Source organism: Perognathus longimembris, chromosome 23, assembly GCF_023159225.1.
Source record: "Perognathus longimembris pacificus isolate PPM17 chromosome 23, ASM2315922v1, whole genome shotgun sequence".
Lineage (NCBI taxonomy): Eukaryota > Metazoa > Chordata > Mammalia > Rodentia > Heteromyidae > Perognathus > Perognathus longimembris.
The window spans coordinates 7,566,164-7,636,285 of NC_063183.1; the positions used below are offsets into that span (position 1 = coordinate 7,566,164).

Below are 70,122 nucleotides of genomic sequence, written 5' to 3' on the forward strand. Positions count from 1 at the left end.
CTAGGATTGCAGGCGTGAGCCACCAGTACCCGTCCAGGTATTCTGTTCTTAAGCCACACCCATTGCCTTTTTTGGTTTTTCTTATATTTTGGATAGGATCTCTCATTCATTTTTTCTTAAGCTGGCCTAGAACTGCAGTCACCCTACCTATGCTTTCTCTTGGAGGTTGGATCACAGGAATGAGCCACCGTGCCCAGTATGTTTGTGGAGATGGTGGGGTGGTGATTGCACTAAGTTCTTTTGTTCAGGCAGACCCCAAACTGCAATCCTGATTTCTGCCTCCCAAGGAGCTGGGATTGCAAGTGTGTACCACTGTGCCTGATTTTTATTTAACTTATGCATAGATGCATTCATTTAGGCAACACCCCCCCCTTTTTTTTTTCACTGACAGTCTGCAATGTATCAAATCCTATCTTGACATTGAAGATGTTGGGAGAATTTTGAGCCTTGGAAAAAAAGAGTTACACATACGAATGCATAAATGGATGCAGCCTGGAGTGGTGGAGAGGATGGATGGATGGGTGGATGGATGGATGGATGGTCAGACAGATGCTTGTAAGGAAGCTGATCAACAGGCAGCCCCTCAATGCTTGTAGAAGACTCAGGCAAATGAGACTGCCTTTCGTTGGGTCTGACATAGTGCAGTGAGCACAAGAAAGGCCTAGGAGCTAAACAGGCGGAAGAATCTTCCTGCAGGGGCAGGGCGGGGAGGAGTAGAGACCTTGTGTTTATAGTCAGATCAAGGCAGGTGAGAGGGAGGAGGAGGAGGAGGAGTAGATGCAGCCCCAGACCTGGATTGCAGGGTGCATTGCAGTTCTTGGAACGGCCACAAGAGGTCAGGCGCCACACAGAGGGAGCTGGTCTGGCAGACAGAACTCAGTTACCTACAGCTGGCAGGGGCAGTGGAAGGGAGGGCAAGGTGGGGCCTGGCAGAAGAAGAGAGGGGAGCAAGAAAAGGGAGTGGGATGGGAGGGAAAGTTGAGGACTGACTCTCAACAGCAGGAACCCTGGATCCCAAGCAAGAAGCTCCTGGTGGTGTGCTGTCTTCAGGGCAAGCCGTGACAAACACAAAACCAAAACCAAGATGCCCAGGTGGCTGGGTCCAAGACTGCTTCTGCTCAGGGACTGGCCCAGCGGCTGGCTTGTCCTTTCTTCCGGAAGGACAGGTAGCACCTGAGTCCACAGAGAACCAGCAAGGTCATTCTGTGGCACTTCCAGCCTCATGTCAGGTTGGCAGTGTCCCCAAGGCCTGCCAGACTCCTTCGTGGTGCAAGCCAGCACCTGGGGCCTCCTCCACCATGCGGGAGGCTCCACCCTCACCTCCTCCAGAAAGTCTGTCCTGGATTGCCCGGGGTACAGAGTCTGATCCTCTTTCTGTGGTCCCAGAATGCCTGGCATTTCCCCCACCCAGCCCCTCTCCCGGGGAACAATGGCTTCCTCCTGTCCAACCTCAGTTTCCTCATCTGTAAAATGGGGGCTGATGGCTCGAGCTACCTCTTAGGGCCGCAGTGAACACAAAACAAGGTTTGCAAGGAACATAAACACACACACACAGCACACACACTCACAGGCAGTTAGGCCTTAAGAGCCAGGAATTCAGTAGTAACCACCTAGTCAATGGGTGCAGTGCCAAAGCAGCCATATGTCAATGAATGGGCATGGCTGTGTTCCAATAAAACTTTATTTATACAAATCAAACAGCAGGCCCCATTTAGTTGGTTGAGCCCTGCTCTCTGTTGTGCTGTTCACTAAATGCATGGCAGATGGGGCTCTGTATGACTATCAGACTCGGTTCCCTGGCCCTAATCCAGTATTTGGAATTTAGACTTTTTTTTTAAACGTGTTTGAGTTTGAATGGAAGAAACTCAGGACACCTGGAGTTTAGGACACATGTGAGGTACAGAAACTTGAACAAGGGGCTGGGGATATGGCCTAGTGGCAAGAGAGCTTGCCTCGTATACATGAGGCCCTGGGTTCGATTCCCCAGCACCACATATACAGAAAATGGCCAGAAGTGGCGCTGTGGCTCAAGTGTCAGAGTGCTAGCCTTGAGCAAGAAGAAGCCAGGGACCATGCTCAGGCTCTGAGTCCAAGCCCCAGGACTGGCCAAAAAAACAAAAACAACAACAAAAAGAAACTTGAACAAGTCTTGCAGATCTGGGTGTCCCTATTTTTCACTTTCTAGACAGGATGAGTAATGGCAGCTCTGCCTACTTGGCAGGGGATGGAGCACTAGTGGAAGCTTGTCCTTGGTAGGCCAAATTTCCGACTCCCCTCCTCTAATCTCCAAGGATTTGTGGTGGTAGATAGCCTTGGCCACCTCCCCAAAGAAGGAGACTCTGATTTGCCTCTGGGTATTCATGGAGGTATTACTATGATCACAATTTGTGCCTGGAAACAGGCAGCCTGGAGCCAGCCCCAGTCAATCATTGACACAGCGTTCATACCTCAGTTGTCACCTTGTCTTCTGGCTCGGAGCCCAGCACCAGGGGAGGCACCACCATGGCCGGCAAGGGCAGTTCTCTCGAGGCAGGCAGTCACCATGACCAAACTCCCAGCGACCTTCGTTCAACTGGATCCTAAGGCGGAAAAAACTGTGTCTGAAGATGGGCTGAGATCAAGTCCCCTGATGGCTCCTTTGCTTTATTCTTTCATCCATATTCTTGCATGGCACACACACACACACACACACACACACACACACACACACACACACACACACAGTAGCTACTATGTACCAGGCATGGTAGAGCCACTGAGAACTCACAATGAACAAATGAACAGCAACGCCACCACCAACAAAGACATAGCCATTTTACCAAGTGCTAAGTTTAACGAGAAAACCAGCTCATCAATCACCATCTCCAGGGAGCCCCGCCCAGCCCTTAGCGAGTTGCTTTTCAACACGTTTGTGCAGTGATTTGGTGATCATCTTCCTGAATACCAGGAGAGCTGTGAAATGGTGGGAATGCGCGTGATTCCCCTCCACTCCCAGGACTAAACCAACAGCACTTGAGTAACAGGCACACAGGATGTGTTTGTCAAGTACGTGTACAAGGGAAGGAGGGACAGTCTATGAGGGGCTTCCTAAGATATCCAACAACCTATACTGATTCACCTCAATTAATAAAAGTTCCTATCTCATCTACAGACCAAGAGAAAAAAACCCATTTATATCCCTGACCATTATGTGAAATGGATCTCCCTAGAAAAGACACATCTCATTCCTAGATATCCCCGAGTGCATTCTCCACACTCTGTGGCTCTTCATTTAGAAGCAAAGACTTTTTTGTGTAACTGAGAACTGGAAGTCAGAATTCTATGATTCTTAGAGGATGGGGGGGGGGGGGGGAGGGAGGTCTCAGCTTGGGAATTTAGGATCATAGAGGCACAGCTGGGATTTCCTCCCAAATTACAGACTGATCTGGCCTTTTAATTATCATTTGATCATATCACCTCCATTTGTTGTCACTTTGGAGGCTGCCTAAGGAAAGAAAGTTGGGACTACTTCTGCCTCCTACACGGAATCCTGAGGCCTGCTTGTTGATTGGCTAAGAGTAAACTGAATATTGGCGTCTTTGGTCCCCCAATAGGAAGAATAAGAGTATCTTATACCATGGAGTTGATATTCAGATTTCGTGGAAACTACAGTGTCTTGCTTGACCTTGGTTCAGTGATGTAATGAACTGCTTGCTGTGGGCATTCATAGCTTAGATCTTGGGGGTAGGGGAGGAAGTCACAACCTTGATCTTGACCTTGATCTTCAAGGCTGGGTACCAAGACAAGAGACTTCTATTGACTAAACAGGCCGGGCTTTGTTGCTAGTTCAGGAGGAAACCTTTGGTAGGTACGTTTGACTTTCTCTCAAACTCTCTTTGGCTCTCTCTTTCTCTCCAGGAGTGGTTGAATCTACTGCTTTGGTGGTTTGGTTGAGAAGACAAATTAGCCAGAAAGCATTTTTGTTCAACAGCAGCCAGCAGGTGGCAGACTTCGTGAAATCCAGGCCGCTGGTCATTGTGGGTTTCTTCCAGGTACTGGGTGGGGTGGTTCTGATCCCCATTTCCCCTACCCAGTCACCTGGTTTTTCTTGGAGTCAAAAGAAGAATGGAGCCACAAGAGCTGACATGTTAAGAGAGGGTAGATAGAAAGGTAGGTGGGCAGGGAAGAATGAGGAGATAGACATATTTATTGAGTGGGTCTTGGTAATCAAGTCGCTCTTTCTGGGATTTTTGTTCAGAACACCAGAGGATAAAGGAATGCCTTCGTTTTCTAGTTTGGGAGCCATTGCTTTCTATGAATCAGAACGCCAGCCGCCAGCCGCCAGCTGCCAGCCTGCGTTGGCCAAGCCCTTCTCTACCCTTCAAGACTTTCCAAGCATCTTTAGAAAGGAAAATCTTTAGTGCTTTACAAGCATGTACCCATCTGAAAAACACTCGCCCTCGTCACAGACACAACGAGGGGAGATGTTGGCTAATGTGCACAGAGGGCTTAAATATGAGTAAGAAATGGCCCTGGACAACGAATGAGTGCTTTAATTGTTTTTTTTTTAATATTTAGAATTTATATTTTTATATTTTGAAAATGGGTTTGCTTTTTAGAAAGTGAGTTTCTCCTAGATCTTAACTAATTTAAATGGATGACCCCTCTCTCCCAGTAGGTCAGAATTTCAGCATGGGCCTCTTCTCCTCCTCCTCCTCTTCTTCCTCATCCTTCCCTCATCCCTTCTCCTCCTCCTAGAATATTTTTGGCCCCAGTTTCCTTTCAAGCTAAAGAATGAAAGTAGAAAGTCTAGTCATATCTTGAATACCAAGTTCAGATTTGGTCTTCCATCTGCTCAAATCTATTGCATCTTCCGAAAGTAATTAAGGATGAAACGATGAATGTTAAAAAGCTCCCAATCATTGAGTTAGGACAGGCTTTTAAAAAAATATATATGTGTCATTTTGTCTATTTTATTGATGATTCTCAAAAATCTGTTATTTTTTTAATAATTGAAAAAGACAAAGATTGTTTTCTCCTCTGATCTCTGAGGATTTTTCCTTGTGTGGACTTGATCCATAGGCAGAACAACATTTAGGATAGGAAATAATCTTAATATGTAAGATGTTTCTGGGAGATGACAGAGGGAGACCCCAGGATTTGGAAAAAGGAAGATTAAAGACTGTCTACCATTTCTATTTTCCTCTTAAATCAGCCAGATAAGCTTAAATAAAAGCCGGGCACTGGTGGCTCACACCTGGCATCCTAGCTACTCAGGAGCCCAAGATCTGAGGATTGTGGTTCAGAGCTAGCCCAGGCAGGAAAATCTGTGAGACTCTTATCTCTAATTAGCCACCAGAAAAGTGGAAGTGGATCTGTGGCTCAAAGTGGTAGAATGCTAGTCTTGAGTGAAAGAGCTCAGGGACAGCACCCAGGCCCTGAGTTCAAGTCTGACAACTGACAAAAACAAACAAACAAACAACAACACACAAACAAAAAGCCCTTATATAAGCTTTCCACAAAAGTCTTATCCATGTTTTTCCATGCAGGACTTGGAGGAAGAAGTAGCGGAATTGTTCTATGATGTGATCAAGGATTTCCCAGAGCTGACATTTGGGGTGATAGCAATCCCGAATGCTTTTGGGCGTTTCCATGTTGTCTTGGACAGCGTCCTGGTGTTCAAGAAGGTAGGACTTAATCCTGCAGCTGGTGGTGGGGGCAGGGGAGGGCCTCTGGTTCACAGTTAGTGGGAAGAGGTATGGGTTCTATACAAGCTTTGGCTCCCGACCACTCAATTCCTGTGAAATCTCAGTTCCCTGGTGGGCTTTAAATTTTTATTATTACTTTTTTCAGCTGTCTTCCTTTGGGAGCACCTCTTCTCCTTAGCCGGTTAGTGTTGCTCATTGAGGCTTAGCTCCAAGTAGCTCTTTCCTCCTGGTCCACATTTCTCCAAGCCCTCACCCCCACCCCCCTACATCATAAGTAGATTTCTTTCATCTTCCATCTCAGCATGGCTAAGCCCCCAGATGAAATCTGCTGCCCAGATCCTTTCTAGAGTTCGTCTCCGCTCAGTGGATGGTGCCACTTTCTCTCCCATCTAGGAAGCAAGCCAGAAACCCCAGCTGCCAAGCTGATACAGCAACTCTTCTCCACCCCCTATAACCAATATGCCACCTTAGTCCTATTGATTATATCTTCAAAGTGCCCCTTAAACCATCCCCTTCTTCCTGTTGTTTATTCTGCAGAATAAACCCTACCACAAAACCCAAAGTCAAAGACAAATGTGGGGAACAGGTATTTATTATACCTGAATTTTGTATTTCACCTGCCATGAGGCAAGTGTGTGTGTGTGTGTGTGTGTGTGTGTGTGTGTGTGTGTGTGTGTGTGTGTAGTGCTGGTCCTCACCCTTGAACTCAGGGCCTGGGTGAGATTTTTTTGCTCAAGGTACTTGAGGCGTGCCTCCACTTCTAGTTTTTGTAGTGCTTAATTAGAGATAAGAGTGTTATGAACTTCCTGCTGTGGCTGGCTTTGAACCAGGATCCTCAGTTCTCAGCCTCCTGAGCAGCAAGAATTACAGTCACGAGTGACTAGCACCCAGCAGGAAAATATATTTTAATGGTTTAGAGCAGCTGGGGGATAAAACTCAGTGGTTGAGCATGCACCAAGGCCCTGTGTTCAGTTGGAGCCATGAAAGCAGAACCCTCATCAGCCCTGTGTTCTGACATCATTATGTCTGGCTGAAGTGTGGGAGGTGGGTTGGAAGGGAAGCCAGGGGAAATGGGAAGGCCGTGGAAGAACATTGCAGGAGTCCAGAGGAGAGATGTATGGACCAAGATGGAATGATTGAGGGTCCGGAGAAGATGGGCTAGAAATTAAAACGTAACTTCTTCTCTTCCTTCCCCCACAGACTTTGCTGTAAGAGTCCTGTCATTCTCTCTGGCAATCCACATTCCTCTGATAAGCAGTTACCTAGCCAGATTTAAGATATGTGAGAATATTTATTAGGAGATATGTCTCAGAAAGAAGCAAAGAGGTTGGGGAGACTTAGGAGAACCATTAGGCCACGATGATGCTTTGGGAGGAAGGGAGATGGATGGATGGGACTTCGATTATAGATGAATTTGAAGGAAGTTGCCTATCAGAGAAGTTCTGAATCTCCCAGGAAGGCACTTGCCTTGGTTTCCCCAATGCCCTCAGCTTTTGGCTGGCACTGGGGGCTGCCCATTGGTTGAAAGACAGGTGACACAAACTCAGCACAAATATGTCAGTGTGTTTCAGAGCACAGCAGTTGGGATGTTGGTCAATTAGAGATGATGGTTATTTGAGATCTGAGATTTCACAGTTGCCACATATCCATCATTATCCATGTGAAAATTTGCTCAGTGTTTATAGTTACCAGGTACCCGGGCTATGTCTTACATCCATCAGCGTCCTTGGTGTTTTACTTTCCTCTAGGGAAAAATTGTGCTACTTATACTTACTGTATGTGCTATTTATGTTTCTTATATGCATCTCTGAAGCTTCCCTTCAATGCTTTTCTTTCTTTTGTTCAAGGGGAAAATGGTGAAACGCCGAGAGCTGATCAACGACAGTACCAACAAATACGACCTCAATCAAGTCATAAAGCAGCACCTCACAGATCGTGTGATCGAGTACAATGCTGAGGTGAGCAGGCACCGGTTCCCGCGAGGACAGCTGGGGCGGCTGCGTGCGCCCGCTCCGCATGACACCTGTGTTCTTTGTAATTGCAGAACCGGGATCTGATTTACGAACTGCGCATTTCAAACCACATGTTGCTCTTTGTCTCCAGAAACTCTGAGTCATATGAGATCATAACTCAGCATTATAAGCTGGCATCGAAGGAATTCCAAAATAAGGTTTGTGGAATGTGACCTTGCTCTTGGGGAATCCTGGATAGGAGATGCCAGGCCTGCAGACCCAAAGACCATTTTTCCTGCCCTGCTTATTTGCATGCATATAATTTATATTACAATATATGATATATACAAGAATGTATAATATAGTTTATACATAATACAATATAACAACATATGTGTGAAATCATATAGTATAATCTAATGTATTGTAATATATAATACATGTGCATTATATGTACATATAATATAGAACTGTGACATATGTCATGTAATATATTGTCATATATACATTACATGACATGTGTTATTGTATATTATTATAAATACTGTATATCATATCATTATATATTATACAATATATTATCATATATTTATATATAATAGTATATATAATTATGTAATATATGTATATACAATACATTATATACATAATATATATACTATTGCACATACAATATATAAGTACATATTATATAAAAATAACATGTTACATTATATATTGTATAATATGTAGCAATACATATGTCATTTACATTTTTAACATTATTATTATTTTTTTTTTTGGCCAGTCCTGGGCCTTGAACTCAGGGCCTGAGCACTGTCCCTGGCTTCCTTTTGCTCAAGGCTAGCACTCTGCCACTTGAGCCACAGCGCCACTTCTGGCCGTTTTCTGTATATGTGGTGCTGGGGAATTGAACCCAGGGCCTACATGTATACGAGGCAAGCTCTCTTGCCACTAGGCCATATCCCCAGCCCCATAACATTATTTTTAAGTGGTTATCTGAAGGCGTTTCCACTTTATGTGTCAGGTTATGAGAATAATGCATCTTGATCAGTGTCACTCCTTTCATGGTTCTCCCTCGCATGTGAGTTTATATAACTGTGTTTCTGGTCTGCATGTCAATGCTATTATAGTATTTGTTAGTTTATTCTAGATCCATCTGCTCCTATCTTCTCTTCCTTTTGTTGCCTAGCCTTTGACTTGTCATTCACCCGCCTTTTTAATACATCTACCATGGGCATGGAATTGCTGGCTGTGCTGGAGCGGGGAAGGGAAGGGGGGGGCGGAAAGGAGGCCCTTCCACCAGCTCCAGGCCATGGCAAGATGGCAGCGCTTGCCTGGAGGCGAGGGTCAAGGAATATGTGCCGCCTGAGGTGTGGATGTATCCGGCAAATGACCACTGACATCCCAGCCATCACACCACATACAGCTGAACTCAAGTTTGTCTCCTTCTACAAGCTACATGAAGAGAGCCTTGACCTCCAGGTTCCAGGCTGCTCATGCGCAAAACAGGGAGTTGTCACAGAAGTTCAAAGTCGAAGTCTTGACACACTGGGGACTGAGTTAGGATTGCTAATTCAGACCACTCTGAGCTGTGGTTAAAAAAAAAATGATGAGCAAAAGTACAATTCCTAAGGGTTCCAATACCACAACCATTATCGTCATGAGAAACAAATCTGTTTTGTCTTAAGCTCTGTGCCTACAGTTAATGTCCTGTCACCACTGGCACTATCAGGCTATTCACGTCATTGTTCTCCTTATTTTTGTTTATCAATGTGTGTGTGTGTGTGTGTGTGTGTGTGTGTGCACGTGCCAGGAACAGTGCTCAAACTCTGGGCTTGGGTTCTGTCCCTTTGTTTTTTCACTCACAGATAACACTCTACCACTCGAGCCACAGCTCCACTTCTGGTTTTTGGTGATTAACTGGAGATGAGTCTCCAGGACTTTCCAGCGTTGGCTGGCTTTTGAACCTCAATCCCCACATCTCGGCCTCCTGAGTAGCTAGGCTGACAGGCATGAGCCACCAGGGTCAGGCCTCTCTTTATTTCCCTAAGAAGTATGACAAGTGGGGGGCTGGGGATATGGCCTAGTGGCAAGAGTGCTTGCCTCCTATACGTGAGGCCCTGGGTTCAATTCCCCAGCACCACATAACACAAAAAATGGCCAGAAGTGGCGCTGTGGCTCAAGTGGCAGAGTGCTAGTCTTGAGCAAAAAGAAGCCAGGGACAGTGCTCAGCCCCTGAGTCCAAGCCCCAGGACTGGCAAAAAAAAGAAAAGAAGTATGACAAGTGCTAACAGCTGCTGCCTGCCTATGAGTTTGGCAAGAAGCCTTCATTAAGCCAGGGGTGCTGCACAGACCCCACGATTCGCATCCCATTCGGTTACAACTCCTCTCCCTCCACAAAAGGTTCTGAAAGACAAGAATTCTTTTTTTTGACTTGCAGATCCTTTTCATCCTTGTGGATTCAGACGAACCCAAAAACAAATTTGTCTTCGAGTACTTCCGGATCACAAAGGTCAACACCCCATGTGTCCAAATCCTAAACTTAAGCTCAGATGCCAGGTACAAAATGCCTACAGACGATATAACCTATGAAAACCTCAAGAAATTTGGCCGCAGCTTCCTGAATAAAAATGCCAAGGTAAGCTTGTTCTTAGTTACATTTTATACAGAACTTCAAGATTATTCCTTGTAATTTTTTTAAAAACTGGCTTTCGTCAGATGTAGAATAGAACTCATGGCTCAATATGGGGAAATTCTTTCTAGTTCTTCACCTTGAATCTGTCTAGCTTTTGGTTTCTCCTGAGCCTATAATTTCACCATTATGTCTTTGGTTGTAAAAAGGCTTTTTTGGTGTGTGTGCTAGTATTAGGGCTTGAACTCAGAACCTGAGCATGGTCCCTTATGTGCTCTCTTGAGCTGCTGCTCTATTACTTGAGCCACAGCTCCACTTCTGGCCTTTTCTGATTTATTGGAGATAAAGGACTAGAACTGCAACCATTCCATGCAACCATGGGGATGGAGAACAATCAGGATTTGCCTCCGAGGCTTTAGGGACACTGATGGTGACAGACTTCTGGGAAGAGGAAGGAGAGCCCTAGGCAAGATATCCCCCCACTGTTCTCCTGAGCAAGGACATCATATTACTAACATTCCAAACCGGGATGCCTTTGGGGAGCAAAGGGGGGCCGTTCTTCACAATATTCTTGGCTAATAGGAGGAGATCGAGCATCTCCAGGTGACCTAGACTCTAGTGCATCCTTACTTTGGGGTGTCTCCCCTTGACCTTCCCATGCACAGGACACAATGGCCTTGTGAAGTGGGAGTTGTTCTCTGATGCACCTGTCCTCCTCTGCCATTCTGATGCTGTCTAGGGGTTCTGGGTTGGTTTGAGAGATGGAGGATACATGTGAAAGCTAGGAAGTTACAACAGAGGCCCAGATTACGAGGGCTTTATAAGTATGCACCTGAAGGATTTGGCATGCTAAGCCATGGGAAGCCAGATCTGCACAGTTCAAAAGGAAGAAGACAGTGAGGATTGGCAGTGATGCGAGGAGAAAACTGGGAAGCTGCTCCAATGCCCTTGTGGTACTGATGGGAGCCACATGGGTTGGGGGCAGTTAGGGGGCAAGTGGCGGGAAAGGAGTGGGTGCCAGAGAGAGCCAGGAGACAATGGGAGGAGAGAAAATGTTTTCTGAGGTTTCCAATACTTCCTTGGAACAGAAGAGCTGAGTTTATTCTCTCATTTGATCCATCAGCAAAGCATTTATTGAGGTCCTACTATGTGCCTGTGGATCCTCAATGATTTAAATCCTTTGATGACATTCCATCTTGTGGGATAGACACACATGGGATGAGATGCACAGAAAAGCAACTCTACATGATGAACAAACAGGACCTCAGCTGGTTTGGGGGGGGAGGGCAGGTGGGGAGGTCAAAGGAGTTTTCTCTTGAGGCCAATCTCAAGGGTAAATTTGGATTAACTGGGTCAAGATGGATGAGTGGATCTGGGGTAGCCTTTCAGGGTTGGCTCTCCTAGTCTCTAGGATGAGACGTGGCATTGGTTCTCTGATGAGATGGTGGCCCTTGTGGGATTTGCTTCCTAGAAACACCAACCCAGTGAAGACATTCCCAAATTCTGGAACCAGGGCCCGGTGAAGCAGTTGGTGGGGAAGAGCTTCAACGTCGTGGTCTTGGACAAGGAGAGGGACGTGTTCGTGATGTTCTGTGAGCAGCTGCCCCTGGGGGTGGGGGGGGGGCGGCGGGAAGCACAGGGGCCCAACGAGTCCTCCTTGAGTCCTTAAGCAATGCAACTTCCCAGATCCATGTGCCTACCACCATAACAACGGTCCCCAAGAACAAACCTACCTCCCCAACAGTCAGAGATTAGATCACATTGCAGTCTGCTACCATGCCACTTCCTCCAGCCAAATGAGTTCTTAGAATGCGATGGCTTGCCGCCCAGATAACCCAGGCCTGTGGTGATTTAGAAAACTAATAATGTTGGGAGCTAATATGGTTTGGTTGGCTGTCCTGAGGGAAGCATCACCTATCTTCTGTCATCTCATCTTCTCCATGCTGTCCCCTCCCTTCTATGGACCGTTCATTACACAGACTCTCTCTGTGACACAGACTATGGGAGCCAAAGGGCCCAGTATCACACAGCTTGTAAGTGCTGAAGGGAGGATTTGAACCTAAGCAGTTGGACTCCAGCACCTACCTTTGTGTCTAGAATCCCTCTGGCCATGGTCTTTATGTGTGACATATCCAATGGCCCGGTTGGTGTAGGGACTTTCCCTTTGCACCGTGATTGGACTTGCCAAATGACAATATATTATTACTATTAGTATTATATTAGGATTATTTCCAGAGCTTGCCTAAGGGTTGTTGTCCTTTCCTATAGTTTCTACTTGGCAGGTGAGGAGCCAGTGAGACAATAGAGAAGATGACTCTGAAATGATTTCAACTCTCATCTTTTATTTTGTCAGGGAGAGTTACTGAATGGCCATTTACCAATGAGCCAGGCAGGTGCTTGGAGAAAGGTGTGTGATTAGTGACTCAGGAGAGTGGCTTTCTTCATGACACAGGTCAAGGCAGTGCAGCCTCAGAGAGAGAGGTTCATTACGTTACCCAAAGTCCCCCCGGAAGTAGGAAGGGCAAAGGTCCAGCGGGTGGGCCGTGCCATCCATCACTGAATTGATTGTGAATGATGGGCCTTTTACAATCAGGCTGCAGAGTCTCGTTCACGGAACTAGGCATTTGCAGTCAAATCAGGGTAATTTACTGCCTTTCAACGACAGTCTGCCTACCTGACACCCAGAGTTCTGAGAACATTCACTGCTTCTGCTAAAAGGCAAAAGTACCTTCATTTTCTTAGAATCAGGGCTGTCGGGCTGGCTCCCTGGGGTGGTAGCCATTCCACCTCCTCCCATCCCCACTCTGGGGAACTTGGGGGTGCTGCTGGAAGAGGGCCTGGCTATGGAAGCACTTGGTTCAGAAATGAGGAAATGATCATGCAAAGATGAGTGTGGGTACTTTGGGGACCATTCCTCCCACACAGCCGGAAGTGTTGAGTTTGATGAGGATGAAGGTGTTCTTTTTTTCCCAACGCACCCCCTACCCAACCATGCAAAGATCACAGGACTTTCCACAAGCAAGTCCAGAGGCTTGAACTCTGAGCCTCTCATCTTCTTGCTTGGGTTTTGCATTCAAAGCTGGTGTTCTACCATTTGAGCCACACCTCCACTTCTGGCTTTTTGCTGGTTAACTGGAGAGGAGCATCTCATGGACTTTTCTACCAGACTGTCTTGGAACCATGATCCTCAGATCTCAGTCTCCTGAATGAGCTAGGATTATAAGCATGATCACCAGCACCTATCTGTAGTACAATCTTTCTACATTCAAATGACATGGCTTCAAAATTCTCTAATTACAGGATGATCTTGGAGAAGTAGCTTAATCTCTGAAAAAAAGCTCTGTTTTAACACACACATACACACACACAAACACACACACACGTGCACCCTTCCCTTCCCACTTTATAGCAGAAGGTGTGAGTATCATCTAGCATAAATATTTTCCTTGGTTTTTTCCTCTTACTGGAGTGGAACACTAGAAAGAAAGGAATTTTGAAAAAAAAAAGTTACAAAGAGAAGAAACTGTGAACACATGAGAAGTGTTGGTCTTGGGTGGAAAAGATACTATGGTAATTTTCCACCCCCCCCCCATTTAGTTCATTTAATAATGATTAAGACCTGAACTGTAAAAATAATCTACTATATGAGAAAAAAAGCAATTTGCATAGCATCCCCATGGTAAAAAGAGCACAGTGGTGGCGTGATCTGGCCTGGACGCTGTCCATGAGCTCTTTTGCTCAGGGCTAGCACTCTACCATTTTGAGCCACACCTCCACTTCTGGTTTTCTGGTGGTTAACTGGAGGTAAGAGTCTCACAGACTTTCCTGCCCAGGCTGGATTCAAACCATGATCCTCAGATCTTAACATCCTGAATAGCTAGGATTACAAGTGCCAGGCTAGTGACCTTTCCTCTCTTTGCTAGATGCACCCTGGTCTACAAAGTGCAGGGCTCTGTTCCCACTGCTGGAGATGTTGGGCATCAAGTATCAAAACCACACCACAATCATCATTGCCAAGATCGACATCACAGCCAACGATATCCAAATCTCCAACCCAGAGCCGTACCCATTCTTCAGGCTTTTCCCCACCAACTCTGAACAGGTGAAAGGCCTTGGGACCCCTGCCCCTGACATCAAGGACAATGCTGCCCTGTGTACCATCAGGGTCTCGGACTTTGCTCTATCTCCAGCTCTGCCTTCTACCATAGCTCCAGCCCCCAGGAAGCTCTCATGTTCAAGTTTATCTTCAAGTAGCTGCAGTTCTATGACATGCCCTCATTGTACAGAACTCAAGATGTAATGCCTTCATCATTACACCAAATAGGGGTGTGGACCGGTCAGGGGGAACAGAGTCCCCCAGATAGTACAGAATATTGGGGATGGGGTGGTATCACATGAGACAAGTGATGATGACGATCACCAGTACTGACAGAATGCTCTGCAGACCGCCGGAGCCGGTGAGGAGCAGTGTCAACTGAAGAAGCTGGAGCCCAGGTCCCTGCTCCTGAGAAGAGTACAGTTGGGTGTGGGACCATCTCTAAAGGCAATGAGACTTGAGGGATAGGGTCAGAGGGCACTGAAGTCAGATTCAAGGAGGGACCGTGACTGGTGGAGGGGGGAGATGCATGGTATAAGTGAAGAGATGGGCAGGATAACCTCAGCATTGTCACAATGATGCCCTTCTGGTGTAGAAGGTGGAAGTGGGAAGGGCGTGGACAACGTGTCCAGGTAGAGAGTATGCGGTTGAGAGTCAACGAATGATCTGAGTTATCAAGACAACTGATGACAGGAAATGGCTTCTTGACCTTCCTAAAGATGAAGAGAGAGCTGGGCACCGATGGCTCATGCTTGTAGTCCTAGCTACTCAGGAGGCTGAGACCTGGGGATCATGGCTTGAAGTTAGCCTCGGCAAGGAAAGTCCTTGAGACGCTGATCTCCCATTAAAAAGCCAGACATGGAGATGTGGCTCAAGTGGTAGTGCACTAGCCTGGGGGGAAAAAAGTTCACAGACAGCACTCAGGCCTTGAATTCAACCCCTAGGACTGGAACGAACATACACACACACACACACACACACACACACACACACACACACACACACCACACAATTAAAAGAGGAGAACAGTGATGATTGAGCACTAGCCGTGTGTCCGGTGCTTTATTTATAAAGTCACTACTATTCTTATCATATTCTCATAATAGACGATGTAGCCTAGGACACACCACTGTTCCTAGTGTATTTCATGTATCAACTCATTTAATGTTTACTGGTCTGAACTTCTCCTTGCAGATGAGGAAACTGAGCCAGAGGTTCCTTCAGCAGCCAGGCCTTCAGATCTGGCAATGTGGCCTTAAAAAAAAAAATCATCTATGCTGTATGACCTACCACATTACTATGACATAATGGAGAAATACCACCTTTCTTTTAGAGATTCATGTGAATGGAGGCTCCGAGAGGTGAAGACACCCACTCAACATAATCTACACCATTAGGAACTTGAACCCTGTGACTCTTAGGAACAATCCTTACACAGCTGGCCTGGGAGGAGGTGCCCACCCTCACCTGCTCTGTTCTCTCCCCAGGATGTGCTGTATCAAGGAGAACATACCCTGGAGGGATTTTCCAACTTCCTGGAAAGCCATGTGAAGGTGCAGCTTGAGGATGAGGTACAGAGCAAACAGCAATTTTCTCTCCCATTCAAAATTAAGAACTCTGTGGGGGCAGGGGAAGTGTGTCTTGGAGGGAACTTTCTTTCAAGGGTGTTGATGGCATGGGAGTGGCAATGGGAGATGTTGGGAATACTGGGAGGAACGAAGCCTTTGGTGGTAACGAAGCGCCCTAGGCTGCTACCCAGAGTCCACTCTCCAGAAATGGTAAACGAACCCAGGCATCTGGATGGGGTTTCCACCTTCTGTTCCCTCATGATGTCTCATGAGACCATCTTCTGGAAGGTTCCATGTGAATTTTCTGTTGATCGTAAAGGTCAAAGACACTATTCCCCTGTTTCAGCAATGATGGAAATTCATTCCATCTGGTGACTGGTAGACTGGCTGTTCCCTGGAGGCCCAAGATGACCCTATAGCTCTAAACTGCTACCTAGTAGTCTCAGACAATGTCCAGGACAAGGATCTCCTTAGCAGAGCTTATAGTTGAGGATTTAATTTAGAATAGAAGAATGGCCCCATAGTGGTATCATCGTCAGGCACTATTGTGCCACCTTGTTCATCTATGAAGACGCCCCAAGCCAAAGGCTTTATTCTTTCTAGACACATCTAGAAAAAAGAGCACAACCAATCACAATCAGGACATCTAATTATGTGGTTGCATTTCCCCTTTTACTCTGTCTTCCCTCTCCCCTCTTCTTTAATAGCTATTATCCATTGAAGAGCTAGAAGAGGAGGTGTTAGCAGAGGATCAGGAGGTATCTTTGGAGGAGAAAGAGTTACCTGAACAGAAGTTACCTGAGCAGAAGTTACCTGAACAGGAGTTATCTGAGCAGAAGTTCCCCGAGCTGCAGAACATGACCAAGCTGGAAATGTCAGCAGGACAACCAAAAACAACTCAGGGGGAGGAGAAGGAGGAAGCTAAGCCAAAGGGACCTCCGAGAGAGGACAAGAAACCAAAAGTCAAGGAAGAGCTTTAGCTTCTCCAAAGCCAGAAGAGAAGGAGCCCAGTTCCCAGGCCCTTCATTCTCTGCATGGATCTATTCCAATAATACTATATTGTATATAGTATATAGACATTCACGGGGTGAGTGGGGGTAGGCTAATAAACCCTGTGAATGTCTCCCGCCTGGTTTTCTTCTCACTAACTTTTTCCTGTTTGGCACTCACTGCCTTAGGAGAGCTGTTTGGCCTGGAATTCAGCCAGGACTTGCAAGGGAGGTCACAATGGCAACCTTGAATGGCTGTTTACCATCTGTGGGGTCTTACTCTAGTTCTATAACATTGCTGGCTGCTGCGCTTTATTTCTATTTTATTTTGTTCTTTGTCCTCATGTACATACTGGTAAGGAAACCGAGGTACAGTGAGGTTAAGTTATGATCACATGGCTGGAGCTGTTGAGCTGCATCCCTTGCAATCTTGTCTTGAGGGACTGTGCGTATTATGTGCTGTCTCCTACCAGGTTGTGATACCCCAAGTTTGGCTATACCTTTCAAATGAGTTGAATAGATTGGCTTATGCTGCATATCGGCACAGAAAGGCATCTATCCCCAAAGCAGTCCCCAGAACGCTACACCGCAGCAGCACGTCACCTACGCACTCAAGCAATGCTGAGTTCATGGCCTTTCTTTTTCCCATTGTAAGTTTACCAGACGCACTTCCGTCCACATAACTCCACTAACTTCCCTTAGTTGGTCCTGCCCACTTCTCCTAACACATAATCCAACCTACTTCCTTTCACATAATCCCACCACTTCCTTCCGCATGAATTCACCCACTTCCTTCCACATAGCCCCACAACTTCCTTCCATGACTCCACCCACTTCCTTTCCTATAACTCCACTCACTTCCTTCCACAGTTCTTTCCACTTCCTCTATTCCCACTGGTAGTTATTCACTCATCTGCAAAGTCTCATAATTGATCTCTTTCCTGACAGTCTGTCTTCACTCTCCACTCCCCTGACAACATTCCATATTCATGACAACCACTGGGGTCATCTCCGAAAAAGCTATAGCCTTCTTACACCTCCACTTGTTTCAGCTCTGCAATGGTGTCTTTATTGCTTTTAGGATAAAATCCCATATGTTCACCAGCCTGCAGGGTCCCGAGACATCCTGGCAGATCTGTCCTCCCTTCTCCTTTCCCCTCTCTCCCTTCCCAATCTCCAGCCTCTCCTCTTGTCCATTCTTTGAACAAAATGAAATCTCACAGCCCTTGTGGGCTCTCTTTCCTTCACCTAAACACACACACTCAGAACACACTGCCCTTGGATCATCTTCATGTGGCTGTGCTTTTATCATTCAAATCTCAGCTCAGAGGTGACCCATGTCAATGAGGTAGATACTTAGGTTTGAGAGCATCTTATTCCATAGTGCAATTGCCTGTTGCCTGCATCCCACCTAGCACATCAGCTCCACGACAGCAAACACATCTGTTCTCTTGTTCTCCTCTGCATAGTAGATGCTCAATAAATGTTCACATACCAAATGAAGCCAAATCAGGCAACAATCTCTTTCTGAGAGACACAGGATTCCATGGTTATCCCAAAAGCATTTGAGAGGATGAAGATCCCAGCTGAACTCAAGACCACACATACTCATTCTCGTAGAGTTCTGAAGACCAGAAATCCATTTCACAGACCAGGCTAGGTGATAGGTATCAGTAATCCCAGCATTCGGGAAGGCGAGGAGGAAAATGACAAGTCTGAGACCAGTCGGAGTTCACATGGTAAGGCCTTGTCTCAAAAAGTTTGCTGAGTTAAAACCAAGATGTAGTCAGGGTTGTTTCCTTTTGGAAGAACGCCTGTCCTTGCGTGTGTAGTTCCTTGGGCCACCTGCATTCATTTCTGGGCTTGTGGCTCAGTCCTGAGGGGGTGGTCACTTGGACCTTGTGTCTTTGTCATCAACTCTCCAGCTCCTCACTTTCACCAGCCCCCTTTCTGTAAGGCACTGCTCATGGGTTGCAGGGACTAGGCAGCAAGGGGAAGGTGTACTTGGGGAGGGGGTCACTTTTCAGTCCCCTATGGTCGCACTACTGATGTATTTGCTGTGTTTCAACCAGGTACTATTGGGACTTGGGACAAAGGGATTTTTGTTTAAGGACTATGCTCTCTGGAAAGCACCAGGGCTTTTCCACCATGCCACGCATCACATAAAGCAAACAGGATGCTTTCTCAGACCTCCGGTTCCCCCACTCTACCTTCCCTGGGGCCCTGGGACTCATGGGAGCTCGATGGCCCAGCAAGGGGCCAGGAGTTAGTATTCAAGACACGAGTATAAGGCTCACCTGCTTCGCCCTCAAGGCCATGTGGCTGCCTGTGAAGGTGGGGTCTAGGGAGGCTGCTGAGACTAAGTCACGTGGAATAGCACCATAGTCCAGGGAACAGCCAGGCCTCCTACAAAGTCTCCAGGGGGAACAGGTGCCTCAAAAGTGGGGTGCAAGAGGGGAAAGCAGTCCAGGGAAACAGGCTGGGTGGTAGCCCTCCACAGGGAGTGTCTTCTGCATCTTTCCAACATGTCTGTCCAATCCCCCTCACCATGCTCCCAATATCCCCATCCCTTAACTCTATCTCACCCCCCTTACCTTCTAGCCCCCCCCCCCAAAGACTTAGAAATGACTTGGCACTCACTCAAAGGCTTTTTTCTGTGGCTAACCTTGGAATGTTCTACACCTCAAGTACATCTGAGGGGCAAATCTGAGCAAGACTTGGGTTTTTCATCTGGAGTTAGCAGGAGCTGAGGGTGTGCTCTTGAGAAAGTTCCTCAGCCTCTCTGACCTTGTCTTCTGTATTGTTGCCGTAGTTTCCCTGCTTTGATGCAATGGAGGTGAAAACACAGATGCAGGAGGTGACAGCTTTCCTGTCGGGGGTCTTCTGCCATTGTTGGAGGCGAGGAGAGAAGGTCGTGTCAGATGATTCAAAGTCCTTAAAAAAAATCAAATATTGATTGGGCACTGCCATGAAGCTAGATAAGGAAAGTGTCCAAATGTCTTTGGGAACAGGAGTGTCTTTGAAAGTCATGATGAGCAACACCAGCCAGCCTGGCCATTCCAAAGTCACACTGGGCATTTGGAGAGAGCACAGAGATCTTCCCTTACCCCCCATCTCCCAAGAAATTTGGTCCTGAAACTATAATGAGAAACGTTGATGTGGTGGTCATGGTTATTATTCCTGCCCAGTCTAAATTCACACACATCTGCCACCCCCAGCATTTCCTTGCCTCCATGTGTCTTGACAGCAACCAAACAGCCTGTGCAAAATCCCTCCGAATAAAATCATCCTCGTGTGTGTGTGTGTGTGTGTGTGTGTGTGTGTGTGTGTTTTCTCGCATCTGCTCTGTTTTAACCTCCATGGCCTCTCAGGGAGAGGGGAGATTTTTGTTCTGTACATGAGGAAAATGGCATCAGGAAGGTGAAGAGAGGAGTCCCCTGGCCACAATATGGCGGTGCTGGGATTCAGACTCGCCCCCTGCGAAGCCAGACAATTCAATCACAAAGCCATTCGACCCTCCAAGGGGACTTGAGCTCAGCAAACCTCAGTGGAGTTTGACTGAGTAGATTGAATTTCCTAAGTCTGCACGAACTGTCTCTGGCTCTGCTAAGCTTCCCTCTTGCTCATGTCTGGGGACATGGGGGGGGGTGCCCCCATGGTGAGGACAGAGTGTCACAAAGGGTGTTCTCTCCAAGGTAGATGACCCCCCAAGGGTCAACAGACACCCCCTTTTTATTCTACTGCAACCTAGCTTCTGCCTGGCACCATAGGTTCACTTCATCGTCCTCAGTGACCAAGAAAAAGACCCGGCACCTGGGCACCACTTTGCCAGTTAATGTCTAACTAAGGAATCTCATGCTACCCAAGAGTGCAAAACGGAGACCTTGTATTTCCGGGCAGAGGTGTGACCCACAATATCAATTATTCGGTGTCTTTATTGGTGGTGGAGGGAGCAAGGGCAGGAGTGAGGGGGAGGGGGAGGGGGAGGAACAACAGGTTCACAGCTTGGAAAAGGCAAACATTATGCCAAATAAACAAGTAAAAAAATATCTGCCCCCAAGGAAACAATCTCAAGACACGGGAAATCATTGGGAGTGAGACTGGCAGCCAGGAGGGTCAGTGTCTGTGTATTTATAAGGAGCACATACCTGGGAGAGAAACAGTCCTCCGCTCTGGCTTCAGGTAAAGGTTCTTCTGGGGGTAGTTTTCCCTATTCCCTCTTCTCCTCTGTCTCGTCTTCTGCTGGCTCCCGTTCTACCTGAAGGAGCTGGGAGAGGATGTTAGGTGTTTGCATGCTGCGGTGAGAGTCGCCTATGAGTCATTACTCTGATCTGATCATTCTTGTCTTCATGATGTATGGCAAGTCAGTTTCCTTCTCATGGAGCCCAAGCTTTGCCAATAATGGCTGCTGTGTCCACATGCACCCAATAACTCTATCATCTACTGTACCCAAAGGTGTCACCAGTAAGACACTTCTCCATCTTCCTACTTCCTGCTCCACAAGCAGAGACTGGCAGAAGGGGCTATGTCCTGAGACATGGGGAGTCACAGGGGAGAAGAACTGTGGGCCAGAAGAGGAAATGCCCATGCATGGTTTTTGCCCCTCAGCTTTACGTGGGTGCAACCCCAACCACCCTTCCCCATGGGGAGGGACATTAGGACTTGCATCTTCCCCTCCCTGTTTCTGTTCTCAGGACTTCAGGCCTACAGAACACCAGCGAGAGAATCACACGTGCGTTGGAGCAGGCGTTGGCAGAAGAGCAGAAGAAAGGATGGGGTGGCTTCTCTCCCCGCCCTGGAGGCTGATGGTGATGGCAATGACCTCGTGGTTCATCGTAGTGGCAGCCAATGCCTCTTCTTCAGAAGCGAGTAAGTGTGGTTCTTGCATTTGAGTGCTTGTGTATGTATGTGCCAGGAACAATGGCCCTTTGTAGAGTTAGTCTTCACACTTTTTCTATCACACTTAGGACTTACAAAATCTTTATTCTAAGCTCCCCCCCCCCCCCCCCCCCCGCAGTCCTGAGGCTTGAACTCAGGGCCTAGGCACTCAAGGTAACTAACGCTCGACCATTCGAGCCACAGCTCTACTTCTGGCTTGTTGATAGTTAATTGGAGATAAAAGTCTCACAGACTTTCCTGCTTGGGCTGGCTTTGAATTGCAATCCTCAGATCTCAGCTTCTCTAGTAGCTAGCATGACAGGTGTGAGCTAACAGCACGCAGACTATTATTTTTTAAAATGTCGCTTCTGTTGTGGACAAAGAGTGATGGTATGCCAGGTGGCCTTGGCAAAGTTTTCAGAGAGTTTGGTGTTCACGAAGGCTCAGCCAGGCAGGGAAAGGGGCCTGGACAGAGAAGCCACAAAATACACAAAGGCTGGGAAGGGCATCACTGGCTCACCACAAATCCTAATGAGGCACGGAGAATCTGGGCATTATTCTTCTGGGTGGGAGAATGTTGCCTACAAATTAACAAAAGAAGATACAACCTAAAGGCCATGCTTACCAGGGAATACATGTCAGAAGCGTAGCCATCACAGGGAAGTGGGTGCCTCGGTTGGCTAGGTCAGCTCCCTCGGGGAAGTGGGAAGATTTTGCACGGCCGTTGGCCCCACGGCCCATGCTCTGGGGTCGGGCTCCCTCATCCGCAGAAAGATGCTCGGAATGCCACAGCAATGCCAGCTGCACGATGGATGGGGTTGTCACCACATGCACCTGCCAGGCGGGCTTCACCGGCAATGGGCTGGAGTGTGAAGATGTAGACGAGTGTGCCGTTCCTGGGATGTACAACTGCTCAGCCAACACCAGCTGCGTGAACACACTGGGCTCCTATGCGTGCATCTGTCCGGATGGCTTCTACCTGGTGCCCGGGAAGGGCTGTCTCGACGTGGATGAGTGCCTGGAGCCGGAGGGGGCCCTCTGCCATTCCCTGGCCACCTGCGTCAACGTGGAGGGCAACTACTCGTGCGTGTGTCCCCAGGGCTACGTGGGGGATGGATGGCACTGCAAGTGTTCCCCCGGATCCTGCGGGCCTGGGCTGGACTGCCTGCCCCAGGGCCACGAGGGTGAGCTTGTGTGTGCCGATCCGTGCCAGGCGTACCGCATGCTGGATGAGTACTGGCGCAGCGCTGAGTACGGCTCTGGCTATTCCTGTGACACCAAAGTGCGAGGCTGGTACCGCTTCGTGGGCCAGGGTGGTGTCCGCATGGCGGAGACCTGCGTGCCAGTCCTGCGCTGTAACACGGCCGCGCCCCTGTGGCTCAACGGCACGCACCCCTCCAGCGACCAGGGCATCGTGAACCGCACGGCCTGCGCACACTGGAGCGGCCACTGCTGCCTGTGGGACACTCCTGTCCAGGTCAAAGCCTGCGCTGGAGGCTACTACGTCTACAACCTGACAGCGCCCCCCGAGTGCAATCTGGCATACTGCACAGGTGAGCTGGGGGAGGCCTCCCCATTCCCAGGCCCTGGGGGGGGGGGCACCCTGAAGAGCAGGGGGGTCAAGATGGAGCCTTGGGTGACTGACCTTCTTCCTCTGTGGCCCTGCAGACCCCACCTCAGTGGAAGGGACGTGTGAGGAGTGTGGAATCGACGAGGACTGCATATCGGATAACGGCAGGTGGCGGTGCCAATGCAAACAGGACATCAATGTCACCGGTGAGGGTTGGCAGAGGGGGGACCAGTGGACAGGAATTGATTTGTTTGTTGAGACAGTAGTCAGTGGTTAGAGGAGCACATTCCTCTCTCTCTCTCTCTCTCTCTCTCTCTCTCTCTCTCTCTCTCTCTCGGTCAGAGTAAATACAACAGAAAAATTTTTATAATAATCCTAGTAGCTATCTCCTTAAAACATTAAAATAATAAGTACCAAAAATAACTGAAAAAATATCCTTTTATAGTCACAAAAAGAAATCTCACTGTCGACATCTGTCCTAAATCCTAGAACTGAGGCCTGTTCTCTGAGAGGACAGAATGAGCAAGTGTGGCATTAAAGACATTAAAACACATTAGGTCGGTCACCCCAAAACAGATAGAAAGAAACTGTACTTAACTTTTCCTTTGTTGTTGTTGTTGTTGTTGTTGGTTGTGGGGCTTGAGCTCAGGGCCTGACCACTGTTCCTGAGCTTTTGTGGCTCAAGGATAGCGCTCTACCATTTTGAGTCACAGCTTGCCTCCAGTTTTCTGGTGGTAAATTGGAGATATGAGCCTCACAGACTTTTCTGCCTGGGCTGGCTTTGAACTGTGATCCTCAGATTTCAGCCTCCTGAATAGCTAGGATGACAAGTGTGGACCACCAGCACCTGGCTTCCTTTTGCTTTTTAAAAACTGGGATTGAGCACTATTTAATTCTAGGCTAGTGAAAGACCCAAACATCCCCCTGCACTTGGGGTACCGTTGGTTCTTAGGGGTCTGGAGGGATGGAAGGTTGGCTAGTGGATCCATCTTACGATGCTTACAATCCATTCTTGTGCTCCCTTTCTTCTGAGCATTGAGAAGCCTCAGTTGGTGGCCAGTCTGGAGAGTTCTCCCTAGTCTCTGGGGGCTGGGTGCAGGGGGAGAGAGTGGATACGCTGAGCCCCTGAGGTGTAGAGACAGGCTCCACAGTCTGCCCCTTTCCTGCTTGTTTTAGATGTGTCCCTCTTGGATCAAAGGCTGGGGTGCGGGACCAATGACATCAAGATGTCCCTGAGCAAGTGCCAGTTGCAGAGCCTGGGCTTCAAGAAGGTCTTCATGTACCTGCGGGACAGCCACTGCTCAGGCTTCAGCGAGAGGCGCGAGCAGGACTGGATGTCCGTGGTGACCCCGGCCCGAGATGGCCCCTGCGGGACAGTGCTGACGGTGCGTCCCCGTCTGGGGGAGGACAGGGGTAGGGATCTCACGGGGTCAGTCCCGGGTTCAACAGGAATTGTATGGGTTTGGATGAGTTCTTTCAGTGTTTCCAGTGTTTCTGGGGAGGCAGAGTCTGAATTACTGGTGTTTGGAGCAGGAGCTTGCTGGCAGAGGCCTCTTCAGGTAGAACCACATTTATTTGAGGGACCCCCCAAATGTTTGTGTAAGAAGAGCATTGTTCTCTCTCTCTCTCTCTCTCTTTCTCTCTCTCTCTCTCTCTCTCTCTCTCTCTCTCTCTCTCTCTCTCTCTCTCTCCCTAGTATAGGAACTTGAACTCAGGGCCTCAAATTCTCACTTGTTTTTTCACGCAAAATTGGTGCTCTATCACTCTTCCACGTTTGGCTTTTTTCCTCTTTCTGTAGTAAATTGGAGATAAGGTTCTCACAGATTTTTCTGCCCATCTGGTTTTCAATTGCCATCCTGAGACCTCAGCCTCCTGAGTAGCTAAGATGACAAGATGTGAGCCTCCAGCATCCAGCCTTCCTGCTTCTCTTATGCCAGGAAATAAGCAGAAAAGAGTCAAAAGAAAGGAAGAAATCATTAGAGTCTGATCTTTGAGACTCTCTCTTTATGGGGATTCTATTTCCCTGCTTTCCTTTCTCTTTTAAATAAACTTGCTATGTCTGCCTTTACAAAAAAAAATATTATTTGCTAAGGATAGAGTGTGAAATCTCTTCACAGTTGGGTTAGTGTCTTTAAAAGAGGAAGAACATGGTGATAGAAAAGGCCCAGGCTTCTTAGCTTCCCTACAGTGGAGACAATCAGTCAGTCATTCAGTTACTAGGGACCGGGGACCCCTCCAGGAAGCAGGATGTCACAACCTTGCCTCTTACGGTCACTGAAGGAAGGACATCTACAGTGAGGTAAGAGGAGCATTTAGCTCAGCGTCTGCTATGGGAGGCCGGCTCAGAGACCGCCCCTGCTGACAGCTTCTCCTAACAGAGGCCAGGAAGCCAGGGTGTGTGTGTGTGTGTGTGTGTGTGTGTGACAAACGGCTCTAGTTTCATTGTCCTACACAGATTCTCACTTTTCTCATTTTCACCTCTGCCCCCACCAACACAGAGGAACGAAACCCACGCCACATACAGCAACACCCTCTACCTCGCCAATGAGATCATCGTCCGTGACCTCAACATCAAGATAAACTTCGCCTGCTCCTACCCGCTGGACATGAAAGTCAGCCTGAAGACCTCCCTGCAACCAATGGTCAGGTGCGGCGGGCAAGGGTTTCCAGGGCTCCCGAGCGGCTCTGCCCGGACGCCCCTTACCCAGGAGGTCTCAGTTTCCCTGTCACCTGCCTCATATTACGAGATCTTAGGAATAAAAACAAGCCACAGTGCATGTTTAGACCCCAGTTCCCCACCTCTCCTTCTTGTCAATGGGAAGAAGTCTGATTACAGAGGTATTCACAAATTCCACAGAGGTTGCAGGGGTGGGGTGGGAACGGCCTGCAGGGGTGCACTGGAGAAGTTCTACCCATCCTTGGTACCACATGAGGTTTCCATGACATTTTAAAATAAAGGATCCTGTTGTGAAAGATCACAGACAAAGCCTTTGGCTAGGGTGAGTCTCAGGCCCAGTGATGCTAGCCTTGGACAGCGCGGCAGACCGGTTACCATGAGCAGCATTGGTTTATGGAGTGCATCATGGGCATTTCGCGAAGTGATTTGCACGCAATAGCTCACTAAAACACCTGAACAGTTAAGCCCTAGAAGATTTACGATCTCCATTCCCTTTAGATGAAGGCTGACACTGAGGCTCAGAGAAGTTTGAGGAACATACTCTTCGGTTTGTATTTTGTTTACAAACAAAATACAGTAAACTCCAGCAAGGGACTGTAATAGACACTACTAATCAACGTTGTACAGTCTATTGAAGTGGCAGTGCTGGGATTCAAACACCTCTCCTCCTCCTCCCCCCATGCTCCATTGTGACTTCCACCAGACTCAGCAAAGGGTGCTGATGCTGGCTGCTGATTGGACGGCATTGCTGAGGTTGCTCACGGCAGGTCTTTGGTGGGCTGGTCTTTGGTTGGAATGGTACTTGGCCCTGCAGTGCTCTGGCATCCTGTGGCCATGCCCTAGGTCTGGTAGGTGGCAGGGAGCAACGAGTCTGTGAGTATCTCTCTCCAGTTGAGCTAGAAACCTCACTCCTGTCAGAGCTGAGGATCCGGGTCTCACCTCTGACACAAACATCCTGTCACTGAGGGTTTCGTGGGGTCTCAGCCTTGAGAGGTCCTGTGAACGTGAGCGGTCGGCCGGGGCAGTCCTCGCTGTGTAGCTGCTTTAACGTGGGTTAAAAGTCATCAAGTTTGGGGCTGGGGATATGGCCTAGTGGCAAGAGTGCCTGCCTCGGATACACGAGGCCCTAGGTTCGGTTCCCCAGCACCACATATACAGAAAACGGCCAGAAGCGGTGCTGTGGCTCAAGTGGCGGAGTGCTAGCCTTGAGCAAAAGGAAGCCAGGGACAGTGCTCAGGCCCTGAGTCCAAGGCCCAGGACTGGCCAAAAAAAAAAAAAAAAGTCATCAAGTTACACAGTCTTTTCTAATGTGGGCTGGATTAGTCTTCTAACGCAGACTAATACGCTGGTCTCAGACAAGTTACTAAAGATGAGGTCTAAGTAGCCTCAGCATCAACAGGAGCTCAATAAAAATGCAGGCCTTGAGCTCTGTCCCAGACCTGCCCACTCAGAGGTGGCATTACAACCAGGCCCTTCCCCACCCTGGGTGACCTCTCTACGTGCATACGTGCATCGCAGCAAACAAGGCCAGAGTGTATGGGTTCCATTCTTAAGGCCAGATAAAAATGCCACAGAAAGCCAAGTGCTAGTAGCCCAGGCCTGGAATCCTAGCTACTCAGGAGGCTGAGATTTGAGGATCCAGGTATAAAGCCAGCCCAAGCAGGAAGGTTCAACAAGACTCTTATCTATAATTAGCTACGAAAAAGCAGAAAGTAGAGCTGTGGCTCAAGAGGTAGAACACTAGCAGAAAAAAAATAATAATAACCCTTAGGGACAGTGCCCAGGCCTTGAGGTCAAGCTGTAGGATACACACACACACACACACACACACACACACACACGTCCTTCATCTGGCCCTCTCACCAGCCCTTCTCCCCTGGCAGTGTCTTGAACATCAGTGTGGGCGGGACAGGAAGGTTCACTGTGCGGATGGCGCTTTTCCAGAGCCCTTCCTACACACAACCCTACCAAGGCCCCGCCGTGGCCCTGTCCACCGAGGCCTTCCTCTACGTGGGAACCATAATGGATGGCGGAGACCTGTCCCGGTTTGCAGTACTGATGACCAACTGCTATGCCACCCCCAGCGGCAATGCCACCGACCCCGTGAAATACTTCATCATCCAGGACAGGTAGGGCAGTGGTCCCCATGGAAGGGACCATGGAAGGGATTTGGGGGTGTGGGGAGGAAGGTCTTTCAGCTTGGAGGGACGGAAAGCCTATCTTTGTACTAATTATTCTGTCCCGGAAATTTAGCATTCACCATGAGTCTATAGCAAAAAGCTGGAAGGACCTGCCAGGGGCTCACGCCTGTCATCCTAACTGCTCAGGAGATTGAGACCTGAGGTTGGTAGTTCAACACCAGCCTGGGCAGGAAAGTCCATGAGACTCTGATCTCCAAGGAACACTAAAAAATAAGCCAGAAGTGGATCTGTGGCTCAAGTGGTACAGCGTTAGTCTTGAGCAGAAAAGCTCAGGAACAGTGCCCAGGCCCTGAGTTCAAATCCCCAGAACTGGCACAGGCAGGCACACACACACACACACACACACACACACACACACACACACACACGAAATAGAAGGGCGGTGCCCGCTTCACCGGCCCAGAGATCCCAGTTATCTAGATGCAGCCCAGCACACGTGTGGATCTATGCACAGAGCATTCTGCGTTTCCCTTTGCATTGTGCATTGTGCCGCTGTGTGTGTGCTCTCGGCCACACACAGTTCCATGTGATCAGTGGCACTGGGAGTCCCCATTTCTGTTGTTACAACAAGGTTAACAGGTGTCGCTGAAGACCTATAAGCCTAATGACTCCTACATGCGTTTCCTGGGTATCCAGAAAGTTCTTTCATCCACTCTGCCTTGATGATTTTTTTTTTTGACCCAGCACCACTGCCACAGGCAGTGTGTCACCTTTATAGAAAATTAATTAAAAATTTAAGCTGGGCATGGTGGGGCATACCTGTGATCATGGTTACTAGAGAAAAGTGGAGGCAGAAAGATCTCTAGTCTGAGGCCAACCTGGGAAAAATTAGTAAGTGCTTATAGCAAAAAATCAAGTGCAAACAGAAGAGTTGGGGCATGGCTCAAGCCATAGAGCACTTGCCTGTCATGCTAGACCTTGGGTTCAGTTCCTAAGGCTGCCAAACACACACACACACGCACTCACACAGACACACACAGACACACTGGCAGTGTCCTCACAACTATCTTCTCTCTTTCCCTCCCTCTCCTTCTCCCTCTCCCTCCCTCCCTCCCTCCCTCCCTCCCTCCCTCCCTCCCTCCCTCCCTCCCTCCCTCCCTCCCTCCCTCCCCTCTGTCTCTCTGTCTTTCTGTCTCTCTCTCTCTCTTACTCTCTCTCTCTCTTACTCTCTCTCTCTCTCTCTCTCTCTCTCTCTCTCTCTCTCTCTCTCTCTCTCACTATCCTTGCCCCCCTCTCTCTCTGTATCCTGGGGCTTGAACTCAGGGCCTGTTCCTGGTTTTGTTTTTTTGTCTTTTTGCTCAATGCTGGCACTTAACCGCTTGATTCACACCTCCACTTCTGGCTTTTGGGTGGTTAATTGAAGATAAAAGTCTCCAAGGCCTTCCTCCTGGGACTGGCTTCAAACCTCAGTCCTCAGATCTCAGCCTCCTGAGCAGCTAGGATGATGGGATGACAGGCGTGAGCTGCTAGCACCTAGCTTCACAGCTCTCTTTTCTCAAGGGCTGCAGTAATGATCCTGGGAGAAATGAGACTAGGGAAGCTACACCCCCTCCCCTTGATCACACAGCCAACAGTCTTTATGTAACCCACCACAGCCCATTGCACAACCTGCTTTCCCACCAGTTGTCCACAAACGGAGGACCATACCATTCAAGTGTTGGAGAACGGGGAGTCCCCTCAGAGCAGGTTTTCTGTACAGATGTTCCGGTTTGCTGGGAACTATGACCTGGTCTACCTGCACTGTGAGGTGAACCTGTGTGACATGGTGAACAAGACGTGCAAGCCGGTGAGCCTCCGTCCCTCACACCGCCCTTCCCATCACCCGATAACCCCAGGTGTGACTGGAGACAGGGGCCCAGGGAGAGGTGGGAGGAGTCAGGTGGGACACCTGAGCTGTGGGGAAATCCACAGGGCCCAGTGACCTGAGAACACCTGGCCAGTATGCAATGTGGTTTATGGAGTGTGTCTTTGAATAAGGTGTGTGTGTGTGTGTGTGTGTGTGTGTGTGTGTGTGTGTGTGTGTGTGTGTGTGTCCTGGGGCTGGAACTCAGGGCCTGGACTCTGTCCCTGAGCTTTTCTTTCTTTCTTTTTTTTTTTTTGCTTAAGGCTAGAGTTTTACCACTTGAGCTACAGCTCCACATCTGGCTTTACTGGTGTTAATTGGAAGCAAGAGTCTCATGTACTTTCCTACTCAGGCTGAGTTCAAACCTCCATCCTCAAATCTCAGCCTCCTGAGTAGTTAAGATTACAGGTGTGAGCCACTGGTGCCCTGAAGAGGTTGGCACTCATAAAATTCTGTGCCCCTGTGCAGTTTTTCTTTATTTAACTTAATATTCCACAAAATTTCTGTGGGAGGTGTTACCAGCCCCCTCTTTCTAAATGGGAAGAGGGGTGCAGAGAGATCAAGTGACTTTGCTGCTGTCATAATGGGTGGTAGGCCAGGACCTGCTCTCCAGGCTCCTGCTCAAGGCTGGGGATCCGCTTGGGAGCCAGTGCAGAGGCAAGGGACGCACCTCAGGGCCCAGCCCTCTCACCCCCATCACCATGGCCGGCTGCGCCCTCCCTCGTGGTGAGTCCTCTCTATCTTCCTCTCCTCTCCCTACAGACCTGTTCTGGGACCAGATACCGAAGTGGGGGCTTCATAGACAAATCTCATGTGCTGAACTTGGGCCCCATCACCAGACAAAGTAAGAGAGACACTTAGCCCTTGTGGTTTCTAGCTGGGAATTCCCTCTAGAGAGCATGGGGGTGGGGGTGGGGGTGGGGGCTTGTACTTTCTGATCTCACTGGGGGCCCAGGAATGGGAGGGAACATCTTCTCCAGCCAGGAAGGCAAGGACAGATACAAGCTGTCTTCCCTTTAGACCACTGCCCCCTCCTTTCCCCCCTCCTTTCTCTTTCCTTCCCTCCCTCCTCCCTCCCTCTATCCCTTTCCTCCTGTCTTCCTTCCCTCCCTCCCTCTCTCCCTCTCTCTTCCTTCTTCCCTTTGCTCTCTCCTTTTCTTCCCTCCCTTCCTCCCCCTTTCCTTTTTTCCTCCCTTCCCTCCCTCTCTCTTTCTCCCTTCCTCTCTTCCTTTTCTTTCCCTCCCCTTCCTTTCCTTCTTCCCTCCCTCTTTATTCCCTCTCTCCTTCTCCCTTCCTCTTTCCCTTCCTTCCTCTGTCCCTCCCTCCTTTTTCCTTCCCTTCTCCTTCCCTCCCTTCCTCCCTCCCTCCCTTTGTCCTCCCTCCCTCCATTGTTGAGCAGGTGTCCTTTGGCCCTCTGCATGCCAACCCCATGCTAGTGCTTGGGGTTTCATGGCAGGCAGACACACAGGCTGAGCAGACAGGAGGCCTAGGGACCTGTGGGGAGACATTATTCGGCTGACCTCCTTAGACATGGATGGCTGTAGGCATTGTCTGTGTGCTCAGTGGAGAACATGAGGAGCTCTGGGCTCCTACCCAGGGAAGCAGACCTGACCACGGTATGGGGAAGAATAAGGCTGAGATAAAAAGGAAGGTTTGAGGTTCATGGAGCAGGGAGAAGGGAAAAGGGGAGCATGGGCAAAGAGCCTGTGGTGGGAGGAGACGGAGCCTGCAGGAGGAGCTAAGGGACTACCAGCCGAGGCAGGAAGGCCCCGTGGCCTTCCTCAGGTGTCGTGTGTTTTCCGTGGCGGCTGTGGCTAGCCCTGCTTGTGTCTGAGGTGGAGAAGTTGTATGACCGGATTAAGTTTTAGGAAGGTCACATTGGCTGCAAGAAGACCTGGCTGGAGGGGCTTAGGTCGAGCTGCTCACCAGGCTCCTCTTTGTTTTCTTCCCCCCTACAGGTGTCCAGGCCCCCATCTCCAGGGCTGCCTGCAGCGTATTTGGTAAGTTCAGGTCCTTTCTGTACAGCAACCAGTGTCAAAAAGCTCCCAGAGGGCTGCCGGCCAGCCTGGCCTGCTTGGCTGAGCTCCAGGGAGGGACTTAGCACCGAAATGCCCGGATCTGGGGCCGAATGTGAAGCACACTCACGCCACCTCGCAGAGGGGAATAGGGACATAGACTCACCGTGCACACACGAGGCCACACATGTGCATTCAGGTTTGCACTCTCAGGCGCATGCAGCTGCAGTTGCCTGCACGCATGCACATTTGCGCATTCAGATGAACACAGTACACGCCTGTGACCCCAAGGTGCGTGCGCACGTGTGCGTGCGCACACGCACACACACACACGTTGGCTGTTCTCATGTGTGCTTCCTGTAGCTGGACACCGTCTTTACCTGCTCAGGATCTGCTCAATTGCTGAATTGCTGACACATAGTTGCTGGAAATCGTTAGGTGCCAGAAGTCACGCTCCTGGGGCTTTTTCTGCAGCTCACATGCCAAAGGCCAGTAAATGGTGTCTTTTGTTTTTTTTTTAATTAGGCCCTTGGCTTTTCATAGCTATTGACTTGTCTGAACGTTCTAGAAGGGCACAGAGTCTGTTCGGCCATTGCCTGTCTTGGTTCTGGGCTCTGGATGCAAGAGGGTTGTGACACTTGTCTTGTGTTTCACCAGGGCTCCTTCAGGCCAGCCCTGGTGAACCTGGAGCTAGGAGTCAGGATGCTCCATAAAGCATTTGCTCTCGGCTCATATTCCGTGAAGTCTCTGAGGATGGATGTATAGGTTGGGCACGGTGCAAGAGCGCTCTGTGGAGGGAGTATCAACCTGGGGGGCCAGAAGAGAGATTGTCACTAAGTCTACCGGGGAGAGTACCTTTTTCTATTTAAAAAAAAAAAATCCCAGAATGGACAGATTAAAAATTTTTTTTAATTGAACTTTAGGTCAGAGAAAGAAAAAGAAAAAGCACCTAGGAGCCAATGGCTCACTCTTGTAATCCTAGTTCCTCAGGAGGCTGAGATCTGAGGATTGTGGTTTGAAGCCAGCTGGGGCAGAAAACTCCATGAGACTCTTAACTCCAATTAACCACTGCCTCCCCGCAAAAAAAAAAAAAAAGCAGGAAGTAGAGCTGTGGCTTAAGAGGTAGAATGCTAGCCTTGAGGAAAAAAAAAAAAAAAAAAGCTTAGAGACAGCACCCAGACCCTGAATTTGAGCCCCAGTACTGGCACAGAAAAGAAAGAAAGAAAGAGGGAGGGAGAGAGGAAGGGAGGAAGGGAGGGAGGGAGGGAGGGAGGGAGGGAGGGAGGGAGGGAGGGAGGGAGGAAAGAAAGAGTGAAAAAGAAAAAAAAAAAAAGCAAGCTTCCTTTCTCTAACCAATCACCCCAGAGGTGCTGCCCTTTCCTCATTGGTCCATCTGCAGGAAGCACCCTGTTAATTTGCATAAAAGCACCTTAGTGCTAGCTGTGGCCCTACCTTTGTTTTCCTTCCAGGGTTCCTGAAGGTCCTGCCACCTCTGCTTCTCTCGGCCACCCTGACCCTGTCATTTCAGTGACAGCAGAAAACCCTGGGTTCTGGTTCCCAGCCCACTTCCTGCCGGCTAGGAGGGCAGAGGCAGCCAGTGGTCCAGCCATAGGCAAGAGGCTGGGGCTCCCGCGTGCCTGCTCCATGTGCCCTCCCCTCAGTCCTCGCTGCAAAAAACCAGCCCTGCCTTGAACTGATGCTCATTCTCCACATGGGACTTGTGACGTGTCTGTACACGAGGCCCCTGTTTCCCCAAGAGTGCAGCAAAATAATAATGGCAGAAAACTGGCCTTTGGAGTCATTCATTCCTTTGAGAAATAATTGCTGACCCGGAAGATGCTGTGGGTGGAAAAAACAAACAGATCCCATCCCTATTGTTGGGGAGTTTATACTCGGCTTAGGGAACCAAAGGCAACCCAGGTTCTGCTGTGAGACTTTAGATAAGATACACAATGTCTCTGAGCCTCATCCATCTATGCATCCTTTCACACATCCATCCAACCATCCATCCACTTTCTCATTCATCTGTCTATCCGTCCATCCATCCATCCATCCACTTATCCATCCATCCATCCACCCACCCACCTAACCATCCATCCACTTATCCATCCACCCATCTTTCCACTTCCATTTATCCATCATCCATCTTCTCACCCCTCTATCCACTTATCCACTTATCCATCCATCCATCTATCCATCCATCCAAAAATATCTTTACTGAGCTGATACTTTGCTAGATGCTGGGATACAGTTGTGGTCAGAGAGAACAAGTCCATAGCCCCTGGCCACCCACATCTCCTGATTGGAAAAAGAGAACTCACAAGTAACTCCAAGGCAGACTTTCAGAAGTGCTGTATTTAATAGGCAATGGCTGCTTTTCTGTCCTAGGGCTAATAAAAAAAAAAAGATTCATGGTAAGGTTCATTGAGTTTTCCAGACACGTTTCTGAGGAGCTCGTATGTGCCAGGCTATGTGCTGGGAGCTGGGAAAGTGAAGATGGAGAAGCAGACAAAGCCCTGCCCGCGGGAGCCTCTCATTATTAGCAGAGAGAAGGGGTGAGCTGGGCAGTGTTGGCGGCTGGGCGATCCATTGCACGGTTCTCTCTCAATCCGGAAGCTGTGGATCTGTTTTCAGGGCAGCACTAGCAGTGGAGATTTGGTCTCATTCTCCCCGTTGGCAGAGGCCTTTCTGGGCAACCTCCAGGATGGACTAAAGCAGAAAGCACCGAGTTTCTGAGCCCAGGAGACCCAAGGATCCTTGGACTTCTTTGCCAAACGGGTCGGAGGACATGAATCTCAATGGGAACTCCCTGTCCTGGCCCAGCTGCTTCCCTGGACTCTGGGCCTCCAGGAGAGGCCAAGGCCTTGTTGGGATCCCGGGAAAAGCACACATGTGTATCTGCGAATGAGAACAGGAGGGCAGCCTATCTCATGCTGAGGGCCTCTTATCACACTAAGTGCACATACCTGCTGCCTCTCCTTCAGAGCATGGCATAGGAGGCCTCGCGGCTGGTTCCTGCCGGATCTGTGGTCAGTCTGTGGTCAGCTGGGCCTGGCTGACGAGGTATCCCCTCATCTAACTTTGACTTAGACACAACTGAACTGGAAGGGAAACACAATCTAGGCCAAGACAAAGAAAACTGAAGGCCAAAAACAACTGCTAGGGATGGGCGTAGGGAAGAAAGCACGTCAGAATTATTTTGTCTTTGTTCCGGTCCTTTCTTTTCCTCTCTTGTTTTCTGTCTGTTAGTAGTTATTCAGCTCAGTTTATCTAACAGAGATTTGGGGCATACGTTCAATGCCAGGCTCTATCTATGTGTGCGCGCGTGTGCACGCACACACACTACTACTGGGGCTTGAACTCAGGATCCTATGCTCTTCCTTAGAGTTTTCTGCTCAAGGTAGGCACTGTACCACTTGAACTATTCCTCCACTTCCTGCTTTTTGGTGGTGAATTAGAGGTAAGAGTCTCATAGACTTTCTTTCCCTGGGGCTGGCTCCAAACCTTGCTCCTCAGATCTCTGCCTCCTGAGTAGCTAGGGTTACAGGTGGGAGCCATTGGCTTCACCAGGCTTTTTTTTTTTTTTTTTTTGCCAGTCCTGGGGCTTGAACTAAGGTCCTGACTGTCCCTGGCTTCTCTTTGCTCAAGACTATCACTCTACCACTTGAGCCACAGCGCCACTTCTGGCTTTTCCTGTTTATGTGGTGTTAAGGAATTGAACCCAGGGCTTCATGCATGTGAGGCAAGCACTCTACCGCTAAGCTACATTCCCAGGCCTCACCAGGCATTTTTGTAGGTAGCAAGGAAACAACAAGTAATTAAAACAGATTCCTTTCTGGTAAGGATCTTACATATAAAAGAGGGAAGACATTGAAACAATACCCATGTTCAATGTGAAAGATGGTGGCAAATACTGTTTAAAAAAATAGCAAAAAGAGGGCTGAGTCCAAGCCCCAGGACTGGCAACAACAACAACAAAAACCCAACAACAACAACAATAACAACAACAAACAAAAATAAAGAAGCATAGTGCCGAGAAGATGCTGTTTGATACAAGAAGATCATGGGACGGGTGGAAGCAAATCTTTATATGATAATAGCAGAAGGAACAAAGTCAGGGGGTGTGACCTCAGGAATTTTTTGAGTCAGATATAGGACATCCACTGAGAATGCTGGACTGAGAGGCCATGACAGCCACAAACCCTGTGTATAAGGATGGGGAAGGTTAAGACTGAGTGTTGGGGAGACTGTGTGGGACCTGAACCAATGGAATGGAGCGGCGGATTATGTCACAGGTCTAGTAGTCCTAAGCTAACATTTGGGTGAGGTTCCTCAACTGCCCAAGAAGTATCTTGTACCTTTCCTTGTCTGGACTGAAATTTGGCTAAAAGATGTTGCCAGTGTCAAGACCCCTCAGTAGCCTTGGCTCCTTAAGAGTCCCAGAGAAAGTTGAGCCCTGGTGGTTTGTAATCCCAGCTACTCAGGAGGCTGAGGATCTGAGGATTGAGGTTCAAAACCAGCTTGGGCAGGAGGATCCGTGAGACTCCGATCTCCAATTAGCCACCAAAAATCCAGCAGTTGGAAGTGTGGCTCAAGTGGTAGAACACCAACCTTAAGCAAAAACAAACAAGAAAATGTTAAAAAGAAAAATAACAGCCCAGGTTCTGAGTTCAAGCCGGAGTACCAACACACACACACACACACACACACACACACACACACACACACACACACGGTTCCCAAAGAAACAGAGAAGCAGCAGAGGCCATTGGTAGCACCAAAGCTCTGACTCCTTTATTCACCCCATGAGTTCAACCCTGAGGTCAGGTCTGCAGATTCACATCCTCAGGTCAGCTCTCTGCCTTCTGCTGTCTGCAGGGATTGGAGAAGAGCTTGGGAAGTCCTGGAGCTTTCCATTTCCTTTTGCACAAATCACCATGGACCAAATGGACCCTCCGCTGATGGCTGGGTATTAAAGATCTGTGAGCCAAGAATAAGAAACACTCATCCATCCATTCTTCCTCCATTATTCCCTTGCCCTCACAGGCTTCAACGCCAATGAAGGCCAGAATGGCTGTCGGGTCATTAGCCTGGCACACAAGATTCTTCTGAAAACCCATTGTGCAAACAAGTGCTTGTTTATTTTTTTCACCTCTTTCCTTCACATAGTGAAACTTCCTTTTCATTAGTGTTTGGGTTGCAGGTGGCAGGTGGCGGGGGGGGGGGGGGGGAGGATGGTGGAGGGACAAATATTTGCCCCAAACAAATATTGGCCTATTTAAATAAATAAATTCTCCACAGGGGCTTATTATAAGGATTAGATTTGTGGCAACGAATGGCTGAAAATTGACCCTGACCAGAAAATTCAACTGTCTGTACATATTGTAATTGTGTATGGAGAAGCTTTTGCATGAAGGAGAATCTTCTAGAAGCATTTATATGGGAGGGGAGGGTTTGGACAGGTTCGGGGGCGGGGAGGAAGTAGGGCCCTTCTTTCATCATCTTTTGCGGTAAACTACTTATCTTCCCTGGGAATCTAACCTGGATCCTACCATAGCACCAATCATGAATGGCCACATGGGTGGAAAATTCCCATAAAAAGTCCACAGCAGGCTGCATTCTCACTGCTGACAGGACGGAGAAGAAAGTTCTGGGTTCTCACCCCAAGGTAAGTCCTATTCTGAGCTACTGTGAGCTCTTTCTTCATCCTTGGGAGACCATTTTCTTTTCCCCCTTGGATTTGGATTTGGGAGGACTCTGTGTTTCTCGGAAACATTGTGGGGCTTGGCCACTGGCGGGTGCTTCTGGAATCATCGTCTGCCTAGCCCCAGCATGGTTTTACACACCTGCTCTTCTGTGGGTGGGGTGGGGGACGACATCTCTAGGAACCACAGTCCCTCTGCTCCCCCATTCCAGCTCACTCCTTCCATGTCCACCATGTCCCTTCCAGAAACAGATTATCTGATGTCCTGACACCCTTCTAGAACATTCTACCACTTTGCTTGCTGTCAAATTCATCCCCTTGGAAAGTCCCCTAGTCCTGCCATTGACCCACCTCTTAGATGGAAGTCACATCTGCTTTGAAACAATGGAGCCTTGCAGGATGGAAACCATTGGCTCTGTTTTTGAGAACAGGGGCCCATGAGCCTAAGCAAACTTTTTTTTTTTTTTTTTTTTTTTTTTGCTGGACCTGGGGCTTGAACTCAGGGCCTAGGCTCTGTCCCTGAGCTTCTTTGTGTTTAAGGCTAGTGCTCTACCACTTGAGCAAGGGCTCCACTTTGGGCTTTTGTTTTGAGTAGTTTTGTTTTGAGTAGAATAGGAGTCTCATGGACTTTCCTGCCCAGGCTGGCTTCAAACCACGATCCCCAGATCTCAGCCTCCTGAGTAGCTAGGATTACAGTGTGAGCCATCAGCGCCTGGCCTGAGCAAACTATTTAACCTGCAACAGCTTGCTTACACGTAGAAGCCAAGTAGACCAATAAAACTTGCCTGGATTAATGAACTCTTGAAGCTTTGCCTTATTAGAGCGAGGACCACGAGGGCATGTTTTCTGTAGGACGGTGTTGAGTCTTGTTTGTCTGTCACGAGGTAGGTTAGAAACTTGGTGCAAGTGGTGCTACGTGATTGGTGCTGAAGGCTGTGGGTTCTCATCCTACCCTTGCGTTGGAAGGTGAGCACATGTGCTGCCCACCCCGCCCTGTGCAGACTTTGCCTTCCTCTCTCGCAGCTGCATGGTGAGCGCGCATGAGCTGAAGTGACCTGTACGTCTCACCTTTGGAAAGGAACCATGGTAGGCTCAGGCCTCCTGTGGCTGGCCTTGGCCTCCTGCATTCTGACCCTGGCATCTGCGGTGCACCAAGGCGAGTACTCAGGTCACCTGACATCTCAGATGCCCACAAAGATGGGGAAGGGGGGTGGGAACAGAAGATGTGTCTCAGGTCAGCAGGAGGACGAGGTGGGTCCAGGGCAAAGATTCACAGCTGGAGGTCAAGAAGGACATGGAAAGCCGAAAGGGAATCTGACATCAGGCTCTCTGGGTTCTGTTGGAAATTCCCTGGGAAAGACTGGGGAAGGAAGTCTGCAAGGTTTCCTGCGCCTGTGTCTGGTGGGGCCCCAGGCTGGCAGTGCCCAAGTCAAGCGTCCGGTCCACTTTGTTTGGGCGAGTGCTCTTTCCGACTCCGCATTGCAGTGTTGATCTGCAGAGTGGGAAAGCCGTCTCTCCAGTCTCTCTCAGCACTCTGAATTGGGAAATTTAGAAACCTGTAGCAGGAAGAGATTTAGACCATAAAGAGAGCACACATGAGCCCTGGGGTGGGGGGGTGGGGTGGGGGCTAGGGTTAGGTTAGAAGAACCCAGCTCCCAGCCTCCAAGACTCAGGGGTGATTGGGATGTGATCCAAGACTAACAGAGATAGCCACTGGTTTCCTTAAACCAATCATATTTACGCACCGCTGGGAAAATTGCTTTCTGAAAAGCCTCTGTGACATGTGTCACAAGCTTGTGATCCCGCAGATCTTCTCTGTCCATTCAAGGCACTAGAATCAAACCACATGATCAGAACTAGCTTCGCTCCGATATACCCTGCTGGGCATTTGACGCCAGTCACCCAAACTTCACCCCCTAGCTACCTTTAAGGCTTTAGTTCTCAAGTGCAGCCTACATATACCAACGGGACTCCAGTCATGACAAATTCTTTCAAAGTGTGTGTGTGTGTGTGTGTGTGTGTGTGTGTGTGTGTCTGTCTGTCTGTCTGTCTGTGTCTGTGTGCATGTGAGCCACTCCTAGGACTTCAACTTAGGGTCTGGATGCTGTCCCTGAGCTTTTTCACTCAAGGATGGAACTCTACCACTTGAGCTATAGCCCCACTTTGGGCTCTTTGGTGGTTAATTGGAGATAAAGAATTTCACAGACTTTCCTGCCCAGGCTGGTTTTGAACCATGGTCCTCAGAGATCAGCCTCCTGAATAGTTAGGGTTACAGGTGCAAACCATTAGCACCTAGTTTCTTTCACCATTTTTAATGGTTGTTAATTCATTTTCACATGTATGAAATAGTATGACTTAGTGCAACTGTACCTTTGTTGTCACTGACACAATTCCTTTAAGATAAAACCAAATTTTAAAGATAGTCGTTGAATGAAACATTGTAAGCCAATAAATAAGACAGGCAGACACCAGGTTTAGAAACAGTGCAATCGTAGGCATGGGAGTTCTCAGGGTACTTTGGCAGGTGAGTCTCAGGAGAGCTAATGGCCTACTATGGTTCCTGGATAACAGCTGAAGAGCTGGATGAAACTCTTGGACCAGCCTGAACACCCATTTGGTGCCTTGTCTGCCTCTATATATATCACAGCCCCTACAGCACTCATAAAAACAAGTCACAGGAGATCAGCTATCAGCCATGGTCCTATTCAATCAGTGTTTCTCCACTATAGATCACTTTGCCTCCCCAGAGACATTTGGCAATGTCTGGAGACAAGTTGGGGGTGGAATGGGAGTAGCTCCTGGCATCCGGTGGGGAGCTGGAGAGTGGCCAGAGAGTCTCATAAACACCCTGTGTTCTGTTGAGAAGATGACTCCACCATAAAGAAGGGCCCACCAGTACACCCGCACTGCAGGGTTGAGAAATCATGAGTTAGAACCGTATATACAAATTTGGGGACATGCGTTGGGTTTCTGGGAATGGGAGGGGTTCAGGATTTCTTTTGTTTCAGCTTAGGTGCTTCCAAGGCAAGCTCTGGGACAACTTCTCATTTTGACTTTATTTCTTTGACTGAGCCTTGAGGGCTTTCCCAGGGAGCTTACAGGGCACTTACAGGAATCACATATGGGTCAAGCAGGGCAGCTAGGTGCTGGAGGTCTGCAATCCTAGCAACTCAGGAGGCTGAGGTTTGAATATTCTGGTTTGAAGTCAGCCTACAGCCAAGAAAGCCTGTGAGGCTCCCAGCTTCAGTTAACCAGCAAAAGGCCAGAAATGGAGGTGTGGTTCAAGTAGCAGAGCACCAGCCTTGAGTGAAAAAGCAAAGTGAGGGTGTGAGGCCCTGAGGTTGAGCCCAATACCAACACACACTCACATGTGTACACGTACACACACACGCACACACACACACACACACACACAGAAGCAGGACTACTTTGTATTATACTTTGTATAATACCAGGGGAAATGGGGCATTGTACAGGACAATGGCCCTGAACTCAATGTATTTAACTACCATACAAAATCCTCAAGGATGATCTGGCCCCCCAGGAGCTAGTCTGTAATTGTGGATATTGTGCCTGTTGGCCTCATTTGGTCCTTGACACATCTAAAGCAAGAGGGGCAGGGTTTAAAAATCCCAAAGGTTACGAGTCCCCTAATCATCTCTTTCCATTTCTCAGACTACAGAAAGCCCAGAGAAACCAGTTCCTATAAGCTGGATGTGGTATGTGGGGCCCCTGGCACCCCGGAGGCCGATCTCTGTTTTGACCCCTGCCAGAATTACACCCTGCTGAATGACCCCTCTCGCAGCTCTGAGAACACAGAGGGAACCTTGATGTGTGACCAGGACCTCCATGGCTGGTACCGTTTTGTGGGTGAAGGAGGAATCAGGATGCCGGAGACCTGTGTCCCAGTCTATCGATGCCAGACCTCCGCTCCTATGTGGCTGGATGGACCCCACCCTGTGTCAGGTGATGGCATCGTCAACCGTACTGCCTGTGCCCACTGGAGCGAAAACTGCTGTTTCTGGCAGTCGGTGGTGCTGGTGAAGGCCTGCCCGGAAGGGTACCACGTGTACGGCTTTGAGGGCACCCCAGATTGCTACCTGAGATACTGCACAGGTGGGTACGAATGACAACTGACACCTGGTGCTCACACCACCTGTGCCTTTAAGCTGGAAGGGCTTTAAAGGTTTTTCCATCATGGACTCCGGGGGCTGGAGAGAGGTTAGGCAGCCTCACCAACAAAACAGCATTGTGATGCAGTGAAGTGGGGATTTGAACCCGGGCACTGGAGTCTGGGCCTCCATGGGCTTCACCATGGGGCTGTCCCATCTCATACCATTACCATGGGATCCAGCTGAGCTAAGGTGGTGGTTTCAGGGCCCCACACTCAGTAGCTTCACCACACTGGGAGTCTGGAAGGCTTAATCTGAGTTGAAGGGCTGGCCCATCCCCCAGGGTGAAGTGTGTTCCACCCCTTCGGAAAGACTCTTTTTTTTTTTTTTTTTTTTTGGCCAGTCCTGGGCCTTGGACTCAGGGCCTGAGCACTGTCCCTGGCTTCCTTTTGCTCAAGGCTAGCACTCTGCCACTTGAGCCACAGCGCCACTTCTGGCCGTTTTCTGTATATGTGGTGCTGGGGAATCGAACCCAGGGCCTCATGCAGACGAGGCAAGCTCTCTTGCCACTAGGCCATATCCCCAGCCCCTGGGAAAGACTCTTGCACTCCAGTGGAATGAGAAGTTGGGATTTGGGCAGCTCACATCCCCCCCCCCACCCCACTCTCCATCCTGATCCTCTTCCTTCATCCTCCATCCTCTAGACCCCTCCACTGGCGAGGTGGAGGGCGAGTGTGAGGAGGAGTGTCGTCCTGAGGAGGAGTGCCTGGCTCAAGATGGCATCGGTCACTGTGTCTGCAGACAGGACCTCAGTGTCTCTGGTAAGCAGTTCCCTGAGCTGCTGGCTCCTCTCTCAAGAGGGCAGAGTGGGGACAAGGGGAGTCTTGGAGTGGCCAGGGCAAGGTGTGGATCTGAGTCAAGTAGGAAATAAAGCGGAGGATGGGGGAAATTCCACACCGTCTGCAGTCTAGAATGCCACAAAGCCAGTGGGTTTGCAAAAATGAGAAGGCAGGAGCAGAGCAAAGGTTGAGGCCAGCCTCTGGACCATGGTCTCGGGAGATGGTTCAGGCAGGGAGCAGGCTGAAACTGATGAGCAACAAAGAAATGAAAGACAAGAACTCCACAGTCTGGGAGTGGTGTTCAGGTAGCCACAGAGTCTTCATCTCTGATGACCCAAATAGGAAGCAGATAGCAGATGCTCATGACGTGCTCATTGAGTAGACATGGAAGGGATGAATGAATGTATGAGTGAATGCAATGGTGCAAAACCTGGGTAGGGATGCTTGCTCTGCAGAATGGATACCTAGCTTCGATTCTAAGATCTTGATGCTTGGGAAGAACTTAGCCAAGCTTGCACAGAGGGTGCTTGGAAATCTTGGAGCAGAGGCTGCGTGTATATTTCTGGGTCTTGGGATCCTTTTCGTCTCTCCAGCCTCCTGGTGCATATGGTGGCTTTGCCAAAGGGTGAGGAAAACAAGCTGTGTTCTGTGTCCCCACTCTGCCCAGATGTTCACAGTTTGCAGCCTCAGCTGGACTGCGGGGCCGAGGAGATCAAGGTGAAGCTGGATAAATGTTTGCTGGGAGCCCTGGGCTTTGGGGAGGAGGTCATTGTCTACCTGAAAGACCGGAACTGCAGCAGTGTGATGCAGACAGAGGATGGAAACTGGGTGTCCACAACCAGCCCTGTCCAGGCCAGTGCCTGTGGGAACATTCTGGAGGTAAGGGTTGTTCATACCACTGCTACCAGAAGAGCTAGAGGCAGGCTAGTGGAACCTATCTTAGAGCTGTGAGATCTTGGGCGAATTACTTAACCTCTCTGGGCCTACTGAACACGAAGAGTCCAAGATGGATCTGACATGGCAGCTTCGTAGGATTGTGATGCACTTTAGTTAGGGAAGATGTGGGAGGAACACACGGAGATGCAATCATGGCGGTCCTTGACTCCTCTCCAAGGTCAGTCATTGATTGCACTCTTTTTTATTCTGGGATCCTCCTTGTTTTATTCTGGAGAAGTTTCCTTTGCCTCCACCTCCAGAAAGCAGAGTGGCTGAGGACTGAGAACATTTTACTCTAGAACCAGAGAGATCTGAGTTTGAGATCTACCCATCCAACATTCGCTTTGTTTTTATTCTGAAGAGAAATGGAACCCATGCCATTTACAAGAACACCCTCTCCTTGGCCAGCGACTTTATCATCCGGGACTTTCTCGTCAACATCAACTTCCAGTGTGCCTACCCCTTGGATATGAAGGTCAGCCTCCAAACCGCGCTTCAGCCCATTGTCAGGTATGGCATATTGACCTTGCCCTTTGACCCATAACTCTGACTCTGGTCCCACTCACTCCCAGTACATTTCCCCCATTACCTCGTTTGAGTATCCGCTCATTCCATTGTTTATTCCACAAACATTTGTGGATGGTTAATGAAGGACAGCCCATGTAAAACAAGGCACACGTGGAATGATTTGTGATCAGGATTCTGGAAAAAAAATCCTGCAGGAGGAAATATTGCTCATCAAAAACACAGACTGAGTTCGTTCATCTTGAGAGAGAAAGGCATTCAACCGCTAATGATATCAGTAATTATTTTCAAAGGAGGTGAATTGAATGTAGAAGAAACATGGTGTGCGTTGAGTCAGGGAACCGATGACCCAGCCTTCGCCTGCATGGGGTGGAGATGGCGGGGGGGGGGGGGGAGAGCTGGGGGAGACATCACTGCAGACTTGAGGTCTAAGTTGAGACTACCTTTGATTGAGTACACAGCTCCCCATTGGCACTAGAAGTAGAACTGAGCAACACTTTGGGTAGGATTTAATCTAGGCAGGGCCTTTGTCTGTTTCACTCACCATTGAGCCTCCGTGCCAGGAAGGACACCCTGGTGAAGTCAGGTCCCTAGCATTCCTAGGCTTGCCTGGGGAATTTTCTGAGCTGTCAGAAATCTACAATGCCTGTCCCAGTTCCTTATGACCTCCTGGGTGCCCAGAATATCAGATCAGTTAGACTGAGTTTAGAGGTTTCTCAGATTGTATCATGTTGTTTTGTTCAAATGGTGTGTGTGTGTGTGTGTGTGTGTGTGTGTGTGTGTGTGTCCTTGAATTCAGGGCCTGTGTACTGTTCCTTAGCTTTTTTGCTAAAGGCTAACACTCTACCACTTGAGCCATACCTCTACTTCCAGCTTTTTCATGGTTGATTAGAGATAAGAGTCTCATGAACTTTCCTGCCTGGGCTGGCTTTGAACTACCATCCTCAGATCTCAGTCTCCTGAGTAGCTAGGATTAGACAGGCCCAAGCCACTGGTGCTCAGCTTCAAATTTGACTTTTAACTGAAGATGGTGTGGTGGAGGAAATGGATTTAAGGTTGAAAATTGTGAACCCCTTGAACCAGTTCCAAGGGTTACTGCCCATACTAAGATAGCAATGGTAGGTATACTCCAATCCCTATGCTTTGAGTGAAAGATAGACATGACCTTCCACGTGGGGAAAAAAAATCAGTGGAGGTCCTGATGACAGTCTTGCCTGTTTGTCAGGCTTAGCACCTAGCAGCTGGTAAACACTCAATGTCTATAGATGGTTGAATTTGCTTCAAGGGCAGAGGTGTACCTTGCTACAAACATAGGACTTGGTTTCTGTTGCTCTTTTTCTGCTCAAAACCTGATGTGTATCCTTCCTGTGCTTTCCCTTGTCTCAGTTCCCTGAATGTTAGTGTGGATGCGGGGGGAGAGTTCACAGTCAGGATGGCACTCTTCCAAGACCAGAGCTACACGCTTCCTTACGAAGGGGTCAAAGTGGTGCTGCCGGTGGAATCCATGCTGTACGTGGGCGCCATCTTGGAGCAAGGAGACACCTCCAGGTTTAATCTGTTGTTGAGGAACTGCTATGCCACTCCCACAGAAGACAAGGATGACCCTGTGAAGTACTTCATCATCCGAAACAGGTATCAGGTGACTCTCTGGCCCTATCTTTTGACCTTAATAAAATTGAGGGAGGGAGAGAAATGTTCACATCAACCATTTCTGACAGTTGGTTAAGCTGATTTACTTCATTGGGAAATAACCTGGAATGACAAATTATAACCATTTTTTTTTGGCCCAAGAATGTCAGAGGAATGGCACGTTAAGCCCATGTAAAATGAACAGGATAAAAAAATGTCAATTATTTTCATTTCATTATTCTTTTTTTTTTGAGGGGTGCAGCATTGAGGCTTGAACTCATGACCTATGCTAGCTATTAACAGGCCGACTACGACTTAAGCTATTCCTCCAGTCTTTTTCCCCATCCCCCCCTGGAGGAATCTTGCATTTTTCCCTGGTCAGTCTGAACCTTGATCCTCCTATTTACACTTCCTGAGTAACTGAGATGACAGATACCGATAGCATGAGAACAAACTTTGTCTGTTAAGATGGGGCCTTGTGCTGGGCACTGTTGGCTCACACCTGTAATCCTAGCTACTCAGGAGGCTGAGAACTGAGGATCGCGGTTCAAAGCCAGTCCAGACAGGAAAGGCTGTGAGATTCTTCTCTTCAATTAATCACCAGAAAACTGGAAGTGACGCTGTGGTTCGAGTGGTAGAGCACTAGCATTGAGCTGAAGAGCTCAGGGACAGCACCCAGGCCCAGAGTTCAAGCCCCACAACTGACAAAAAAACAAAAAATAGGGCCTTGTGTACTTTTGTTGCCCAGACTAGCTTGCAACTGAGATCCTTCTGATTTCTATCTCCAGAGTAGCTAAGATCACAGGCACGCACCGCTGGCAGTTTTGGTATCCTTCACAATGTTGGCAACACAACCAAAGTTCAAAAATAGCTCAATTAATGACGGGCTATTCTATAGGCATTAGCATCAACCAACACGAATATGATATGGCAAATATTTATGGGACAGATATCACTTTGACACCTTTAACTCACAAAAACAAAAGGAAAATGTGTGTTTATAGCTCATGCTTGAAATCATAGTTAACAATACTGGATAATATGTATCATGGAGCTTTGCTGGGTGCTGAGTTCTGTGCTCGGTAAGCAATCTACCCAGAGTCTTATTACATGCTCAATCAATCCTGCAAGGTGGGCATGAGTGTGTCCACTTATCAGATAAGAATGTTGAGGGTCAAGCTGGCACCCATGGCTCATGCCTATAAACCTAGCTACTCAGGAGACTGAGATCTGAGGAAAGCAGTTCAAATCTAGCCTGAGCAGGAAAGTTCATGAGACTCTCATCTCCAATAAACCACCAGAAAACTGGAAGTGGTGCTGTGGCTCAAAGTGTTAGCCTGCCAGCCTTGAGCACAAAAGCTCAGGGACAGCACCCAGGCCCAGAGTTCAAGCCCTAGAACTGACACAAAATTTTTTAAAGGAACACTTGAGGCTCAGTTTGGTTAATCAACCTGCCAGTATCCCCTACCTTAACTAGCTTGGGCTGGCCTGGAACTTCAAATGATTAAAGCATGTGAACTGATGGAAGAGACGCAGAGGAATAAAGTCCATATCACCATGATGAAAGGATCCAGGGGTGCGGCTCTCCAAGGTGATGCTGTGGAAGTTACACCTTTGCCCTTTAACCTTCCCAGCTGCCCAAATCAACATGATTCCACTATTAGCGTGGTGGAAAATGGGATATCTGCGCAAAGCCGGTTCTCTGTTCAGATGTTCATGTTTGCTGGAAATTACGACCTTGTTTTCCTGCATTGTGAGGTCCATCTCTGCGATTCCCTTCATGAACAGTGCCAACCTGTGAGTATCTCTTTAGATTGGGTTATTCCAAGCCTGGCACAGGGCTTGGTACCCAAGAAGCTCTCTCTGTCTCTCTGTTCCTCTCTGTCTATCTGTCTCTCTCTGTCTCTGTCTCTGTCTCTGTCTCTCTCTCTCTCTCTCTCTATATATATATATATATATGCACACATATGTATTTGGGATTACAGATGGAGAGAAAGATGGTAGATGGACGGATGGATAGAAGGTGTTGCTTGGTTGGATGGATGCTGGAAGAGATTAGAAGACAGATGGGTGACTGGAAGGAAGTGAGGGTGGAGGGAGAGGTGAAGGAAGGGTGGATAGATAGATTTTTACTGCTTCCTCCACCTCACAACCCATTTATAACCATTTCTGTGTCTCCACGAGGTTGATCAGTTTTCTCTGGCACAAGACATGGTTTTTCTTTTCGGGGGGGCTTGAACTCAGGGCCTGGGTTTTGACCCTTAGCCTTTTCATTCAAAGCTGACATTCTTCCACTTGAGCCACAGCTCTGCTTCCAGTTGTTTCTGTTTTTTTGTTTTTTTGTTTGTTTGTTTTTTTCCGTCACAATCAGAGATAGGAGTCTCGTGGACTTTTCAGCCCAGGCTGATTTTGAGCCATGATTCTCAGATCTCAGCCTCCCGAGTAGCTAGCATTACAGGTATGAGCCACTGGCACCCAGCACAAGACATTTTGTTGAATGATTATAATAAGGAAAGCTGACCATCCCTGACTCCAGAAAATCTGAAAATCCAAAATGGTCTGAAGTTAGGAACTTTGAGCCCAAAATGTTTAGCATTTGATCCCAGCACTCAGGAGGCTGAGGTAGGAGAATCAAGTTTAAAGCCAGCTTAGGTTGTAAAGTGAGTTTGAGGTCACCCTGAGTATAGCAAGACCCTGTCTCAAAAAAATGAAAAGAAATTTAGGATTTTGGAGCATCAATGAGGTTTCTGATTTTCGGATTATGCATGGTTGGTTGATAATGTCTATGGAGGTGTTTCAAACTCTGAACAATTCTAAAGCCTGAAACACATCTGGCCCCAAATATTTCAGGTAAAAAAGTGCTCATCCTGGTGTCGACTGCCTCAGTGTTTACTGTGTGTTGAACATCATGCTCACACTTTCAAATTGTCTCATCTAATTTAACTCTCTCAACAACCCTTTAAGTAGATTTTTTTCAAGTGACCTTATTGTACAGATAAGGAAACTGAGGTTCAGTGGAAAAAATTAGCGCTGAACTGTGACTCCAGTGCCCCAGGCATGTCTCATTTTAATCCTAAAGCCCAGATATGTCTTATTGAATCATTGTAGAGAAGTAAAACCATTTGTCCCCAAATTATACAGCTTACAGAGAGTGGAGATGACATTTAAACCCGGCTTTCTTTGACAAGACAGTAAGAATTCTTATGCCTGTAATTCTACTTACTCAGGAGACTGAGATCTGAGAATCATGGTTCAAAGCCAGCCAGGACAGAAAAATCCTTGAGAGACTCTGATCTCCCAATTAATCAGCAAAAAGCTGGAAATGGAGGCACGGCTCAAGTGGTAGAGTACCAATCTTGAAGGGAAAAAGTCAAGCAAGGGTGCAAGACCTTGCATGCAAGCCCCAGTACTGGCACAAACAAACAAATAAAAAAAGAGAGAGAAAAGAAACCACAGCATCAGAAGGTGGGGCCTGTTGTAGATGGGCCCAGGTCACAGGTCAGCATGCCATGGCTGGGCAGTGTGCGTAGGAGCTGTGCGTTTCAATTTTGATATGAGGGTTGTTGTTTTTTTAATCTCCCAGTCCTGCTCAAGAAGTCAACTCCGGAGTGAAGTGGCAGCCATTGACCTAGCCCAGGTTCTAGACTTGGGACCCATCACCAAGAGAGGTATGTGTCCCTATTTGGGTGACAAGGGCAGCTGTCTAAGTGTTACCAGACACAGATGCCTGGGGTCACCAATGCCAACCACGTGTGTGTGTGTGTGTGTGTGTGTGTGTGTGTGTGTGTGTGTGTGTGTGTTCAGGTGCTGGGTCTTGGATTCAGGACCTTGGTGCTCCCCTTTAACTTTGTTGCTCAAGGCTGGTGCTCTACCATTTGAGCCACACCTAAACTCTGGATTTTTGGTGATTAATTGGAAATAAGAGCCTTCCAGATTTGTCTGCATGGGCTGGCTTTGAACCATAATCCTCAGATCTCAGCCTTCCGAGTAGCTAGGATTTACAGGCAGGAGCTGCTAGCACCCAGATATGCAGGGCTTTCTGCCCTTTGTCTAGTCACCCGTGGCAAATCTGTCCCATCATGAAGGAGAGTTGATACCTTTCCATTTGTCAGGGACCTCTCATGTGCTAGAGACCAGGCTGAGCTCTAGAATTTACTGGCTTAGCTAATCCTCCCATAGCGGTGCCCATTTTACAGAAGAGAAATCAAGGCTCTGGGAGATGAAAGAACTCAGCTAAGATCCTCCTCCCCCTCGTCCCCACCTAGGGAATGGGTGCTGGGAGTTTGGATTGAACTCAGCTCAGTCTGATTCTAAGCATGAGACTTTCTCCTTTCACCTCCTCCAGTTCCCTGTCACTCAGGGCCCCGTGGGGGAAGTCTACGTCCCAACTCCCACTTAAATACACCACGGGGTTCCAACACGTGACTGCATTTCCCAAAATTCAATCACAGTCTTTCAGAGACACAACCTAGAGGCTTCTTTCCAGTTGCTTCACACCGTCATCCATCCTTCACATGGGGCTGCAGGATTGTCACCGTTTTGATTTCTCTTAGAATGGGGGAGTCCAGAAACTGGAAAGAATGGAAGAATCATGTTTGCCCTAAAAATTAAGATGCAATGTTTTGTTGTCACAGGACCATGCTATCTTTGTGTTTGATATTGGACCAAACACCTTGACATGAGCCAGAGTCTGGCTCACGCAGGAAGCACTGCCTCAAGTTGTTCTGTACCTTTACTGAGCCCTCAACTTGTGGGGTCACAGGGTTACTAGGAGAGGAAGGGAGTTAGGAAGGTCCTCTTTGAAACTGGACATGCCAGGAGTCAACAGCGCTGACTGGGGAGGTCCACTTACCAAGTTTCTCAACATTGTTGAGCCTGGGTCTTTTCATCGGTCACATGCACAAGCAGATACTCGCCTCACAAGGAAAGCTGCAGGGAAAGCCAAGCGCTGGTGGCTCTTGACTATAATCCTAGCTACTCAGGAGACTGAGATTTGAGGGTTGTAGTAGGAAGCTAACTGGGGCTGGAACTTCCTTGAGACTCTTATCTCCAATTCATCACAGAAAAAGCCAGAAGTGGAGCTATGGCTCAAATGATAGTGCTAGCTTTGAACAAAAGGAGCTCAGGGATAGCACCCAAGCCCAGTGTTGAAGCCCCAGGACCAGCAACATAGTAAACAAACAAACAAATGGAATGTGTTTAGGACGGTGCCTGTCAATCTGGACACCAGTGGCTCAGTCCTGTAGTCTAAGCTACTCAGGAGGCTGAGATCCAGAGTGAGTCCTGGAAGAAAAGACCAGCAAAATAATCAGCAATATAGCCCACACTGAAGGTATGACTAAAGTAGTAAAGAGTCAGCCAAGCAAGCCAGCCAAGTGATTGAGCAGGACTCTGAATTCAAGCTCTGGTGCTGGCAATAATAATAATAATTGCCTGCTATCAAACAACAGAGGCATCCACCGTGTGTATTGCCAGGGGTTGTGGTGAGCAGGTGCAGGAAGATTTGGAGCAGCCACAAGCCCAGTGCTATAGCCCCCCTGCACAGTAGGGGACACACACTGTCAATCTCGTCCACAGGTGCCCAAACCCTTGGAGTCATGAGTGGAGCCCCTAGCATGGCAGGTATGTACATGCCTTTCCTGAAATCCTCCCGACTCTCCTCCCTTCCTCTTTTCAACTCTCCAGTGAATATTTTATTTATGTGCCAGGCCCCGCGCTAGGGACTGTGGATGTGGAACTCAGATTCAAGACTAGCTTGGCAGTCCGTCAGAGGGGACAGCCCCTGAACACCCAGAATACATTGTTTGTGCTGTGTCAGGCATTATTCAAATACTGAATATACAGTGGTGAGAAAGATCGGTGCCTGCCCTCACATGGCTTAGGACCTGTGGGAAATAGAAAATACAAGTGAACAAGCTAATTTATAAATGAAAGAAGGCAGCTCAATAGAAAATTACCAGTATTAGCAATACTATCTTAAATATTTATGGAGTGTTTATTTCTCTCATGCATAAAATTAAATCTAGAGACAAACAATCCAGGGCTAATGGAATGGCGCCAGGAAGTTAAGATCCAGGCTCTTCCCAGCGTTTCCCTTCATCATCTATAGCATGTGGCCACCGTTTTTAATGGTCCAAGATGGCAGCCAGAAAGCCAGCCTTCCCATCTAGACAATGAGATAGAGGAACTTGGAGGAGACTGATGAGCATTAAGAAACATTCTAGAAGCTGGCACCTCAGACCTCCACTTCTACCTCCATGGCCAGTACACAGGTAGTCACATGGTCAAACCAGGCAACTATGGATGCTGAAAAGTATCATCATTAGTCTTGATGGCCCCATGCCAACCAGTGTTTGATGTTTTATTATCAAAGTAGGAAGGAGGAGTGAGTCTCAGCATGTGTTCAGAAGTGTGTGTGTGTGCATGCAAGCGCACGTGTGCGCACATGCGTGTGCCAGGCCTGGGGCTTGAACTTAGGACCTGGGCACTGTTCTTTAGCTTTCATGGTCAAGGCTGTCACTCTACCACTTCAGCCACCATTCTGCATCTCTTGGTGGTTAGTTGGAGATAAAAGAGTTGCAAGAGCAGATTTTCCCCAGGCTGGCTTCAAACATCAATCTTCCATTCTTAGCCCCATGAGTAGCAAGGATTATAGGCATGAGCTACTGGTGCCTAGCTTTGAATAGAGTCTTAATGAATGACATGAAGTTTAACAGGCAGATAAATGGAAGATAACTATTTGGGACCAAGTGGGAAACACATGCCTTTAAGATTCTACCACTCATCCCCAAAGTCCTCTATTGATGAACTCAGGCAAGGAGAACTTCTTTCCATCCAGCTAGACGGCCATCTAAACACCTCCCAAGTAAATCCAAGAGGGTCTCAGTATGCAGAATAACATTAACACCATGCTCATGAAAAGATAGAGCCCAGAGTGAAAGCACCTTGATGTCAGAGCCCTTCCATCCAGTTCCACTTCACCACTCCCTAGGGGACTCTTCCACCAGTGGAGCTTGACCAGCTGATTTTTTAGGGTGGGTTTTATTTGGATCCTTCTGGCCACAAGAGGGCAAATCACCCCAAGAGGGTGCTGGGGCCCCCATCATTTCCTGTCTTCCCTCAGTCCTTTCTGAAGTTTTAGAAAGCATCATTGGACATCACCTGGGAGCCTGTAGCTCTGCCTGTCATCCTAGCTACCCAGGAGGCTGAGATCTAAAGATGGTGGTTCGAAGCCAGCCTGGGTAGGAAAGTCCATGAGACTCTTATCTCCAATAACCAAGAATAAGAATAAGAAAGCTTGCTGTGGAGCTGTGGATCAAGTGGCAGAGCCCCAGCATTGAGTGGAAAAGCTAAGGGACACAGGCCAAGCCCCGAGTTCAAATTTGGCAGTATGGGCAGGGTATACGTGCTTCTCCAAGATCCCTTGTACAAGGCAATTATTATCCAATGCTGCACTTCCTTAAGCAGAGTACACTGTGAGATACAAATAAGACATGACCCCAGCATTCCAGATCTCAGAGTCTACTTTTTCAAAAAACCAACACATAGAGAGGTCTACTATAAGCTAGGCAATGCTTTAAATATTACATATGGGTTTGCTCTTTTTTTTTTTTGGCCAGTCCTGGGCCTTGGACTCAGGGCCTGAGCACTGTCCCTGGATTCTTTTTGCTCAAGGCTAGCACTCTGCCACTTGAGCCACAGCGCCACTTCTGGCCATTTTCTGTATATGTGGTGCTGGGGAATCGAACCCAGGGCCTCATGTATATGAGGCAGGCACTCTTGCCACTAGGCCATATCCCCAGCCCGGGTTTGCTCTTTTAAGCTTTACAAAATCTGGCAAAGTAATAGTTTCTGTTAATATTTCTTCTTTGCATACATGGGGGAAACAGAGGCACATAGTTTTTTTTAGTGGTTGTTTTGGTTGGTTGGTTTTTAAAAAATCTTGTTCGGCACTGAGCAGCTTAGTTATAGATCTGAGATTCTAAGGCACTTGAGCCTCAGAAGCAGTTCTTTTTAACCCAGTGTCTTCTGGCTTCCTTAGTGTTGGTCAGTCTAAGTAATGCTAGCTGCTGTCACAAAAACCAACCACCACCAAGTCCTCTCTGCTTTGACACTGTGATCTCATTTACTGCGGGGACTCAGGCTCCTGCTACCTTCTGGTAACTTCTGGCAACTCCTTTATCCCTGGTGTTCTTACCCTGGGTCTTATGCAGCTGTTGCCTGGATGGTGGCTGAGGGCCAAGGCAGGACCCTGCCGAGCGAGGCGGGGGGGGGGGTGGTGGTGGTGGTGGAGGGGGTCCTCCAAATGTCACCTGTGACTTCTACTCACATTAAATTGGCCAGATGTGGATGGCAAAGGAGTTGGGGGTGGGGGGGGGGGGAAGGGAGCATTGCCTTCCTGTGTACCCAGGACAAAGTGGAGAAAAGTAGTTGGCGATTCAACAGCTTTGCCTCTACCACATGACTTGCTTCGTAAACCCCGTGGAGGATGATGCTTGCCTTTGTCATCCCATGTAGCAAGATGACAACAAAGCATGCTTGTGTTTGCTGCTGTGTCCCAAAGCCCCACGCCTGATTGTTCTGTCTGTTGTATTTCAGGGTTCCTGGCAGCCTGGCCTGGCCTCCTCCTTCCTGTCCTGCTGGCTTGGCTGTTCTGAGAACCAGGCTGGGCATCTCGGGCCTGGAAGTCTGTGCTCTTCCCTTCCTAGTGATGGCTTCTGATCACCTTCAGCACAGCTGGGTGGCTAACACATCACAGGGGGAGACACAAGGCAGGCCTAGGAGTTGGGGGGAAGGGGAGCATGTTCACCTCCTGTAATGTATGAGAACATCTTGTCTGCCTCCTTGGGGAAGATGGTTCTGGACTGGCCTTCTCCTCTTCTCATTCATCTGTGGGACTTGGAAAGCAAATCCTGTGGCTCCGAGTAGAAAGATGTGTCCCATCGTGGTGGGGGTGGGAAGGGCCCTTCCTTTGATCCTTCACACATGTCTTCTCTCCTGGCTGCTTATGAACCGAACACATTGACCCTTGCATCGCCTCTGTGTCCTCTGATGCATTTCCATCCTGGTCTCACCAGTCGCCATGGGAACAGCTAAGAGGAGACCCTTTGGGGAACTTGCAAAGGGAAGACTGATCCCCTAGCTCCCTGCCTCCAACACAATTCTAGTGATTGGCTTAGAGCAATGCACGCTGCTACCCTGGAGACCCAGAAGCAGGAAGAGTGTCTCGATTTTGATGTAAAGATGTCACGACCCCAGGGAGCAGCCATGCACTTGCTCCATGAATGATATCGAGAGTCTGCTAGTGTATCAGGAGTTCTGGCTGACAACGATGTAGAAAAGGATCCTGGTGTGCAGATGGAGCCATGGGAGGTGGGTGGCCATCTTCCTGGAAACCTTTCATGAGCATCTCAGAAATGCTACCAATGGGGAGTCCTTCCCCACTCAGCCTGCAGGACCATGCTAGACCTCTCAGCGTGGGAGGTCTCTCCTTCTCTCAGGGGGAAGGTCCGGAAGTAGAGTCAGGATCCCCGGGTACACAGCCTGTTTGATATGCTGTCGCCTTGTTCAGAGAGGGCGTGAGTGTGAGAAATAGAAACTCACTCTCAACAATTCAAGCAAAGGGAAGTTAATGATAGGGAGATAAAAGCATGAAGATCAAGGGTGGGAGATAACACCCTGACCATAAGATGCTCAAGTTTGTTCATCTTTCCATCTGTTACTCTTCCTGAACCGTTACCTCTGCTCGTCTCTCTGGAGTTACTTTTCTTTCTTGTCCATCCCTTGATTGAATAGGAACATTCCAGCTACCCATCTCCTCTTACTTAAGAACCAGCCAGGCACCAGTGGCTCACAACTGTCATCCTAGCTACTCCTAGCTGAGATTTGAGAATTGCAGTTCAAAGCTAACCTGGAAGGGAAAGTCCACAGGACTTCCACCTGTAATTATCCACAAAAAAAAAAATCCAAAAGTGGAGCTGTGGCTTAAATGGTAGAGCACTGGCTTTGAGCACAAAGTCCAGGTCCTGAGTTCAAGCCCCAGAAGAGGCACACACACATGCACACACGCACAGAACCAGCCCAGGTTAACAACCATGGGGCTTCCTCTCTCCAGGGAGAAGGGAGGTGCTCTGATTCTCAGCTTAGGTCAGCACACATCTCAAGTCCTTTTATCTGAAGCCCAGTGAGTGGGGCCAGCTAGACCAAACATAGGCGATAGATGCTGGGGCGGACCCCATAGCCAGGTCTCAAACACACAGGTCTCCTAAACGGTGTTGTCCTGTTCTAAGGGAATGAGTGAATGGCTGAATGTCAGGAGCAGAGGAGCATTTCTCACTTGGATAATCACAGGCCAAGTTAGAATACGAAGCAGGAGTGCTGAGCTTGATATCAGACATCCATTCCCATGCCTGTCATACAGAAGGTTGAGTTCTTGCCACTTCAGTCTCTGGCATCTGTGGCTTCAAAGGAGGTTGGTTGGAAGTCTGAATGTGTGTGCGTGTGCGTGTGTGTGTGTGTGCGCGTGTGTGTGTGTTCACTGAAGAGGCTTGTAATGGAACCAGTACATACAAGGAAAGCAAATGGAGAGACACTCAAGCAATTACTATTTAATGGCAAGAAGGGAAGTTTAAAAAATCCAAACTAATATACAGCTTGAGGAACTAAGTCTAGAAAACATTACATGTGTCAGCCAAACAGCAATCACATCTTAGAAAGTCATACAAAGGGGCTTTTGAACACAAATATCCCCACCTCCACTCCCAAAAATGCTTTGGACGCTGGGAGCATAGTAGGGAAGAGCTGGATGGTAAAAAGCTTGCCTAACACGCAGAAGGCACAGAACCACAAAGATAGGACATTCATTTGAAGACCAAGCAACATCCCAGATTCTAGGAGCCTCTGATTTTAAGAACAGAATGAGCCTTGTTTTCTGGGTTCCCTTACAGGTTGACTGGGGTGGTAGGGAAGTGGGATGGGGGTTCTTGTTTGTGTGCATTTTGTGGCAGTGTCTAAACTTGGCTTCATATTCACCAAGAAGAGCTTCTGTTTTAAACAGTACAACCCTTGGATCCTGGCCCCATTGTACAACTTCCTTAGGTGCTAAAGGGAATCCCTTCCCAAACAATTCCACAGGCTTGCCAGAGAAATGGAGGAGAGGAGGGACAACGGAGAAGCACTGATGCAGACAATAATTCCAACATTACTACCACCATCCTTACTGGTGTTCTTCTTGACTAAAGGACGAAAGCTGCTTCTCTTACATGTGCCTTCCAGGGGAATGGTTCACTAAAGCATTACAAGGCAGGAAGTTGTTTAAAGCAGACACAGCAGCACTTCTGGTTTTCTGGTAGCTAATTGGAGATAATAGTCTCATGAACTTTCCTGCCTGGGCTGGTTTTGAACCACAGTCCTCTGATCTCAGCCTTCTGAGTAGCTAAGATTATAGGCGTAAGCCACCGGTGCTTGGCTCCCTCTCTTTGTTCTTTTTTTTTTTTTCCAGTCCTGGGGCTTGAACTCTGGGCTTGAGCACTGTCCCTGGCTTCTTTTTGCTCAAGGCTAGCACTCTGCCACTTGAGCCACAGTACCACTTCAGCATGAACAGAAAGTTCATGTGGTGCTGAGGAATCGAACCCAGGGCTTCATGTATACAAAGCAAACACTCTACCACTAAGCCATATTCCCAGCCCACATTTCAGTCTGATGCCATTTGAGAGCTCAAACCTGCCACTTCCCTTCCCTTGCATCTTCTGTAAATTAACACAATGATGCCCTGGCTTCTAGGCTCGAGGATCTATGACGCTGCCATTGATTAACTGTGATGTCAAACTTCCAACCCCAGCCCAGGCCTCTTTTACCCAGTCTGAGGCTACTTCTAGACCAATTCCCGCTAGGAATCTTGGCCTCAGAATTCCCCCCACCCTTACTGCCCAGTTGGTTTAGAAGCTGGGAAAGTTGCCCCTCTGGTGCTGAAATGACACACAGGGAGGTGATTTGAAAACAGGGAGCACAGAAAGATGACTCCTTGATGGATTGCTTTGGGCTGCGGCCCTGCCACCAGCTCCTTGGCTGATCCCTCTTTTCTCTTTAGGAACTCAGGGTGACTGGTTTAGCTTGCTGAGGAACTCCTCTGGAGATACTCCTGGCGGAAAGATAGCACCACCAAGGGTCCTGGCCTTGAGATGGCCATGTCTGTGTTCCTCCTCCTGCAAGTGTGACATAATTGTATTATAGCCACAGTGTTCTTGCTAGAGATTTATTTACAAATTGGTGGTACTTGGGATTGAACACAAGGCCTTGCACTTGCTAAACAAGTGCTTTACCACTTGGACCACACCGTGTGTGTGTGTGTGTGTGTGTGTATGTACACACATATACATATACGTGTACATATATGGTTTCTTTCTTTTGCCTGAGCTGACCTCAGACCATAATCCTCCTGCCTGTATCTCATGAAGATCTGGGATTACAGGTGTGTGCCACCACGCCCAGCACAATGCATTGGCATGCAAGACACAGAATATGTCTCTACCTCATGCGGACAGCTCGGTGACTTGCACGCGTGGTGGTTCTGCCTCTGCCTTCTATGTTGGTTTCTTGTAGGTCCACTTGAGCCAGCACACCCCACCCCTATTTCTGTAGGCAGAGGCATATTTAGTTTTTAAAATATTGGCATAGAGTTCCGCATGATGATTGCATCTTGGCCAGATATAATGATTTGAGCATTCCCAGATACTTTAGCATCCCGGTAGCCATTGCTGATTCCAAGTCCTTTGGCTCCTTGAACGTCCCTAGGTCTCTTCTCTTGCGGGGCCTTTGCACATGCTGGCCTCTTAGCGGTCGTAGTCTTTCCAGTGGATCCTCACAAGGATAAGCCTTCACCCTGGAGGTCTCCGTGGACGCGTTCCGTCTCTCGCAGGCGGCTCTGCCCCAGTTCTACTCAGCCCTTTATACACAGCTTCTACCCTTTATACACAGCTTCTAACCCATGCTTGGGAAACCTTTAGCCCAGAGCAAATGTTAGCTAATATTAGTGTTGTGGCAATACTCTTGAAGTCTTGCGAGACTCTGTGGTTCCGGGAAGACATATTTCCTGACTCTTACTCTGCATGTTTATTCAGATGGGATGGCCAAGGGTTCTAGGCCTGCAGGCTTCCTCAGTCCCTCTGAGGCCGGCCCGGCCATGCTTGTTCTCTAGGGATCGGCCAGTAGAGGGCACTGTGGGAGCACACCCGTGGAAGAAAGGGAGAAGGCATTTGGTGCGAATTCTTATGACATTGCCCGGAAGGGAATCTTAAAAACCCATCTCAACCCCAAAACTTTCATTTTACAGATGAGCAAACAGATACCCAGACAGAAGACGCAACTTGCCCAAGGTCGTAGAGTTACTATGTGCGTGGGGAGTGGGGATGACTCTCAAGCCCTTGACAGTCTGTGCTCTGCGGGGTTGTTGCCAAGCACTGGAGGAGGCAGCAGGCCCTGACTGCGGTGGCCTTGAGCCGGAAATGCTAACACAGAGGACCCTGCTTGCCCAGACCCTCGCTGCCTGGGTGTTCTCCCTCCTCCCTCCTGATCCAGGACTGACTGATGCTGACTCTTTGGAGCCCATGATCTGTTAGCCAGCATTTGCTTTCCTTCATCATCATCCCCAGTTCTTGGAATTTTCTAATTGCCAGGGTAGTGTTGAACAAATTACAGTCTTTACCAAGTAGGATTTGGGAATTCAAACTTCCCTTCTCATTAGGTACGATGGTTCACACCTATAATTCCAGGCATTTGGAGGCCAAGATCGGGAGGATCATGGTTTGAGGCCAGCTTGGACAAAACTTCATTGAGATCCCATCCCAACGAACAAATGGGGTGTGGTGGTACAAGACATTGATCCTATAGCAACTCCAGAGGCTAGAAATAGGAAGAGTGTAGTCTGAAGCTGCCCAGGGCAAAAATCTTGAGCTCCTAATTGAAAAAAATAACCCCCAAACAAACAGAGCTCCAACTCCCCTTTCCAGGATTTCTCAAGCTCAGCATGATTTCAGAGCTGAAGCAGCTGGAGCTAGTGGCACACAGCTGGGCCTCCTTGGAAGTCAGTCAGTCTCCCAACCCCCAGCTTGCTCCTTTGTGGTTAGTTTTCTGCCTGGGGTGGCCAATCATGCTCTGACAGCCATGGGACTCCAGCCCATACATCACCAATGCACTGCCAACAAGTCTTAAAACTTGTGCCGAAGGACCCCAGAGGAGAAATGGACGGGAGAACTCCTTCTGTTCTGAATGGGTCTGTGTGTCAGTAGACACACACAGTCTCTTGGGAACTTTTTTTTTTTTTTGCTGTCTTCAAGTTCAATTCCAAGGCTGTCACTTCCCACTTGTCTGCAAACATGCTCATATCCCTGTGGCTCAGCAGAGCCCTCACCCTTGGCAGCCAGAGTGATGAATGGTGTCTTTTTGCTTTCCATCAACACGAGGCAAATAGTTCACACTGGCAAGAATCTCTTTCCACACTTCTCAGAACTTCCTGCTGTAGTGGCATGCACTGGACTGTGATGATTTATATCCTTTTGTCTGTCTATCCATCGGTCTGTCTTCTAATAAGCAAACTACTAGAGAGCAGTTATACTAGAGTTATTCCCCTAACATGGGCAGTACAGGAGCTGGAACTTAAGGATACCACAGAAATGTTTGCTGGCTGGGTAGATCCATAAATAGATGGAGGAAGATGAACAAATAAGTGGGTAGATGTATAGGCCTATGGAATAGATGGGTAGATAGGTGGGTAGATGGTTGGACAGATGGACGGATGGATGGATAGATGAGTAAAAGCATGGTTGGATAGGCAGGTGGATGCAAGAATGGAGGTATGAGTAGGTGAATAGGTTAAGAATAGATGGATGAGTGGGTAGGTGATTAAGTGGATGGATGGGTAGATGAGTAGGTAGAGAAGAATGGATATGGGGATAGATGCATGGATGGGTGAATGAATAAATGAGTAGATAGATTACAGGATCGAGGGAGAGATGGGTAGATGGAGGGTTTTATGGGTGGATGGTTGGATGGGCAGATGAGAAGTAGACAAGAGACGTATGGATAGGTAGATGAATGTACAGATGAGCAAATGTTCCAGATAATTCTGAATGCAACCACTTCTTATCACAACCCCAGTCCAAACCTTGTTCAGCTCCAGCTCAGGCATACAGCATGGCTTTTCTTCATTTCCAATCCAGCCCCTAACATCTGCTGTTCATGTAGCCTCTTGAGAATCCTTGTGGAGATGCACACTTCAGCCGGCCCTGCCCCTCCCTTGCTTGAACCATCCTAGGGCCTTCTCGCCATCTTAAGAGTAAAATCCAGATCCTTCCCAGTGCTTACCTGGCCCTGCCAGCGGGGGCACTCACTGACTGACCCAGCCTCCTTCCATGCTAATCTCGTCCTCTCCTAGGAAGTCTGAGTATACTGGCCAGCTTTCATTTTCAGCTCTTTGGTGCCTTGGGGCCCATGTCTGAACTTGCTGTTCCCTTCCTGGAATTCAGTTCCTCTAACGCTTTGCATGGCTAATTCCTTCCTCCTTCAGCCCTTAGCTTCAATGTATACCCATAGGGCTCAAACTCAGGAACTGAATGCTGTCCCTTAGGTTTTTCCCTCAAGTCTGATGATCTGCTACTTGAACCACACCTTCCCATCTGACTTTATTGCTGGTTAATTGGAGATAGAAGTCAGTTCCACAGACTTTCCCGCTCAGGGCTGGCTTTACACTGTCATCTTCATATCTTAGCCCCTCCTAGTAGCTAGGATTACAAGCTTGAGCCACCAGTGCCTTGCCCCTACATTTCTTAAAGCATTTATAGCACATTTTAAATAATACTATCCATAAATGTGATGGCGTTTTGTTGAACAGTCACAGTCTTGTTCGTTAATGGCTGTCTACCCAGCTAATCTGTAACAGACAAGACTGTGACTGTTCAACAAAACGCCATCACATGTATGGGTAGTATTATTTAAAATGTGCTATAAATGTCCTTCTGGAACTAGGAAGCCATCTTAGTGATGGAAGGCCATCGTGGGTGTTTAAGAGAGAAGAGCACCCAATTAAGAGTCTGGAATATTAACTGCCCTTTAGGGCCTCCCACACTAGATCTGGTTCACCTAAGACAAAAAAAAAAAATCATCCCTATTTTCAACAAGTCATGTTATTTGGATTTCCCAGAACATGGTGTCAATATTCATTTTTTTTTTAGTTAATTTATTTTTTCAAATTTTTATTATCAAACTGATGTACAGAGAGGTTACAGTTTCATACGTTAGGCATTGGATACATTTCTTGTACTGTTTGTTACCTCATCCCTCATACCCCCCTTCCACCTCCCCCTTTCCCTTTCCCCCCATGAGGTATTCAGTTCACTTATGGTGTCAATATTCGATCCATCAGTAACATGGTCACTAATGAGCCAGCAGCTAGCACAGCCAGGATTTGAAGCCAGGGACGCCATATTGAGCAGCATTTTCACAGGGATGACAGCTAAGCTGGAGAGTTGGCTGCAATGGGCATGGTTAAGGAAGTGCTTTCCTGGGGGTAGGACTGAAATGTAGACGCTCTCCTCTGAGTGAGGCGGCAGAGCACCTGGGAGCTTGTTAGTGGGCACATTCTCAGGTCCCATTAGAAAGTCTGGGATGGAGCCCAAATCTCTGCACTTCCCCAAGCTTTCCAGATGAGTCTGTTGAAAGTTAAGGCAATGAAGCCTGGGAACAGGAACAAGATGGTTTGGGTCCTGACTTTTAAAAGCACATTCATGAAATGCTTGTCAGGAAAAGTGCATTCAGGCTTGGCACTGGACAAAGGAAACAGGGACACAAAGCTGGCATTCTGCATGGCTGTCATGTGACAGCTACCTTGCCTGTCTTGGTGTCTCTGGTTTTCTCCTAAAAATGGCTTCTTCTCCATCTTAGTGGCCCCCAGAGAGAGAGAGAGAGAGAGAGAGAGAGAGAGAGAGAGAGAGAGAGAGGGTCATGGAGTTAGAGCTACCTTCTTATTCTGTGACCTTTGAATCTGTGTCTTGGAGTTGTCATGGAGATTAAATGAGTTCATCCTTTAAAACACCTATGCCCAGAGCTTCATGGTCCTGTGTCCATGTCAGCATCATCTGAGGAGTTTATATAGACATTTTTTTTAACCAGTGACTCAGTTACCCCAGACCAATTAAATAAGAATCTCCAGAGGTGCAGTTCAACCTTCAGATAAAAACAGCTTGAACACAGATCTCCACAGATCTTTCTCACATGTCGCCAGGTCAGCCAGCCCCTGGCCAGAAGCTATGGCGAGCCCTTGGAAAGTATGTGGATGTTGACTACTTCTACTCATGCTATGTACACACACACACACACACACACACACACACACACACACACATACACACACACACACAGAGAGCAGCCTGGCTTAGGCCTCTACTTCAGCTCCATCTTTGCCTTGAATGACCTGCCCTCTTCCAGACAGCCTGGCAAACAGCCACTCATCCAAGATTCTGCAAGAGGCTCAGCACCTTCCTGATTTCTCCAAACAGAAACGACTGCTTCTTTCTCTGGGGCCAAGCATAATGGAGCGGACAACAAAAATCCACGCTTAGTCTGTCTGCCCTGCCCATCGTGGTGGCTTATGTGGTATGTTCTTATTTCACTTCTCATTATAACCACTCTGGAAGGTGGGGACCACAGAACACCCCCTGGGATAGGTGAGGAGGTTAGGGGTCCTGAAGCTGGGATGGGAAGCTGGGGAGGGAGGGTCATTTGCATTCAGATGTCCAGAGTCCCAAATCTGCTCCCTAAACCCCTCTGCCCTAACTTGTCTGCATGCCTGTCTCCCATCTCCTCCTCCTCCTCCTCCTCCTCCTCCTCCTCCTCCTCCTCCTCCTCCTCCTCCTCCTCCTCCTCCTCCTCCTCCTTCCCTTCCTCCTCCTCCTCTTCCTCCCAGTTTTCAAGAATCCAGATCATATGATTCATCACTATGCTTCTAACACCTGGCCCACGTTAGACACATAATGGTGATCTGGTGGATGGACTGTCAGGGGTAGGTGTGGCCTGCTCTTCACTGCCCTCTGTGCCTGCCTACTGTGTGTCAGAGCAGCTGTTCCCCACTGTCCCATTGCTGGGGACAAGAATGTCCAGAGTTCAAGCTTGAGGCCAGATCTGGGATCCAGGATTCCTGGTGACCTCTGCCAAACTAGATGGCCGCTTCAATCAGTCTTGTTTTCTTCCTTTTTTAGCAGAAAATGATCATCAGAGGTTGCTTGCCACAGGATACGAAGCTACTCAAGGGCTTAATGAGACACACACACACACACACACACACACACTTTCAGGCATGCACTCACACAAGCATGCACATGCACACCTAGAGGCAACTGTGGCCTGAGGACCAGGGAGCAGAGGGCTTCCTTGGAAGAAGAAAGCTGCCGTGAGCACCCAGGCTCGGATAGATTCCTCCTGCTCTACGAGGCCTGGGAAGAAGAACTGGTGGGGCATGATGAGAGGGGAGGTGGGGGGAGGAAATGAAGGCTGAATGCTGATCCAGAGCAGGAAGAAGTGGGTGAGTGGGAGATGGGACATGGTCAAGTACTGAGAACTGAGTGATGGTGTAGGGAGCCTGAACAAGAAGTGCCGCAGGAGGAGGGGGGAGGGGGCAGTAGATGGGGGGGCGCATATAATAATGGGGAGAGGTGTGCTTGTGTCAAGAGCAGAAGGCAAAGTGTCTGGGGCTATGGGGTAGCAGGAGGGACAAGGAACCAGGGGCCTGAGGAAGGCCTCGTGGTACCCAGCTGATCACTCTCCATGTGGAGGAGCCGTTGCCATGACAACGCAGAGCACTAGATCGATGCTTGGTGTTGGATAGAGCTCTCTGTCACTGCCAGCTCACTCCTCCCTTCTCTCCCTGAAAGTTTGGGTGTTGGGGGGAGGGGTGTCACTTCTCACTCCTCAGAGTCCCTCCCCATCTAGAAGTCTCCATGTCCCAGGGTTGAAGGATGCTACGTCCTGCCCAAGAATTGAAGGAGGGTAATACACGATTCTTCTCCCCACTTTCCAGAAGCATGAGGAAGAGCAGGTCTCCCTGGGAACCTTGTGGTGGTTGCTGCTAAGGTTCAAGGTATGGGAGCCAAGTGTCACCTTGGTAGCAAAAAAACCTGTCCTTCCAGTAGCAAAAAATAAACAACCAAACAGTCCAGAGTTCTCCTTTTTGTTGTTGTTGTTGTTGTTCATGGGGCTTGGACTCAGGGCCTGGGTGCTCTCCCTGAGCTTTATTCACTCAAGGAGAGTGCTCTACCACTTTAAGCCACAGCTCCACTTCCGTTTTTTTCGTGGTTCATTGGAGATAAGAGTCTCGTGGACTTTCCTGCTGGCTTCAAACCATGATCCTCAGATCTCAGCCTCCTGAGTAGCTGGGATGACAGGCATGAACCAGTAGTGCCACCAGCCAGAGTCCTTTTCAAGTTTGCTCTTCAACCACAGCAGGGAGATTTTTCTCCCAGACTCCTTCCAGCTGGTAAATCCAGGATCCATCCTCTCCCCTCCCCCACACGTCATTCATCTTATGAGGTGGGTCTGATGGCAGGGGGCTAAGTCTGCGGAGTCACTTTCTTCTTCAACAGATCACACTTGTCCATCAATATGGTCCAAAATCCCCCTCTCAAAGGGCATTTCTTTGAGCTTCTTGTGGGGGGAAATAAAAAAAGCAAATTCCTCAAGGCAAGATAATGTGTTTGGCAGCAGGCCAGAGGCTTCTGAGGATGCCAGCCTGGTGTGGGATTGGTTTCCTCCACCAACAGGCTCTGTAATCCAACCAAGTGCCAACTTCCCAAGGCTTGTTCCCTCCTCTGAAAGCAAGCCTTGGGGCCCTGTTACTAGGAGGGCGCTGTGAGCATTCGATGAGGTGATAAAAACTAAAATACATCGGAAAGCAGAACTCACAGGGCACCGGGGGCTCATGCCTGCTATCCAAGCTACTCAGGAGGCTGACATCTGAGGATCACAGTTTGAAGCCAGCCCAGGAAGGAAAGTGTCTAAGACTCTTATCTCCAATTAATCACCAAAAAGGTTGGAAGCGGAGCTGCGGCTCAAGTGTTAGAGCACCAGCCTTGAGTGAAAAAGCTAAGGGACAGTGCCCAGATCCTGAGTTCAAGTCCCAGTACTGGCACGCGCACGCACACACACACACACGCACATACACACACATATACACACACAGGCATGCACAAAAAGCAGAGCTCACAGTGTAAATTATTTTAAGCTCTCTCCAGTCATATCTGCATGAATCTACCCCAGCAGGGAGAAAGGCTTTCTTGAGATCAGAAGAAACCCTGAAACTGAATTAGGAGCCAGACTTTTTACCAGCAGAGCCAGCATGGGCTCCCTACCAGACTCAAGAGCTATATCAACCCCCCCCCCCTATTTTTTGGCTTATCAGTCCTGGGGCTTGCATTCATGGCCTGGGCACTCTCCCTGAGATTTTTTTCTTTCTCTCAAGGCTAGTGCTCTACCACTTGACTCACAGCTCCATTCCCATCACCCCATTTTTGAGATAAAGAAACTGAGTCTCAAAGAGGTTCATTTGTGGACTGCCAAGATTTCTCAGGAGGCCACGAGTGGGGCTGGGAGTTGAACTCAGGTCTCTCTGACTTTCAGATCCCTCATTGATTCGCACTGCATAACACAGTTTCCTGTCTGAGCAGAGCCAGGCTTAGGGGGCTGAGGGAGGGGATGGGGGGAAGCTCTGTTGGCTTAAAGATGTAAGAGTTGTGAGGTGTGTGTGTGTGTGTGTGTGTGTGTGTGTGTGTGTGTGTGTGTGTGTGTCAAGGAAGGCAGTGGGGAGTAGGTTGGGAAGGGACTGACAATTGATTTTATCCATGTCGGGTATGTGGGTCCCAGCAGGAGAATTTTTCAATGAGCCTAAGCTCAAAGGGATGGATGACTAGCTAGGAACCATTTGTTATTGATTTCAGCTAAAGAAAGAAAGGAAAGGAGGAAGGATGAGTGTAATGAATATCTCCTTACTCGGCTTCAAGAGCGGCAGGACTGCCCCAAGCGGCCCACCCAGACAATTAGAGGCACTGACTGTCTCGCTCAGTCCCTTCCAACATTCCTCCGAGTCGAGTCTGCTCTTCTTGGACTGCAGCGTTCAGGGGGAGGGAATCATCTCAAAACAAGACAGGACACTATCACCAGATAGGAGAAGGGAGCGATCTTCAGGCAGAAAAGGCCCCATAGGTACCCAGTGCACCCCCTGAGAGGAAACTCAGGAGTTATCAAATGCCTGACAGCAGCCACCAAACTTCCAGGATGGATGCATCGCCATGTGTGGGAGGTGGCGGGTGGGTGAGCACTGGTCCCAGGGGAGAGGAAGGCAAGGTGGGGGACAGGGCTGGTGTCAAGAGGAAGGCAGTGGGGCTGCCCACTAGTGAGACTGTGGGTGAGAGTCTGCTGTTGTGTGTTTGGGTTTAGAAATGAATACAGTTGTTGTTGTTATTTTTAAAGCAGCATGCCTTGATCTTACTCCAGAAGTGAATAAATTGCATTTGCTCACTGGGTAAACCTGTGTCAAGAAAATATCCATCCTGGGTTCAGCCCCTGTCTTGCCTCTTATTAGCTGTTCATCTGCTCCGGGAGTGACTTCCCTCTGAAACGTAGGCAGAAGGGGCACGGTTTTCTTTTTTTAGGGGATTGTAAGGGTTAAACGAGATGATGTGTGAGTAGATGGTTTACATCACCACAGGCCAACCATTAGCATTGCCCAGGGATGGCGGAAACCTCATGTCTTGCCAGGTGTGATAGCGCAAGATGATCTCAGCACTTGGGAGGCTGAAGGAGGAGATGTGGAGTTTGAGACCACCCTGGACTACCTAGTAAGACTCTCAAAAAAACCCAAACAAACGAAAAACAAAAAACAAAACAAGAAAAGAAAAGGAAAATATGAGAGAGAAAGGGAGAGAGGGATGAAGAAGGGAAAGAGGGAGGGAAGGGAAGAAGGGAAAGAGGGAGGGAAGGGAAGAAAGGAAAGAGGGAGGGAAGAGAAGAAGGGAAAGAGGGAGGGAAGGAAAGAAGGAAAGAAAGAAGAAGAAAGGAAGGAGGGAGGGAAGGAGGAAAAAAGGAAGGAAGGAAGGGTTAGGAAAGAAGAAAGGCCAGTAATACCTTTGGCCTCCTGTAGACCTACAGAATTAGAATCATGGGAGTGGACCAAGCAACCTGCTTGGTTGTTTGTTTGTTTTTCCACAAAATCCGCTGGGTGCACTAGCATGGAAGACCTGGAAACCTGCTAAGAAATGAACCAGGTCTCCAAGGATGTGTTTGTCAGGACAGGGTGTGCAGCGGGGAGCAGCTGAAGCTGCATCTTCCTGGAAAGTCAATTTGCCAGAAGATGTTTTAGACGGGGGGTGGTGGGGTGGGGGGGGTGGAGTTAAATTGTCTCACCAGTGAGTAATAGAAAAACATGACAGATAAAAACAAACACATAGATTATGGTGCAGAAAACCACCTGCTTGTATACTGAGGAGATGAGAGAGAAACCTCAGTGACATTTCGTCCTTGCACCGGGGAGATTTGCATTCACGCCCTTGGACCCCAGTTTTCTCTCCTCCCCACTTTCCCACTCATAGACAGCCCCAGTGTGAAACACCAGCATGGATGGGTGGATTGACTCATTGTGGACTGATCGATCAGGAAATAATTTGAGTCAAGCATGTGTCTAGCCTCTCAGAATATTCCAGTCACAAATTCAGGCAGGGTTTCTACCCTTGTGAATTCACGGAGGGAGGGGTGGGGGCAGAAGGGGCAGAAGGGAGCAGGTGGTAAGGGCCAAATGGAACATGAACCCAGCCACCACACAAATAGATTCAGGATCACAAGTGATGATAAGTGTTCCGAAGGAAAAATTCAAAGCCAGGTCTAAGAGGAGGTGAGAGGATGCCAAACCCACAGGGAGGCCTAAGTGATTTCTCAAGAACCTGTTATCTGAATGCATGGGCATAACACTGTACCAAGATGCCAGAAGCAGCCGGCTCGGTTTTTGCTTACTTTGGGAAGTACATTTTTCCTGGACCTTTAGCCCTTCCTGAGGGTCTATGTCCAGCTTAGCCCCTTCCTCCAGGAAGCACCAACCCTCCCCCCCACCCCACCTCTGACATTTTCATCCTCTGACTTCCCATGATGCATTCTTCCATAATATACTAGAATAGCCAGCTCTTGATTTCGGTCATCCGGATCCCATCCATGTGATTCCGTCCATATCCAACTGCAAAACCAACCCTACAGGTGACTCCATCTTGTTCTTCCATTCTTATTCTTAGAAGCTTACTTGAAGGGAAATTTGGTTTGTTTGTTTGTTTTTTAGTTCAACATCCCTGTAGGAAATCCATAAATAGACTAAGTCATAAGCAAAGGTAGCTGTTCAAATAAGCTCTTCTCCCATGGTCCTCCAAGAAGAATGGCAACTGTTAGAGGGATGGAAAGACATATGAGGACCAAGACATTCTTCCAACCCCACAGAGACCCTCAAAACATCCAAAGGGAAGATGGCCCATTTTCTGCTTTGTAACTTGTCCGCATTGCTTTTGAAATATGTGTGAGCAAAACTGAACAATTGTCACGGGCAAGGAGAAGCATCCAGAAAAGAGATTTCCCCTCTAGTGGAGGGGGAAATGCTTTACTCAATTTCCTAGTCCCACCGAGACCTCGGGGACTTTGATGAATGACAACCGTAGCACACAGCCTTGTACGGTGTGGCTCTGGCTTGTATACTACATTTGATTTTTGTTTTCAGGACACAGTCAGATTTCATAGCAGAGTCCCTCAGCACAAAGCTCTCTCACACACCCGTGAGTACAGACAGCAGGTGTTCAGGTGGTTCTTGTGTAGGAAGAAGATGCTCTGACTTGCATCTGTGAGCTGGGACAAGGCTCTGCCTTGTGTTTCTTCCACATAGTGTCCACATGAAAGCCCCTGGGACAGAGGTGGCTCTGTTGGGCTTTTCCAATGATGTCAAGGAAATCCTTTCTACTTTAGCTTTTGATTTGGGGCCTTCCCACCCAGCTCCCTCTGCGGTCTGGAAGTCTAGCCCAGTGTGCTTGGACAGAGCAGGGAGCAGCGTGAGTTGTGGTTCTCATTAGGCCTCACTGCGGTCTGGACAGTGCACCACGCTGTTGGGCTGTGATATGTAGGAGCTTCAGGGGACAGGACGCATCTCCACTCCGCAACATCGGCACTCTGACATGGACTTAGGCAAGCATCGTCCCAGA

The 70,122-nt window shown here is 48.5% G+C and overlaps 3 protein-coding genes across 3 annotated transcripts in view; all 3 read left to right on the top strand.

Annotated features, from left to right (window-relative positions):
- The window catches only part of Pdilt (protein disulfide isomerase like, testis expressed), a 20,035-nt gene extending 2,401 nt beyond the window's left edge, over window positions 1-17,634 (top strand). Inside the window, exons 3-11 of the mRNA XM_048332727.1 lie at window positions 3,898-4,031; window positions 5,529-5,666; window positions 7,535-7,645; window positions 7,732-7,857; window positions 10,083-10,280; window positions 11,746-11,866; window positions 14,198-14,376; window positions 15,858-15,941; window positions 16,646-17,634. Of these exons, the coding sequence (XP_048188684.1) occupies window positions 3,898-4,031; window positions 5,529-5,666; window positions 7,535-7,645; window positions 7,732-7,857; window positions 10,083-10,280; window positions 11,746-11,866; window positions 14,198-14,376; window positions 15,858-15,941; window positions 16,646-16,918 (1,364 nt within the window). The 3' untranslated portion in view covers window positions 16,919-17,634. The remainder of the gene's footprint in view (window positions 1-3,897; window positions 4,032-5,528; window positions 5,667-7,534; window positions 7,646-7,731; window positions 7,858-10,082; window positions 10,281-11,745; window positions 11,867-14,197; window positions 14,377-15,857; window positions 15,942-16,645) is intronic.
- Window positions 17,635-20,962: 3,328 nt separating this feature from the next.
- Umod (uromodulin) lies at window positions 20,963-33,901 on the top strand. The gene is made up of 11 exons (XM_048332726.1): window positions 20,963-21,109; window positions 21,622-21,796; window positions 22,576-23,358; window positions 23,474-23,581; window positions 24,552-24,760; window positions 25,874-26,022; window positions 27,936-28,181; window positions 29,877-30,039; window positions 30,859-30,940; window positions 32,055-32,096; window positions 33,581-33,901. The coding sequence occupies exons 2-11, from the start codon at window positions 21,700-21,702 to the stop codon at window positions 33,640-33,642; spliced, it is 1,941 nt and encodes a 646-aa protein (XP_048188683.1). The 5' UTR covers window positions 20,963-21,109; window positions 21,622-21,699; the 3' UTR covers window positions 33,643-33,901.
- Window positions 33,902-37,748: 3,847 nt separating this feature from the next.
- On the top strand, window positions 37,749-54,868 carry Gp2 (glycoprotein 2). The gene is made up of 11 exons (XM_048332734.1): window positions 37,749-37,779; window positions 38,839-38,971; window positions 41,491-41,931; window positions 42,632-42,748; window positions 43,434-43,645; window positions 44,064-44,212; window positions 45,614-45,859; window positions 47,491-47,653; window positions 49,440-49,524; window positions 51,434-51,478; window positions 54,455-54,868. Exons 2-11 carry the CDS (start codon window positions 38,899-38,901, stop codon window positions 54,511-54,513), a joined length of 1,590 nt encoding a protein of 529 aa, XP_048188691.1. The 5' UTR covers window positions 37,749-37,779; window positions 38,839-38,898; the 3' UTR covers window positions 54,514-54,868.
- The last annotated feature ends 15,254 nt before the right edge of the window (window positions 54,869-70,122 follow it).

What these genes read in the sequence shown, in the direction of transcription:
- Umod (XM_048332726.1), top strand. Translation starts at nt 21,700, where the DNA reads ATGGGGTGGCTTCTCTCCCCGCCCTGGAGGCTGATGGTGATGGCAATG. An exon ending in TACTTCATCATCCAGGACAG is followed by an intron (nt 28,182 to 29,876) that starts GTAGGGCAGTGG and finishes CTTTCCCACCAG; the next exon opens with TTGTCCACAAACGGAGGACC. An exon ending in TGAACAAGACGTGCAAGCCG is followed by an intron (nt 30,040 to 30,858) that starts GTGAGCCTCCGT and finishes CTCTCCCTACAG; the next exon opens with ACCTGTTCTGGGACCAGATA.
- Gp2 (XM_048332734.1), top strand. Translation starts at nt 38,899, where the DNA reads ATGGTAGGCTCAGGCCTCCTGTGGCTGGCCTTGGCCTCCTGCATTCTG. An exon ending in GCGCTTCAGCCCATTGTCAG is followed by an intron (nt 44,213 to 45,613) that starts GTATGGCATATT and finishes CCCTTGTCTCAG; the next exon opens with TTCCCTGAATGTTAGTGTGG. An exon ending in GGGACCCATCACCAAGAGAG is followed by an intron (nt 49,525 to 51,433) that starts GTATGTGTCCCT and finishes TCTCGTCCACAG; the next exon opens with GTGCCCAAACCCTTGGAGTC.